Source organism: Heptranchias perlo, chromosome 26 (assembly GCF_035084215.1).
Source record: "Heptranchias perlo isolate sHepPer1 chromosome 26, sHepPer1.hap1, whole genome shotgun sequence".
Lineage (NCBI taxonomy): Eukaryota > Metazoa > Chordata > Chondrichthyes > Hexanchiformes > Hexanchidae > Heptranchias > Heptranchias perlo.
This window is the reverse complement of record NC_090350.1, coordinates 41672472-41733622: the sequence shown is the minus strand read 5'-3', so window position 1 is coordinate 41733622 and position 61151 is coordinate 41672472. Positions and strand designations below refer to the sequence as shown.

At 45.9% G+C, this 61151-nt stretch overlaps 2 protein-coding genes across 7 annotated transcripts in view; one reads left to right on the top strand and one right to left on the bottom strand.

The window, feature by feature from the left end:
• Window positions 1-4476: 4476 nt before the first annotated feature.
• LOC137342737 (glucocorticoid modulatory element-binding protein 1-like) lies at window positions 4477-32992 on the bottom strand. Its single transcript, XM_068006903.1, has 9 exons — window positions 32665-32992; window positions 26953-27041; window positions 18633-18754; window positions 17905-18008; window positions 16415-16572; window positions 14192-14317; window positions 10675-10812; window positions 9957-10079; window positions 4477-7785 (listed from the first exon to the last, which is right to left on the bottom strand). Exons 1-9 carry the CDS (start codon window positions 32802-32804, stop codon window positions 7064-7066), a joined length of 1722 nt encoding a protein of 573 aa, XP_067863004.1. The 5' UTR covers window positions 32805-32992; the 3' UTR covers window positions 4477-7063.
• A 7013-nt stretch (window positions 32993-40005) lies between these two features.
• LOC137342736 (dnaJ homolog subfamily C member 5-like) overlaps window positions 40006-61151 on the top strand; it is a 21243-nt gene continuing 97 nt past the window's right edge. The window contains exons 1-5 of one of the 6 annotated variants that reach the window (XM_068006901.1): window positions 40006-40160; window positions 48849-48961; window positions 50356-50569; window positions 54495-54627; window positions 56714-61151. The exon at window positions 56714-61151 is cut by the window's right edge and continues 97 nt beyond it. In XM_068006901.1, coding sequence (XP_067863002.1) covers window positions 48858-48961; window positions 50356-50569; window positions 54495-54627; window positions 56714-56811 — 549 coding nt within the window. In that variant the 5' untranslated portion in view covers window positions 40006-40160; window positions 48849-48857 and the 3' untranslated portion in view covers window positions 56812-61151. Of the gene's footprint in view, window positions 40161-45538; window positions 48250-48848; window positions 48962-50355; window positions 50570-54494; window positions 54628-56713 lie in introns of those variants that run through there. The other 5 variants (XM_068006902.1, XM_068006898.1, XM_068006897.1 and 2 more) reach the window with 5 other exon arrangements.

The following is a 61151-nucleotide window of genomic DNA, read 5'->3' as shown; positions in this document are numbered from 1 at the left end:
TTATGTGCTCAAGTCTCTAGAGTGAGATTTGAACCCACAACAACTTCTAACTCAGAGGCGAGAGTGCTACCCACTAAGCCATGGCTGACATCTAGATCCACACCCTCTGATGAGGCAACAGTGATTATAACAACCCTTTCCAAACCTCCATGCCCACAAAATTCAAACAAGATATATAAGTACAAATATGATTCAGTTGCAAAGATTTGGAAGTTGCACGTGCGATACCTCTAGGTTAGAATATAATCCACTGCCATAGTGCTGGGTAAGAGTTTACATACCAAGAATGAGGGATGAGGGACTTCAGTTATGTGGAGAGACGAGAGAAGCTGGGATTGTTCTCCTTAGAACAAAGATGGTTAGGGGGACATTTGATAGAGGTGTTCAAAATTATGAGTGGTTTTGATAGAATAGATGGGGAGAAATTGTTTCCACTGGCAGGAGGGTCGGTAACCAGAGGACACAGATTTAAGAAATTTGCAAAAAAGCCATGGAGGGCATAAGGAGAATTTTTTTTATGCAGCGAGTTGTTATGACCTGAAATACACTGCCTGAAAGGGGGGGTGGAAGCGGATTCAATAGTAACTTTCAAAAGGGAAGTGGATAAATATTTAAAAAGGAAAAATTTGTAGGGCTACGAGGAATGAGCAGGGGAGTGGGACTAATTAGATAGCTCTTTCAAAGAGCTGGCACAGGCACGATGGGCCAAATGGCCTCCTTCTGTGCTGTATGATTCTATGGTTCTGTAACAGCCTGACCACTATCCATGGAGATTGAATTATTCTGTAGCATCTCACCATGTCCAAGCCATTCATTCTATTAACAGAAGTTGGCTGATGATTATCAGTTTTTCCTCCTTTAAATTAAAATTTAAAATTTTTCCCAATTTTTTCCACTCCTTTCCTGAAGATGCTGGCCTCACCCAAGTGTCCATGCATGAGCCTACACAAGAGTGTCAGCGGGTCATTCAATCATTGAGACAACACAGCCGAGCACAAGATGATTCTCACCCATCATCCGCACATATGCAAGTGCTCGCACTAGACAGAGGGTAGTAAGCAAAATTGGGACTTCTGGCTGATTCTTCTACTTCCTTTGCCCTGGACCATTGGAGTCAATTTGTTGAATCCCAACTTCTGGTCTAGCTGAGGTCAGCTAAATCATCACAAACTCAGGACAAAACTTGGGACTTTCTGGTTTCATGTGGTGCAATAACTCATTAGGCCATCGGAGAGCCACCAATGGGGTTTAGGACTGTCACCTGGTCAGCTATTTATCACACATCAGTTAATCACATCTGCACAACTCACATTTATATAGTACGTTTAAAATAGAATACATCCCAAGATGGTTCACACAGGAGAAAACATAGCTCTTTAAAGGTCGGAGAGAAGATGGAGAAAGCCATAAAAATAAAGTGGGATTCTGGGTTTCATACACAGGCGGATTGACTAAATACAGATTTAGTGATGTTGAATTTGTACAAGACTTTGGTGAGGCCACAGGTGGAGTATAGTGTGCCCATTGTGGGCACCCATTCTGGAAGGCTATTACGACTCATGGAAAGAAGACAGCGAGGATCCACGAGAACGACATCAGAAAATTGAGGTCATGGCTGTGAAGAAAGGCACAAACAACTGGGGCTTTTTTCACTGGATTGGATGGTTAAGGGGATATAAATGAGATTTTCAAAATTATAAAGGCTTTGAGAGGGTAAATAGGAACATAGGAACAGGAGTAAGCCATTCAGTCCCTCAAACCTGTTCCACCATTCAATTAGACCATGGCTGAGCTGTATCTTAACTCAATCTGCCTGCCTTGTGAAATATGTTTCCCATGGGTAGTAAATTGGTAAAGAGAACGTAGACTCAGGGTTAGCACTAAAAGAACAAAGAAGGAAATTAGAAGAAATGTTTTCACAGCTTGATGGAACATGGATTACTTTACCACGAGTGGCTATTGAGGCACAGACTAACATCATTGTAAAGGGAATTGGATATGTGTTTTAAAAAGCAGAATATAAAATGATACAGGGAAAAGGGATTAAAATGGATAGCATTGGTTAAAGAACTCGCACCATCACAGGCATGACGTGCCAAATGGCCTCCTTGTGCATGCTACATACAAACATATGAACATATGAATTAAGAGCAGGAGTATGCCATTCGGTAGGTAATTTCTATGAATCCAAGAAAATGCACACCAAGCAGTATTGCAAGATTTAGGAGACCAAAAGCATGGTGGACAAATAGGTTTTAAGAAGACTTTGAAAGATGGTGAGGGGGTTGGTGAGGCCGAGGGGTTTAGAGACTGAGTTTCATAGAGTAGGGCCAAGAGGGATGAAGGCTCTGCCATCAAAGATGGAGCAGAGGAAAAGAGGGCCGCACAGAAGACCAAAGTCAGAGGGCTGAAGGGCATAGGATGTGAGGAATGTTCAAAGAGATTGCAACAACTTGCATTTATATAGCACCTATAACATAGTAAAATGTCCCAAGGCGCTTCACAGGAGCGATTATCAAACAAAATTTGACACCGAGCCGTATAAGGAGATATTAGGACAGGTGATCAAAAGCTTGGTCAAAGTGGTAGATTTTAAGGAGTGTCTTAAAAGGAAGGAGAGAGGTAGAGAGGCGGAAAGGTTTAGAGAGGGGATTCCAGAGCTTAGGGCCTAGGCAGCTGAAGGCACGGCCGCCAATGGCGGAGCGATTAAAATCGGGGATGCACAAGAGGCCAGAATTGGAGGAGCACAGAGATCTCGGAGGGTTGTAGGGCTGAAGGGGGTTACAGAGATAGGGAGGGGCGAGGCCATGGAGAGATTTGAAATCATGAGAATTTAATTGCAGAGGTGGAGTGGAGGGAAAAAATATCTCAATGAGGATGAGCACACAAGTAATCAATATACAAAGTTCATGTAATTATTCAGTGGAATTATAGGTTATACCAGCACTTAGTTAAAAAGAAAGTCTAATATCACCCTTCTACAGTTTTTGGGTTTAGGAGAAAAGAGTGAATCTTGTGCTGATCAAGATGAAGGATGTTAACACTAGAGAACAAAACACATTTTCCACTCCAGGGTCAGAAGGTAGCTCAGCCAGGTGGAGAGTGTTTTACCCTGGCCCAACAATGTGTCTTAGCTCCAACCTCAGAAGGCAAGTCCCAACGCAGCAATGAGCATTTTTTCTGTTTTCCAAATTAGCCAACCCCTTATCAAGACTTTGCAGATCTAGTGTCAATTGGTGGAAAATAAGAGGCTGTTTTTCTCTGGGCCTATCCACGTTTCTCCAACTCTGGCCTTGTACACATCCCCGATTTCCATCGCTCCACCATTGGCAGCCGTGCCTTCAGCTATCTAGGCCCTAAGCTCTGGAATTCCTTCCCTAAACCTCTCTGCCTCTCTCTCCTCCTTTAAGACACTTCTTAAAACCTACCTCTTTGACCAATCTTTTGGTCTCCTGTCCTAATGTTTCCTTCTTTGGTCTGGTGTCAATTTTTGTCTGATTACGCTCCTGTGAAGCGACTTGGGGTGTTTCATTACGTTAAAAGGTGCTCTATAAATGCAACTTGTTGTTATAACCATAAGGAACTAGGCCAAAACTGCCCAAACTCATCTCACGTTGGACCCTTAGTCAGCAAGCAGAGAAAACTTTTAACCCTTAGTTTCTGCCTGGAGGTCGTAGAGTGGAAGGAGAGTACCTACCCTATAGCACTACCTACTTTACCCACTAACTGCACAATTGCAAAGACCTCTCAGGTTACATAACAACTAATTCTGAAAAATTAAAAACCGCTGTTCAAATCCTGGAGTAGCAGTAAGGGTAGTACAATTGGCCTAAGTGCCCGTGGTAGAGAGAGCGATAAAAAGGGGGGGGGGGGGGGAAAGAGAAGAACTCCGGGTTCCTGTTCCCATTCAGTACTCGGTGGCCCCCAGCTGGAAAATGGGGCTGCTTGCGTGGCCTCCAAGGAGACAGGATGAGGCTCAGACTTGGCTTTGATGGCCCAACATTTGAATAAGCTCCTGTCACTCACTGCCCAAGGTCACAAGTGACATTATGGAAGGCTGCTGGCAACGGTCAAACTCCCAACCAGGAACAGCCAGAATCTTCGAGTGAGAATAGGAATAGGGAAAGAAAAAGAATGCAAGGAGAGCTTTCAGGTATTTGTCAATAAGAATGAAATATTCATAACAACTTGCATTTTTATAGTGCCTCTAACATAGTAAAACGTCCCAAGGCACTTCACAGGGATCTAATCAGAAAAAAATTGGTCACGAGAAGGAGACATTAGGACAGGTGTATGGTCAAAGAGGAAGGTTTTACAATGTTTCCCTACTTTACAACAGTGAATACACTTCACAAAGTACTTCATTGGCTGTAAAGCACTTTGGGATGTCCTGAGGCCGTGAAAGGCGCTATAGATATCCAAGTCCTTTCTTTCTCTTTCTTAAGCAGTGTCGTAAAGGAGAGAGAGATGCAGAGGTTTGAGCAGAATTACCATGTTATGGTTTAATACGTAGTTTTCCAATACACTATTATAAATTGGGTTTCTACTTAACTGTGTGCTGTTTTTCCAATGTATCTTGATTCTCTGCCCTCAGATATCCTCAGCAATTGGCTGGCTTCAATAATTAACACAAATTTCAGCTTTTATATAATTCTATATTCTATTCCCTCCACCCTCCTGAAAGGGGCTGGTTCTTGCTAGGATACTATTCCACAGGACTACGCCCAATGATCATACACCTGTTAGCTTGGCTCAGTAATAGCACTCTTGCCTCAAGAAAGTTACAGGTTCAATTCTCACTGCAGGACTTGAGCACATAACCTAGGCAAGTACTGGGAGATCTGCATTATCAGGTGCCATCTTTTGGGTGAGATATTAAATCAAGGCCCCGTATGCCTATTCAGGTGGATGCAACGGATCCCAGAGTAGGGATCCGGTGTCCTGGCCAACATTCCTCCCTCAACCAACACCACCAAAACTAATTAACTCGTTTTTCATAACTTTCAATTGGATAAATACTTGAAGGGGAAAAATTTGCAGGGCTATGGGAAAAGTATGGGACTAATTAGAAAGCTCTTTCAAAGAATCGGCACATACACAATGGGCCGAATGGCCTCCTTCTGTGCTGCATCATTCTATGATTCATCTCATTGCTGTTTATGGGCAATTGGTTCAAAAGTAAGCAATGGCTGTGCGGTGCTATTTAAGTTCAAGTTCTTTATTTTGTGTGCGAGCCTAGACAGTGACCCTGACAGGCTATCGTGACCCTGAAAAGCTAAACAGCTCATCACCAAACGTCCGTACACGTACAGCTTCCAGCAAAAGGTAACGGATGGCAGCCAGGTGACTGAGCTTTCCCTAGCCCTGAGGTGCTGGGGCCGATTGTAGTGACCCATACCAGCCTCGGCTACGGCCAGCACATCAGCATTTAGGTTTCGATATCCATCTGCCAGCATCAAAAATGATGAAGTAGGAGGATTACAAAACATATTACATAGAATGTACAGCACAGAAACAGGCCATTCGGCCCAACAGGTCAATGCCTGTGTTTACCTCCACATGAGCCTCCTCCCAAACCTTCTTCATCTAACCCTATCAGCATAACTCTCTATTCCTTTCTCCCTCATGTGCTTATCTAGCATCCCCTCAAATGCATCTATGGTATTCGCCTCAACTACTCCTTGTGGTAGCGAGTTCCACATTCTAACCACTCTCTGGGTAAAGAAGTTTCTCCTGAATTCCCTATTGGATTTATTAGTAACTATCTTATATTTATGGCCCCTAGTTTTGGTCTCCCCCACAAGTGGAAACATCTCTATGTCTACCCTATCAAACCCTTTCATAATCTTAAAGGTCTCTATCAGCCTTCTCTTTTCTAGAGAAATGAGTTCCAGCGTGTTCAGTCTTTCAATATTTTCAGACATCACACGGAAATAAAACGTTTGAATATTTTCAATCACCTTTCTGTCACATGCATTTAATTGTTATACAGGAATGCTATGCATTTTTTGTTGGTTTAGTAAAAAAAAAATGTACATAGTGTAGATTCATAATAAGAAGCAAATGAAAACAATACAGGCTCACATTAAGAAACTTCTGAAAACATCATTGGAAAGGGGACACACTGAAGCTGCCCTTACACAAATGAGGTTCGTTGAAATTTTGGCAAGGATATGCAAGAGGGTTACACTTAAAAGAGTAAAAATACAAGTACACAGCAGGTCCGGCAGCATCTGAAACAAGAAGACAGGTTAACGTTTTAGGAGTGGATCCTTTTTTTTAAGCTGAAGAGGGGCCTAAGATGCAATCCCGTGTTTTTCATTTTTCAGATGCTGATGGATCTGCTGCATGTTTCCAGCAATTTTCTATGTTTTTACTGCTGATTTGCAGTATCTGCAGTTGTTCCTTTCCAACCTGTTATGTTTGTAGTGATTGCCTCCCAAAAACTCACACCAAGTACCCAACGCAGCATTGCCTTTGTGCACTTTTTCTGGAGTCGATTTTATCACTCACTGTTATTGACCCTTAAACTTTTGGTTTGCTTCATACAGCAAGAGCACCCCATCTCATCCAGGTGAAGGAATCAAAATTGGATGCTACATTCAGGCTGGTTTAAGTGAAACTGAACCCAGCTTCTGTTGGAATTGTGAATTGTTGGCTGATTGGGGTTAGCAATTGGAAGTATCTTGGTTAGGGTATTTTTATTTATATTCAATTACATCAGTAAACCCAAGCTTGCATCCAGTTGTTCTGGGAAGGGATGGGGATAGGACAGACAATGCGAGATCACTAAAGTCAAGATGCTAACATGCTACCCAAACACTACTTGGTTGATAGCAGCTTGCGAAACGAGGCAAACTAGGGGGATCCTGATCCACGGCGGGGTCCAGGCGAATAGTCGGAACACAGCACAAAGAACGCATCATAATATTGCATTCCTTCCTTTAAAAAAAAATCCTCACGTTGAGATTCATACCGTTTACACATAACTACGTTTTGGTAACAGTACATTCAGATACAGCCAAGCAAGTACTTTGATAGCTCAAGTGTTTTTTTTTTCTTTTTAATTTTCCTCATTTCTCTCGTCCTGCTGTTCCTCCTGGGTCACAACTTCGATGGCTTGTATTTGGGTCTCGTTGTCCGTGTCCGGGACCTTGTCGTCGCATTCCGCATCCGCCGCAGCATCTGGATCAGAGTCCATCTCTGGCCCGGGGTGAATCTCGATCACAGTCTGCGATTCCGCCGTCGACTGGTCGAGGCTGTGGCTGTGAACGACAGATGCCAGACCCGAGTCCACGGTGACCAGCTCCACAGGGCCCACGTTGACCCCGGCCATGGTCGTGATGGCGCTGCTGTCTTGGATGGCGGCTGTGCTCAGGAGGGCGAGGCTGGAGGCAGGGTGGATGGTGACCGTGTCGGAGGCCGTCGTCTTCGGTGCTGTGACCACCGCGGCATACCTGGTGAAGAGCTGAGACCCACCCGTCAGCGTGTGGACCGTGACGGGGCTAGACTGCTGGCCAATGGCCATGGGCATGGTCGTGACATTGGCGACAGAAAAGTTTGCTCCCATTGGAGTGATGGCGATAGGCGATATGACAGTGAACTGAGGTTGCTGGACCGGTGTGGTGGGGGTCAGGATGGTGGCCGAGGCAGGTCTCTGGAGTCGGGGACGCTTGTTGGGTTTAGGAGTAGCGATCGGCATCAACACCACGTTTTGCAGAGTTTGGCTTTTCAGTTTCTGATCCTTGGCCCGTCTCCTCTGCTCCTCCAGCTGACGTTCCAGTTCTGTTGTTGGGAGAAGGAAGGGGGTTAGAAAGGGAAAACAAATCGGTGTGGTGTTCAATATCTAATGTTAACATTGGTAACTGGGTATGGCCTCAATACACACCCTGTGCTCAGGGCTCAATACATGTGGGAAAAGGAATGAAAAATTGAATCAAAATCATAGAATGTACAGCACAGAAACAGGCCATTCGGCCCAACTGGTCCATGCCAATGTTTATGTTCCACACGAGCCTCCTCCCACCCCACTTCATCTCACCCTATCAGCATACCCTTCAATTCCTTTCTCCCTCATGTGTTTATCCAGCTTCCCCATAAATGCATCTACGCTACTTGCTTCAACTACTCCTTGTGTTAGCAAGTTCCACATTCTAACCACTCACTGGGTAAAGAACTTTCTCCTAAATTCCTGTGGATTTATTAGTGACTATCTTATATTTATAGCCCCTAGATCTGGTCTTCCCCACAAGTGGAAACATTTTCTCCATGTCTACCCTATCAAACCCTTTCATAATCTTAAAGACCTCTATCAGGTCAACCCTCAGCCTTCTCTTTTCTAGAGAAAATAGCCCCAGCCTGTTCCTCTATCCCATTTAGACTCTTCTTATTCAAGCAGCATGTGGCCTCCTTATTCTTTCTACCAAAATGCATCACCTCACACTTACCTATATTGAAATTATTTTGTCAATTACACGCCCATTATCAGAAAACCATTACATAGCGTGTGTAATACCAGTCAATACTGAATGGATCATTAAAGGAGGACAATGCAGGGAAAGGAGAGCTACTTTGAATATAAAATACAACCCATGACTGTATATAAATCTTTCAGATTACACAGACATAACCAGTAAAAAGCAACTGTTTTTACCATACTCATCTCTTCCCCACCACTTCAGGGTCTCTTGCCTCACCTCCTCCCTGTCTCTGTAACCTCCTCCAGCCCTACAACCCTCTGAGATCTCTGCACTCCTCCAATTCTGGCCTCTTGCGCATCCCCGATTTTAATCGCTCCACCATTGGCGGCCTAGCCTTCTGCTGTCTAGGCCCCAAGCTCTGGAATTCCCTCCCTAAACCTCTCCGCCTCTCTCTCCACCTTTAAGACGCTCCTCAAAACCTACCTCTTTGAACGAGCTTTTGGTCGCCTGTCTTAATATCTCCATATGTGGTTTAGTGTCAAACTTTGTTTGATAATCGCTCCTGTGAAGTGCCTTGGGACGTTTTACTACATTAAAGGGGCTATATAAATGCAAGTTGTTGTTGTTGCACCATAAAGAAGTTCGGTCATCAGTTACAAAGGTGTCAGGGATCCCACAAAGAAACCCAAAAATCAATGTTCAAGGATCAGGTTGGATGCCAAATGGATGCCAGTGCCAGCTGGACAAGCAAAAATCGAAGTGTAGGCATTGCCTATCAAATTCCTTGATGTATTTTTTGAGTATTGTACTGAATTTAGAGGCTGGGGCGGGAATGTTTTATCATTGCAATGCAACTCCACATATAGGGCTACGGGAAAAGAGCAGTGGTGTGGTTCTAATTAGATAGCTCTAGCAAAAAGGTACGATGGGCCGAATGAACACCTTCTGTGCTGGATCATTCTATGAAACAGTCCCTGAGAGAGGGAATGTACGGCACAGGGGTTCATGTAACAAAAAACACTCAGCTGCCTTGTCCCTACGATAGATGCTACATTTTATGGGCCTTTGATGCCACTGGGATGAAGGAGCCAAGCTTGTTTCATGACAGAGGGCGACCGGTCTCTGTGTGCAGCGTGCAGGGTGAAAGCGCCTTTAGTCAGTAGCAGCAAACGGTGCAATGTCACCTGAAGGCAGCAGGCTTCCCTCAGTAAGAGGAACACACTTATTTTGAAACCTAATTTTCCTGTGCACCTGCAGTAATAAAAATGACTGATTCAGATTTAAATACGAGACACTAGAGCCTGAGGCATTCTTTAATTGGCAATATACTTCACTGCCTGGGTTCACTGGAGGATTGATTGGTGGGGAGGGTCTGAGTGGTGGCCTGGAGGGAGAGCCATCTGCTGGTCGCCCACACGTACCCCTTGCCGCCGATCTCAGAGCAGCGCTGGCAGATGCCTAAGAGCAGGTGGCGTACTCGCCCTTTTGGCCCTGGAGGAAGTGTGCCGACTCTGGGGGGTGCGGAAGGCAACTTACCCGCAAGGTCACTGTGGATCTGTTCCTGGCTTTGATCGGTCTGACTCTTCCTGTTGTCCAAAACCTTCTTCACAGTCTCCAGGAGCCCAAACGTGTGTGCCATGTTGTTGAGAACAGCAGCATCTGAAACCAAAGCACAAATACTCTGCAATACCTCTCTAAGCCAGAATAGGGATCACTAGCTATTAAAAACCTCCACGTAGGAGGCTGGTGGGTTGGAATGGTCCATGGGGGGAGGGCTGGAGAAGCTTAGAGATGAAGGGGAGCAAAGCCACAAAGGAATTAAAGGAGAGGACAAAAGCTTTAAATTTGAGGCATTGGGAGTTCAGGAGTCAATATAGGTCAATGAAGGTGGTGGGTGAGCTGGAGTTGTCGGATGGGATACGGGCAGCTGGGCTTTGGATTAACTGGAGTTTATTGAGAGTGGATGATTGGAGTCCAGGATAGAGTGCATTGGAATAATCGACTTGCAGGTGACATTGGGAATTAACTTCCATCTCCCATTAGAAATGGTGATTTAATTCATTTAAATTGCACGATGAAATGACGGGACAGTGTCTCCCGTCACAGTCCTTTCAGTCTCTAGTGTCTGCTGGATCCCCAGTGAAGGATTAAACGCAGGCTATGGGCTGGAAATCATCCTGACAGAAATGCCGTTCGACAACCAGCTCTGCATCTCACCCAAGTACACGGAACGGCAAAATGCTCCTCAACCTACCTGTGATCTGAAGCGGAGTCTGACCCATCCTCTGCTGAACACCTGCCAGCATCTCCATCAGCTCCTTCTGAATGTTGGTGACAACTTCCCCCAGCAAACCCACATCTGCAATTCCTTTCCAGAAGGCCAGGGTGTCTTCTACAGCAAGAAATAAAACCACTTCAGAAATCTAATATTCTAGCCGCGTGATTAAGTCTAGGATGAAGGTTCAGAGTATTTTAGAAACCCAAGTTGACAGTAGCTATGAAACATAAACATTCAACCTCTGCGTCCTCCAATACTGGCTTTTATAACCTAGGTAGTCACCACTTCTTGCTTCTCATCTACTCTTCTGTTTCAATGTTTGCCCCTCTAATGTCCAGGAGCACTCTGCCCAATTGTAGCACCCCTACTGCCATTCTTTCTGAGAGATCAGCTGGATCAGAACGCACCAGGGGTTGAACCTGAAACCTTCCTGGGCTGGATCACTGAATAAACTCGCTGAGCCATCAGTGGAATCACCTTTTTCTACTCTTTTCAACCTTGTGGATATATAATTGAAAAGGAAAAATTTGCAGGGCTATGGGGAAAGAGCAAGGGAGTGAAACTAATTGAATAGCTCTTTCAAAGAGCCGACACAGGCACGATGGGCCGAATGGCCTCCTTCTGTGCCATATCATTCTATGGTGGTGCCTACACTATGAGCCTCGGTCCTCCTGGTTTTCTCGACACATGTTCCTAAATTCAGTTTCGTAATTTCAGATTCAAACACCCGTGAACAATTACACTGTAAAGATCAAATTTAGTGCAATGTGCCCCTCTCTGCTGAGATTCACCAGCTGCTTCCTGTTTCCAGTTATATAGTCAGTCGGGAGTGCAGAAAACCATCAACATAAATCCCTTAAATAGAATTTTCATTCATATAGTACCTTTAGGGACCTCAGGACAACCTAAAGCATTTCAGAGCCAATTAATTACTTTTGAAGTGTAGTCCCTGTTCTTATGTAGGCAAATGCAGCAGCCAATTTGTGTACAGCCAGGTCCCTCAAACAACAAATGAGATGACTGCCCAGTTAATCTGTTTTGGTGGTGTTGGTTGAGGGGCGAAATGTTGGCCCAGGATACTGGGAGAACTTCTTGCTCCTGTTCGCACACTGCTGTGGGATCGCTTGCATCCACCTTAACAGGCAGGCGGGGCCTCAGTTTAATGCCTCTTTAAAAGACAGCAACTCTGATAATGCAGCACTCCCTCAGTACTGCACTGGAGTGTTAATCCTAGACTTTGTGTTCAGGTGCTATAGTGGGACTTGAATCCACAGCTTTCTGATATCAATTGATCTAAGCTGATACAAATCATGTACAAAGCCGCTGGTTACGGGCCAGAAAGTGGAACACGGCATCGCTGACCTGTGAGGGGGCGAGCTCAGCACTTAGCCCATGCACAGCAGGCCAGTCCAACCATTTCCATGATCCCTCCCACTCCCTAAGCAGCTGTTCCTCACGTGCAAGTCTAAACAGCGAGTGTTGCTGGGCTATTCCACCAAAGAAAATGTCACAGCAGAACCTGACCCTGTCCTCACCAGCATGCACACACGCATGCACTTTCCAGCAGGGGTCAGGGTGGGAATGGGTCCCTGGCTGCAACCACGGACACAGGAGGAAACCAATTCTCCAGATGGGTCTCGAGGCCTCTAGTGGCAGGTGCGACAGCAAAGTCGAGACTGCTGGTGAGACTGTTGGAGGCGAACATTTTGTTTATTCTGCTGGGGTTTGAGGGCTCCTGCTCTTTCTACATGGCAAATAATACATCCTTCTCCGACCAGCAACTGATGATAATAATTAGAAATTATTACCAACATTAAATATATAAAAACTTGGTGGTCTTTGAAGTGCCAAGCTATTTTTGATCATTGTGTTGATCGTTCAGAGGTCATTACAATGTAAGAAAACAATATATGTAGCACCCACAGACATCACACTCTTATAAAACAATCTTAAAATGCTGAGTGGTTCTGAGCAGCAGCCTGAAATTGATGAACGCATTCCAATCTGCACAGTTCCCTTAACAATTAGTCAGTGAACACAGCCCGGTAAAGTGTCATAGCTCCATCTTAGCTGAATGATAAATTGTGCATACATGGTATGACACCCCTATGCTTTTAAGACAACATGTCGTCCAACTTGCTGAGAGCAACATCATGGAAAATCTACTAGTACCTGTTAAGAATCAAACTCTCAGGGCTCGATTTTGCAATGGTGGCGGGTTGGCAGCGGGGGGGTGAAGGTGCGCGTGGCAAACCTGCATGAACAAAACTTACCGTTTCCGACGCGATCGCACGTTGATTGCTGATGATTAACGTACTCTCCCGGTTTCGCACCCGGCAGCCAGCCTGATTGACAGGCTGGTGGCTGCCAGGAGCTGCAACGCGAGGTGGGGGGGGGGAGAGAAGAGAAAGAAAGAGAGCAAGACGTCATCCGGAGCTGGAATGGAAGACCGGGGTGGGGAGGGGGGAAAGAGTGGGGAAGATCGGGGGGTGAAGAGGGGGGCACGGAGAGGGAGACATTGGAGCAGGTTGTAAAGGTAGGTCCATTTGGGTTTTAAGTTCCTTCTATGGTGTTTTATGTAATTTATTTAGTCTCTTTCTCCCTGATCTGGCCCTTCACATCTGGTTTCACCAGGCGTGAATCAGAAGTGGTGGGCAAGTCACCCAGGTAAGTTAAAAAACCATTACAATTACTTCACCTGTCACAGGTAAAGTGCCTTCCGTACCTCATTTGGCTCTTGGTACAACTGTTATCCCGTCGGCTTTAATTGCCGGCAGGACTTGCGTTTTCTGGTCGCCTGCGCGCGCACAGGTGGGTCCCTGGTAAACTCGGAGGTGGGTGGGTTGGAGCCGGCTTCCGAACCCGAACGGAATTTCAGGATTTTCGGAGCCCTCCCATGCCCCCGCAATTGCCCCCTAAAATTGAGCCCTCAGTCACTTTTCATCTTCAGGGAAATAGTTATTTTTTTTAAAAAAGATTCTCCTTTCTTTAATCATCGGTGCTCATCCATATGCCCATCCTTCATATGCAAGTTTACATAATGGTTTTGGCAGGCTATTGAACCACTGAAGGCATTACAGCTGGTGGTATGTTCACGAGAAGTCCACACATCACATAATATGCATCCTTACATGCACTTTTCAGTAGTAGGCCCTGTAGGGGGAACGGAGTTGATTTTACCCCTCCCTACCCGAGTTAAACTGCAGTCGAGATCAACACAGACTGGGGACTGAACCCAAGACCTAGCTGGTCTGTACAGCTCAGTACCACACTGGGCAATGCATTTAATTGCTAAGGCATCGCAGAGCGACAGTACTTTATAATCAGCAAAACATATTTAATGATTTATTGTTAAATTTTAAAAATAACAAGCCTTTTCACTCCTCCTGTGAAGGATACAGGCAGTGCTCCCTGGTGGAATGCTAGCGAACTAGCTGCCGAGAGGGGTTTCGGTCTGACTGCAGCTCAAAGCAGAGAGGCCCACTGAACTCACCAGAAATCTCTTCGCCATCCTTCCTGTTTAAATCCTCTGTCGTAACCGCAACTGTGGTCAGAGCTGGACTCCACTCAATGCACTCTTCAGTGTTGTCTTCAGAAACAGTGATGTGAGCTCCATTACCTGGGAAATGAATAGATAGTCTTCAGACTGTAATTATACTTTTTTTTTGTGTCAAAGTAGTCTAAATTGCCCTCCTCTCAGAGCCAATGTGTCTCACCTGCAAACCTCACTGCACCATCGTTCACCAACTACCAACCTGGAAGCAATCCCATGAAAATGAAGGGCAGGAAAAGACCAGCTGGTCCACCTAGCCTGCCCATACCCATCTTGCCTGGAGATCCTGACTAGGGCTTCCTACTCCCCCCCCACAACCCCCTCCTCAGCCGTGTGATCTCCTGGGAGAGGCAAAAAGAACAGAAAAAAAACCTAGGGCCAATAAGGTGGGGGGTGTGGTGAAAACTCTGGAAAATTCCTCTCTGATCCCCTCTGGCGATTGAAACCAGTCCAGGAGATCATACTGACCTTGTGTACATACATTAACTGTTAATCCACTTACCTTCTACATGATGCGATCTCTGCCCCAGTCAAGAACCAGTCCAGCTCCCTCTCGAAGGCGTGCAGAGTCAGCATCCACCGCACAAGCCGGCAACATATTCCAGAGGCTCACTACTCTCTAGGAAAAGAAAGAACCGCCTAACTTCTAGCCTATTCCTACTTTTGCGTAATTTATATGCACGTCCCCTGGTCCTCCCCAATCTGTGAAACTGAAATGATCCATCAATAGGCACGTAATCCACCCCTTTCATTATTTTCTAAACCTCTAGAAATAATCTAATTCATGATGCACTTCGGAGGCAGTTTTGTATCACTGAGCCCGGAGGTCTGATGTCTATTCAAGCATCACAAAGCGCGACGAGCAGCCTGCTCAGACACTATGCACTGATTCATCAAGGCCCCAGTTGTTGTGGTGACTTGACTAGGGATCCTTTCATAACACAGCGGGAGAGCCTGAGCGATGCACCTTACGTTTAGCTTCCATTTGGAACAGGGCAATTCAGAGGAGGCCATTAAAAACCATGCAATATTCCATCTCTTTCTAATAGGGCAACTCTTTGTTGAAACGCTCTGCTTCTTTGGCATTCAAGGGCCAAAGAATGAAGCCCCAAACCACTGCAAGATACTAAAACAGCAACCCTTAAATAACTGCTGGGCCTGACATGTCAGCTCCCAATACGCGCTCAGTGCATCAGACACTAAGCACCAGGAGTGACACAAAGATTTAAATGAGCTGACCTCGTATTATGGTGATGTGAGGTCGACTCATTGGGGGCACAGGCAACACCTGAGGAGCAGCAGTCATAGCAGCTCTGCGCTGGGACCCTTTAGTCCGCCCTATGATATCAGAGGCATGGAGTCCAGCTGCTACAAGGGCTCACCAAACACATCTTCAAATGGCCTTGCAGTGCCGAGTTTTACATGCACAGTCCTCCCACCGTCACCTGTTCAGTAAATATTCATTCTTGGGATGTGGGCATCGCTGGCAAGGCCGGCATTTATTGCCCATCGCTAGTTGCCCTTGACTGGTTAGGCCACTTCAGAGGGCAGTTGAGAGTCAACCACATTGGTGTGGGACTGGAGTCACATATAGGTCGGGCAGGGTAAGGACGGCAGGTTTCCTTCCCTAAAGAACATTTGTGAACCAGTTGGGTTTTTACAGTCACTTTTACAGATAGCAGCTTTTTATTTCCAGATTCAAAAAAAAACTGAATTCAAATTCTCAATTGCCAGGGTGGGATTTGAACTAATGTTCTGTGAGTTATTAGTGCAGTAACACTACTGTAAGGGAGAGAGAAAAATAAAACCAGCAAATGCCATAAATCTGAAATGCTGCAGATGCACAAAGCAGTCAGCATTCCAGGAGGATTCTCGGTGAAGAATCTCACCTGAAACATTAACCTAACTTTTTTCCCCTTTCTGATGCATTTTCTGTCCCAATCTAAATAGCCTGCACTGGTATCAAGCTCAGATAAAAACAGAAAACACGCAGCAGGCCATCGATGCAGAGGGCAGGCCCCTGCGCTACTGGTGAAGGCAACACTCCCGAAATATCAAACAATTCATATCTCCCCGCTGATGCACCCCCAGCATTCTCTGCTTCCACTTCACATCTCCAGCACTCGCAGCCCTCTCCCTCCATCTCTGCGGCATCGCACTCACCGTCTATGGAGGTAGACGTCTGTACCACGTTGCTCTGCTGGCTAGGAACCGGCGCCCTGGCACTGCTGATTAGAAGGTCGAACTTTGTGCTGCGGCAGGTGTTGGTGCAAACTTTATCATGCTGATAGAAGTCCAACTGCCCAGAATCCATCATCTTCCTACAAGTAAGTGCATCCAGAGACAACCTTTTATAGCAGTGATACACATAATACAGCCCAGGGCCACTTGCAGCCCGTCTCCCCTTAAACTATGGTCCTTGCATACTGGATGGAGCATGCGCCTCTGGGCTTCTATTTACAGCCGACACTGCTGTGGGATTTTGGCTGAGCTGGAATTCATTACTGTTCCCTCGACATACGTGACTGACATGAGAACTCCCCACGGCATGGTGCATATGCGTACCATTGGCCCTCAGATGGTTACAGGCACACAAAAACTACTAAATTTGGAACTTTTTAAAAAATAGATAAACCTAGGTGAAAAGGCCCACTGTGCAGGAAAACACCAACATTGAAGAGTTAGGATTAGATAAGTTAGCAAATAGTGATTAGGTGACACCCAAGCTTGGATTTTTAAAAAGCTTGTTGCTTATTGAAGAAAGAGAAGACCAAGGGAGGTGAGGAGTGAGTCGATAGTTCTGAGTTCTTGAGAAAGGATGAGTCAGTGATGCATGGTGCAATCAGCCTTGACTTCATACAGCAAGGATGCAGGGCAGAGGTTGAGTGCGTAGGATGATATATTTGAAGCTCAGAAGGAACACAAGAGGAAAGTAGAGCAGCAATGACCATATTAGGACTCCAGTGAGCACAGGAGGCACTCCACAAATAACAACTTGCAAATATCTAACTCCTTTAATATACAAAACATCCCACAGTGTTTACAGAGTAGTAGTAAGAGGAACGGGACACTGAGCCAAGGGCTGATAGTTTAGAAATGGTGAGTGAAGACTTGCGCAACAAAAATGTATTTTGAGAAGGTTTTTGAAGGAGAAAGAAGTAAAAGGGAGAGGGATTTAGGGAGTTGCAGAGAGCAGGGCCCAGATGATTAAAAACTCTGTCACCAATGGGGGGGGGGGGGGGTGAACAAAGGGGAACCTCAGCTCACCAACCAGACAGCAAGAATCAAATCTGGGACCTCCTTGATCTACGAGGCTCAGTAACTCATTATACTCATTAGAGATGGGGCGATAATTAGACAGGAAGGATGGGTTGAGGGTGGGATTTTTTTTTTGTCGGGAGGTGATGACAGTGGTTTTGAAGGGGAGAGGAAATGGAACTGATAATGTTAGCTAGCATGGGCGCCAGGAGTGGTAGTTGAGTGATCAGAAATTGATGGGGAGGGGCTTAAGGGAACTGGAGGTGGGTCTCAGGACAGCAAAACATATTTGAAAATCAACAAAACCGAGGACTCCGACAGCATCATCCTGGGTTCAAGATTACATAAGTGAAGGGGTCAACAAAAAACGGCAAACCTGGAGAAACTGTACCAACCTCAACATTATACCCCCTATTCGAATTGCCCGTTTCCAGTCTTTCAGTGTAGATTTTCCCGCAAGATGTACAAACTGTTTTGGGCTTATGAGCTGATCATTAAACTGAAAAAGGAAAATCAGAAGAAAGAATTCAATCAAAACTGGAAATATAGGCACCTTTGGTCACACACAAGGAAGAGAGTTGTCTGCACAGTACCAGGACACTGCTGCTGGTCACACACACAGACCACAGACACACACGATCAATTCCCACACCCCCTCCCCGCTGAAATGGGGCTTAAGCACCTTCAGAGGCAGGAGTGTTGAAAGTGAAGGCGCTGACTCGTGCTGGGGTACGGGTTGTGGCTGTCGGCAGCTCTCCAAACTCTGCACAGGTGGCTGTTCGCCATCCATGACCCTAGACGGTATCAGCAGGCTGTTCAGCCTTTGGAGGCAGCACAGAGGAACCATATCTTATCCTAACTGAAGACACACACACGCGCACGCAGACCAGGAGCAGCAGCCCAGGCTGGTTTTGTGCCCCTCCCTAACCCGGGGTTGGGTCTTAGACCAATGGTAGCGTCCCTGTTGCTATCCTATCTGAGATCTGCCAACTCCGCACTGGCTGGAAATCAAATGTGGGACTTTCCTGGTCTTATACGATTCAACAAGCTACTAAGCAGCACATGTGTCAGATTTCAGAAATATCAGAATAGTTAGAACGAGAACATTTATATCTGATCATACCTTTACACATTTCACGTTAATTCCTGGGCATACAAACTTCTTCCACAACAGAATGGCTTTGCTTTCCCCACAAGTAATAGGATAAGCAATTTCAACTTCCTCATTGATCTCATTGCAGATATCTGAAATTTAAATAAATACACATTTATATTCTGTACATTTTTTTTTGGAGAGAAACTGAACAAAACCTTGCTGAGATTGTGCCAGAATAAATAGGTCACGTCTAATGGGAACCGTTGCAAAAAGGATCTGTCCTTTCCAATCCGTATGGAGTAAAACAGTCATACCCCAGTGGTCAGTTTACAACAACACATTGCATTTATATACTGCCTTTAACGTAGTAAAACATCCCAAGGCTCTTCATAGGAACGTAATCAAACAAAATCTGACACCGACCCACATAAAGAGATATTAGGACAGGTGACCAAAAGCTTGGTTAAAGAGGTAGGTTTTAAGGAGCATCTTAAAGGACGAGAGAGAGATAGAGAGGCGGAGAGGTTTAGGGAGGGAATTCCAGAGTTTAGGGCCCAGGCAGCTGAAGGCACAGCTGCCAATGGTGTGCAAGGGGCCAGAACTGGAGGAGCGCAGAGATCTCGGAGGGTTGTAGGACTGGAGGAGGTTTGAGAGAGAGGATGGGACGACATTTAGAGCAGTATTAGTAAAGGCCCGAGAAATGGAATTTGGCACAAGGGATGAGAAGCAGGAATAAAACAAATGACAGCAAGAGCAAGCATGAGACACTCCCAGATACAGCATGGTTTAGACATAGAGCAAAGCTCCCTCTACACTGCCCCATCAAGTCCACCCAGATGAGCACGGGTTAAGTGTAGCAGAGTAAAGCTCCTTCTACACTTCCTCCATCAAACACACAAAGGCCTAGCCACAGCACAGGTTAGATACACGATGCACCACTCTCTGTGCATACCCCATACAATACCATTTTGACAGCATGGTTTCCCACACTAGACATCCTGTGATGAGTGAGACTACAGTTTAGTGATGTGAACGTTCATTCACCAGCATCTGGGTTGAAACTGTCTCAACCTCATTTTACACAGGATTTTCACAGCTGACAGTGAATAATATTATCCCAGCAGTCTGGTCTGGATTTGAATCGAGGTACTGGACTTTGTCATTCAGCCCTTTCCATGTACAATTTATAGATTTATTGAAAGTTCAACTTTGCCAGAAGCAGTTATCACCAGCTAGCACATAACTGGCATTGCAGAAAGAAGGGTTTGAATGGACCCAGTTTAAAATAACTGTTTGCACCAACACGATTAGTAGGAGCATGGCTGGAAAAGGTAATGCAAGATCAGGCTGTTCTGATCTAGAGGTTAGCCAGTCAACTCTAGATAACTGCATGCCTGAGCCAAGCACAGGATTCCAAATGTACCAAGTCACTTCCCAGAAATCAAATCAGTCACTTCAGAATATCTATTAACCATTGCTTTTACACAATGAATATTCTTATTCAGAAGAGCCCAACTTCGCCTGAAGACAGAGGGACATGTTAGAAATGCTTAGCGTTAGCTGCCCTGAATGGCCCGATCAGTGCAGTGCAATGCATCAGCCAGTATCGCACCAAGCCACACAGATCAGGAAGGGCATAGGTTCAATCCCCAGACTGTGTCAACTTAGCTGATCTCAGCCAGGGTAGAGGGAGCGATTCGACAGGCTTCAGCATGCCAGGCCAGAGGAAAAACCCGGCCAGCATGCTCCCCCTTGATCACCATCCGGTGACCGCCAGCTGGAATGTGCAATTGTGGCTGCCAAGTTCGGCCTCACCTGCGATGCCCTCCACAATAGAATATCTACCTCCAACAACAACAATTTGCATTCATATAGCGCCTATATCGTAGTAAAACGTCCCTAGGCACTTCACAGGAGTGTCGTCAGACAAAATTTGACACTGAGCCACATAAGGAGATATTAGGACAGGTGACCAAAAGCTTGGTCAACACTCACTATTATCGTACATAAAGAATGGCCATTTCGGTAAAGCAACGTAGGATAGCCAGGAACTGTGGAACTTGTACCCCAGCTAAGATCAGCGCCTTCAAGAAAGCAGCAGAGAAAATTAATGGAAAAAAACAATCTCTTAGATACGGTCATATTTATGAATGCATTTTGTGCTGCGTTAAGAACAATGAAGTGTCATAGAATCATATAGCACAGGAGGAGGCCATTAGGCCCATAGTGCCTGTGACGGCTCTTTGAAAGAGCTATCCAATTAGTCCCACTCCCCTGCTGTTTCCCCATGGCCCTGTAATTTTTTTCCTTTCAAGTATTTATCCAATTCCTTTTGAAAGTTACTATTGAATCTGCTTCCACCGCCCTTTCAGGCAGTGCATTCCAGATCATAACAACTCACTGCATAAAAAAATTTCTCCTCATCTCCCCTCTGGTTCTTTCGCCAATTACCTTAAATCTGTGTCCTCTGGTTACCGACCCTCCTGCCAGTGTTAATAGTTTCTCCTTATTTACTCTATCAAAACCCCTCATAATTTTCAACACTTCTATTAAATCTACCCGTAACCTTCTCTGCTTCTCCAGTCTCTCCACATAATAGAAATTCCTCATCCCTGGTACCAGTCTAGTAAATCTCCTCTGCACCCTCTCCAAGGCCTTGACATCCTTCCTGAAATTAGGTGCCCAGAGTTGGACACAATATTCCCAGCTGAGGCCTAACCAGTGATTTATAAAGGTTCAACATAACTTCCTTGCTTTTGTACTCTATGCCTCTATTTATAAAGCCCAGGATCCCACACGCTTTTTTAATAGCCTTTTTAACTTGACCTGCCACCTTCAAAGATGTTGTTCAATTTCCTCATGCCATTTTTGTCATGTGTGCTCCCCATCATCCAGGTGAGGAGGGGGCCAGGCACCATATGCTCAGACCACCATCTAAGCTGCTCCTTTGCTCTCCGTTGTCTAATAATTTTGCATTTCCTCTCCTCGTGGGGTCATGCAGGTCACTGTTCGGTGCCAGGACTGCCCTCTCGTGAGAGTGGGAACTCGAGGGCAGGTGGAAGGGACTGAAGACATAAACCTGTGGCCAGCACACTCTAACACAGCACGTCAGTAAAATGATCCACTCAGGAGCTGCCAGTGAGCCAGTCCCAAGGGCTGCAGCTGTCACTGATGGTGAACAGATATGAAATTCATCTACAAGCTTCATATAGTGACTTTAGTCACCGCAGGAAGTGCAGATAGCAATCACACCTACAAGATTAAAGGAACAAAACATCAGAAGATCAGGGCCTTTCCTATCCAGAGGGGGTTAGGTTATTAACAAACACCTTTGTGTTATATTCTTATCATACATCAGTTACATCAAATGGCAGATACACCAAAAAGAAATTCCCCTTTTCTGGTCCATTTCCCTCTCATTAATCAGACTCATATTCTAAAATTTTTCACCACTGTTCCTTTCCAGGTCTGCACTACAGTGTAATGTGATACACATACTTGTGGTACCTTCTTGGGTTACTGTGCCACAGGCAACAGACATCCTCTGATACATGCCCGAGTCTAGAGAGGGAGTGCTGGCAGGGTAGTCGACCATTGGGGCATTACTTTCAGCTTGGAGTTATTGGACAATGATCAGCATTGGGAACCCTGCCTGATTTTGCCTCACTGACTTACAGGTGTTGAGGCCAATTGTAGCACCTGTACTGAACGCTACGGCAGGAATCAGCAGAGACTGGGGATCAAACTTGAGGCTTTCTGTGTGACTCAGTTCTACACTGGGCAGTGATTTTACTAACTGAGCCATCGGGAGGCGAGATATGCATTTTAAAAGTTACAAATGTGCTTTCAGTGAGCAAGCAGTTCAAGGGAGTGTTTCATCAATCACTTTAAATGAAACCAAATCAAAAACCAAGATTCTTTTTAACTCTTTTCTCTCTCCCCTCTCCTCCATTCCCTTCTTAGCCCCCTTTCTCTCTCCCTATCACCCTCTTGGTTATCTCTCTCCTCTCCAAATGCTGTTAACCTTCTTGCAGTAAGTGGCTGGGAGGCATTCCTGTACCTAACAGTGTGAGGGAGCTGTACGCCAGTCGAGATCATAGTAAGTACAGCACTAGAGAAGGCCATTTGGCCCACCGTGCCTGCGCTGGCTCGTTGAAAGAGCTATCCAATTAGTCCCTGCTCTTTCCCCAAAGTCCTGTAAATTTTTTCCCGTCAAGTATTTATCCAATTCCCTTTTGAAAGTTATTACTGAATCTGCTTCCACCACCCTTTTCGGCAGCGCATTCCAGACTTTTTTTAAAAATTCGTTCACGGGATGTGGGCGTCGCTGGCGAGGCCAGCATTTATTGCCCATCCCTAATTGCCCTCGAGAAGGTGGCGGTGAGCCGCCTTCTTGAACCGCTGCAGTCCGTGTGGTGAAGGTTCTCCCACAGTGCTGTTAGGAAGGGAGTTCCAGGATTTTGACCCAGCGACGATGAAGGAACGGCGATATAGTTCCAAGTCGGGATGGTGTGTGACTTGGAGGGGAACGTGCAGGTGGTGTTGTTCCCATGTGCCTGCTGCTCTTGTCCTTCTAGGTGGTAGAGGTCGTGGGTTTGGGAGGTGCTGTCGAAGAAGCCTTGGCGAGTTGCTGCAGTGCATCCTGTGGATGGTACACACTGCAGCCACAGTGCGCCGGTGGTGAAGGGAGTGAATGTTTAGGGTGATGGATGGGGTGCCAATCAAGCGGGCTGCTTTATCTTGGATGGTGTTGAGCTTCTTGAGTGTTGTTGGAGCTGCACTCATCCAGGCAAGTGGAGAGTATTCCATCACACTCCTGACTTGTGCCTTGTAGATGGTGGAAAGGCTTTGGGGAGTCAGGAGGTGAGTCACTCGCCGCAGAACACCCAGCCTCTGACCTGCTCTCGTAGCCACAGTATTTATATGGCTGGTCCAGTTCAGTTTCTGGTCAATGGTGACCCTCAGGATGTTGATGGTGGGGAATTCGGCGATGGTAATGCCGTTGAATGTCAAGGGGAGGTGGTTAGACTTTCTCTTGTTGGAGATGGTCATTGCCTGGCACTTATCTGGCGTGAATACTGGTTATTATCCTGGAGTTCTTCAGCAATCGCACGGTTTCAGCTGAGAGTAGGCCTGTCTGTCTCACGCTCTCAGTCTATATACCAAGTATGAAAATAAATAGAAATGCACTTTTTTGGTTATGAATTTTTTAAACTACATGTTCATCAAGAAACCTTGTACAATTTTAATCTTCCTACATTTGTTTGCAAAACAGCAAATGAAAAACTGTGGCCACGGGTGCACAGAGTCGGATATTCTAGTTAGTGGTCAATTATCAACTATATTCTTATCCCTTGTCTCACACGTTCAGCCTGCCCGTCCGTCCATCTCACGCTCACTCAGCCTGTCCGTCCGTCCCACACTCTTGCAGCCTGCCCGCCTGTCCCACACCCTTGCAGCCCGTCCCACACCCTTGCAGCCCGTCCCACACCCTTGCAGCCCGTCCCACACCCTTGCAGCCCGTCCCACACCCTTGCAGCCCGTCCCACACCCTTGCAGCCTGTCCCACACCCTTGCAGCCTGTCCCACACCCTTGCAGCCTGTCCCACACTATCAACTTCAATAACTATTTCATTTTTGTTTTGGTTGAATGGAGTATTGAGTGCTAATGACATGGGGTTAACAGCTGGAAAGACTTTGAGCCTGACAGTGAGAGTGGAATCATCCTCAGCAGAGATACAGCAATAAACACAGTACTGATTCTGCATCATCTGTTAATGGAGCTCGCTTCTGCCAGTGGGCTTAGCAGCTATTCTACAGGTCTGTCAAAGCAGTGTGTGTGTGAAAGTTATTCGACCATGGTATCACAAACAAGCCCAATCCTGTTCTCCTCCAGTGTCCACAATGAGCACTTTCCTGCGGGAGATCACTGAACAGTGACCAGGAGTGTACCCCCTGGCCAATATTTCCCCTCCCCAGCCCAGGGGCACTGAAGCCAACTGCCATAACCCAACTGTCACCCTGGCAGAGAACAGCTAATTTAGCACAGGCCAGGGCTTGCACCTGGGACTTGCTGGTCTGCATTAGCTTTTTGCTACAATGGGGGAAACCCTCTGGACAATCAAGAGGCCTGAGGGATCAGAGATTTAGGATCAGCTGGGCCATTCTTTTCAGGTTTCCCAGCTAGCCTGGAGATCTCCAGCGACCACCTGCTGATGAGACAATTTCACTTAACAGGCACGAGAGGCTGCAAGTGTTACCCTCCAATTAAAAAAGGATAGCTTCATTTTGGAAATACCCTTCCCTGCAGCAACAATTGTCATCAAATCAATGCGTGACCTTTCATCAACTTTGATACCTGTCATTAATCCGTACAAATGTTCCAGGAGGAGCCTGGATTAGCTGCGCTATCTCCCATTGGTGCAGGTAAATCTCTGGGGCTGAGAGACAAACTGGGCCTCACTGCTAGGCAACTCTGTTGGATTTGCACTTATATTTCTTACTCGCTGCTTAGCCCGTTTGACTTTTTGTGAGTCTGGAGATCAAGAAAGTGCTGTTTTTAGTACTGTTGTCTCATTGGCGAATAAATCCCATATCAGAACACCAAGATCAGTTAGTTTCAGCAACTTCAGATATATACAGATTAACGGGATAATACATTTAAACTTTGAATGCAGCAACAAGGTTCCACTGGATACACCTGAGCAGCCCACAGAGACAATAAAGCATTCCTGACCTGAACTCTGTGCATTAACTCCTGCGCGCAAGGGACAGAGTACCAGGCGACAACACTGGGAGAAAAACCACAGGCGACAGCAACAGTGTGTGAAGCACCACTGCTGATATTTCCGACTGTGCCTGTTTTTTCTCCCCCCTCCCACTCCTGCAGGTGTTGACTCATACCAGGGTACAGTTCCACAGACACCACCCGCCCTCCATTATCTCACCCAAACGGCCATTTTTCATGAGTTTTGGCAGGCTATAATTTCCATGGCCGGCATCAGGGCCAAGCCTGTTTCTGGCCACACAATACACACTTTCCAGCAAGGGTCATTGTATAGCAATCACAAAAGGAGAATCATGGCTGATTTTTTTTCCCCTTCCTTAGCCCAGGGGCTTTGAGGAAAACCACACAGCCCTAACTGCAGATTAGCTAACTCCACACAAAAGGGAGTAAGCTATCTGCTGAATTGTCAGCCAGGACAGTCTGGTTTAAGATTCAATGTGACGTGTTGGTTTGGTCCTGATCTTGTAACGGACTGGTTTGGGCAGCCCAGCCGCTTCTCTCCAATACTCCAAATGGTGAGATCTGAGAAAAGTAGCTCGACTTTATCCAGTCCACTGGCTTGCAACAACAACAACTTGTATTTGTATAGTGCCTTTAATGTAGGGAAACATCCCATGGAAGACAAAGTCCCAGGGTGAGGATTTTCTCTGGAATTTACCAAAAAAGGGCTGGGATATTACTTCACTGGAGATAGGCTCTGTAGAATTCACTTAAGAGTAATGAAATCATAGGAAACAAGTAATTTGACAAATAAATGTCAAATAATTAGGCGCCTCTAATAAATGGTCTAAATATTTTTTTAAAATAATTTTCCAATTCAGAAGCAAGTCTCTGAATGTCCCCAATTTATTCAGCGATGCCAGGATAATGATGTGGTAATGGGAAACAAAAATGAAAAGCATTTTCTTTACAATTCACTAAACTCACGTTCACAATCAGCTGAAGTTCCAAAAAAAGCCACAGTAATGGTACATTGTTCGCACGATTTTAGTGAGTTACGCAGGAAACGGTCATACTCATTGCCCCATAGGAGACATCGCAATGGCACTTAGATTAATAAAGAGGTTTGTTTGCATTAAAGTGTCACTTAGGACTAGAGTAATTGAAAAGATAGTACCAGCACACTGGGCTGAATGGCCTCCTTCTGTGCTGTAAATTCTATGCTTCCAATACTTTCCTTCCTCTTTAATGCGCAGCCTACATGTGTAACTTCCTGTATCTGTACATGTACAGAATGTGTTTAAGTTTATAATACGTTGCTTTAAAAAACTGATCAAACCACAAACTGTAACATCAGTCAGCAGACACAACCCCTGTAACATCTTACCCTTAAAGTCAAAGGAAACATTTGCCTGAGGAAGGAGAAAATCTCCGAAAGCTTGTGAATTTAAAATAAAATTGCTGGACTATAACTTGGTGTTGTAAAATTGTTTACAATTAAAGTCAAAGAGAAGTTTTAATATCTCATAATATTTGTTATTGTTCGATTACATGTGCAAACCTTAATGGAAACAAAAATCGGTCGATATCCAATGTCTGGCTTACGGTCTGATCTCTTACCTTCCCCATCTGCTATCTTGTGTAAAGTGTGAGTCTCCACAGACACGACTGAAGCATTGCAATTTGATTCTGCTCCTTCTTCACACATGCTATTGGAAAAATTTCAAACAGAGGTCAGTGCAAAGTACAGGAATCAACAACCGCACAAAAATAAATGGAAAGTAGTCCAGTCAAAACAATGTACAGTGCTGTCACTGGGAATTCAATGAAGTTCAGTGACTGAGCACGGAAATTTTGTGTCTGTATATTAAGTCGCATATTGAGCGCAAATCTTGTAACTGTCACACTTACAGCAATACTTCACCCAACACACACCCTCACTGATATAGACATATCCTCCGACTCCCAGTGAGCAATGGGTATATTACACACACCTCGAGTGGAAAAGATCCAACAATTTTGGATTCCATACACACTAAACTGGGTTTGAGTCTGAAGAAGCATTCTGAACTATGAAAAACTAGTGGATACAGTTTTGGCAGAAATCATGGGAGCAATGTGAGGTGATGAATTAATGAGGATCACATCATAAGAAAGGTATTGGCACATTGTAGAAAGAAATACTTGCATTAATAGTGCCTCAGCACATTGTTAAAATTTCTCACAGTGCTATACACAATGAATTACTTTTGGCTGCAGTCACTGTTATGTAGAAAGAACCTTGGCCGGAGCATCAAGAAAAAGGCCTGCTCTTTGAAATAGTGCCACGAGATCTCTAATGTCTGAAAAGTTGGGACCGCAGTTTAATGTCTCATCCAAAGGATGACGTAGTACTGCACTCTAGTGTCAACCTAGATTATGAGCTCACGTCCTGGTGAAAGAGTCCAACTTACAGCATTCTCACACAGAGGTAACTGTGCTACGACTGAGACAAGCTAACACACTAACACATACCCCTACGGTGTACACATTTAACGGTGATTTTTTTTCCAATAGCATGTTGGTATTAGATGTCAAATGACAACATAATGCTCTGACCATTAACTGCCTGCAGTGCTTTAAAGTAACTGGTTGCTTTTGAAGTTTTGTTTAAAGCAATCCCCTCAAGTGCTCTCCCCTCTGCTCCGGAAGGTGCCGAGTCTTGCTGTGGTACAGTTCCACAGGCAACAACAGCTCCAGTACCTCATCCAAGTGGACACTTTTCATATTTGGACCTTGACAAGACAGCTTTGGCAAACTATCTGACCTTGGGAGACAACACCAAAGCTCAGCCCGATCCTGTCCTTTTCCCAAATCCACGCACATGTACATTCTAGTAGTGGGTGAATGAATGGTGATTGGAAGTAAGGCCCAGAGCTTCTGAAGCTAACTGCAGTATTCCCACCTCCACCTGATCAACTAAATCAGCACAGACTAGCAATCGAGCCAGGGACCTCTGTACTGTCTGTACTGCCACAGACTTGGACTAAGTGATTATGCAGGATATGGGATTAATACTAGACCACACTGTAACGTCACAGCTTCATAGTTTAATCTGGAGAATTGCAACATCATCTACCTTCCTTTTGGCTGCTGTTTCAGATAATGGCCTGTTAAGATGGGGGGTGTCTTTGACTAATGCGTAGAAGGCAACAAAAATCCACCTCCCCGTGTTTCGATTTAAGTGGAGACATAACGGCATCTCGTGGGACCAATGCAAAATGTGGATCGCCAATGGTGTCAGGACGAGCTCAATTGCTAAATTTAAATCTGAGATAGATAGCTTTTTGGCAACCAAAGGTATTAAGGGATATGGGCCAAAGGCAGGTATATGGAATTAGTTCACAGATCAGCCATGATCTTATCAAATGGTGGAGCAGGCACGAGGGGCTGAATGACCTACTCCTGTTCCTATGTTCCTATGACCATGCAGACCCCCTGCTATATATCAGAGAGCGCTGTCAATGGAAGGAGTAACATGCACTTGCCTTCAACATAAAGGTGCCTTTGGTGTTCTTGGAACACTCAGATGTCTTTACACGCAGGACAGAATGCTTGGGATTCACCTGCACTCCCATCATCACACGCCCGCTGATCTTCTGTACCTGTGAATGCCGCCCGTTCACAGCCGACCATCCAGGCAATCAACTCACGCTGCTCCCTGACAGGCACTCTCCACAGCATGCAAAAATACAGCAGCCTTGGATTTCCACAGGGGCTGTCCTGATCTCCCGGCCGTGGCTTTGGTGGTAGATCAGCGGAAACCCCAAAGAAACGGTATAAATTGCGGAAAACAGGACAATCTCCACTGGAATTCAGGGCCGGGCGTGTGACGAGTCTGGGTCTTCACTGTGCACGTAGTGAGGACGGCCTCAACCGGGATCTTGGGTTCATGTCACACTACACGTAACCCCACCAGCGAACAAATGTTATCTGTTTTTAATATAACGGGTCATTGACTGTCTTCCTTCTCTCTCTCTCTCTTTTTTTTGGGGGGTTTGTATATTCGGTGGCCTTTTAGGTGACACCTTTCTGTCTGCTCACTGTGATTGCCTTGGCAACGGGCAGTAATCACCAGGCATTGTTCTGTGATTTTCAAATGCGAAGGATTCGAAAATGTCATTTCGACACGATTCACCTGAGGAAGGAGGAAGCCTCCGAAAGCTTGTGGAATTTAAAATAAATTTGTTGGACTATAACTTGGTGTTGTAAAATTGTCAACCCCAGTCCATCACCTGCATCTCCACATCATGTAACTACATAACATGGTCTAACAGGATAAATTCCATTATCATATAAATGGGTTCTCATTTGTTGGAAGATCATAGCCCCGGAATTCCTGGATTTGGGATAGCACAAGCTGGGGAAGGGGGGGCGGGGGGTCCAGAATTTGCAATTGGGACCCAATTTCACTGAATCGCTGCCTCATTTTTTTGAAAGTCCAAAATGTTCCAACTGAGGTATGGGCGGGGCTTATTATGCCCCTCCCCCCATGCCATCGCATGATGCAGGGGGACCAATATTGCCAGGGTATCATCCTGGGAGAAGTGGGGCCCAAAATGGCAGAGTCCTAACTGAAGCAGTAAAATCCTCCCTTTTTTAAAAAGGAATCTTACCCCTTTGGCCAGAATGACTCCAATGGAGCAGGACGACGCTGCCCTGAAATTTATTTTTGGGTACAATAGCCGAGTGGTTGTGATACTGGACTAGCAACCCAGAGGTTGTGAGTTCAAATTCCACCATGGCAAGTTGGAAACTCAAATTCAGTAACATCTGGTCATTTGTGGGCTGGCATCAGATAAAATGACCAGGAAAACTGCCCGATTGTTGTAAAAACCAAACTGGTTCACTGATGCCCTTCAGGAAAGGGAATCTGTCACCCCTCCTCGGTCTAGCCTACATGTGACTCCAGTCCCACACTACATGGTAGACTCTCAATGCCCTCAAGGCAACAAGAGATGGGCAATAAATGCGGCCTTACCAGCGTCGCCCACAACCCGAAAACAAATATAATTAACAATTCCTGGCCTCTCACCCCCCCTCCACCCAGGCAGGGGGCACCAGGGAGCACTGTAAATACCCAGCGGTCCACCATCTTTATGCAAATTATTTAGATGGGGTTGAACCTGGAGTTCCTACCCAGCCATACGCTGGCGACAGTGAGCTCAGGCCCTAATTATACGCTGGTTAAAAACTGACTCCGGGCCACATAGGGGCATCTGTAATCCACCACCAACCACTTGTCAATTCTACACCATTTGAGATTTGCCATTTTTAAAAATGTATTTTTGCACTCGAACAAATATTCACCAAAAACAAAACTGTCTGAAAAGGGTTCCAGGCAACAAATGTGTTTAAATTGAACTGATTTTAAAAATGTATTCCTACATTACAACAGTGGCCACACTTCAAAAGTACTTCATTGGCTGTGAAGCGCTTTGGGACATCCTGAGGTTGTGAAAGGCTCTATATAAATGCAAGTTCCTTCCTGTATATATGAGGCAGAGACCATAACATCAAACAACAGGGAATTGGATAAGTATTTGAAAAAGAATTATAAAAGGATATGGGGAAAGGTCAGAGAAATGGGATTCTAGTAGATAGCTCCAATTGAAGAGTTAACTCTAGGATGGGCACAATGAGCTGAATTTCCTCCTTTGTGCGCTGCAATTTGTACAATTCTTTAAGTAGATTTGATTTTTCTGATTTAGATGCATTTATACCTTTACATTTATAATTTCTATGCATTGCATATTATTTACAATTTATACATATTCAGTTTAATTTTATAATTTTTGTCATTGTTTAAAAGAATTTAATATGTTTACTGTTTAATTTAATAATGTATTCATAATTTAATGATTAGAATTTAACATTTATAATTTAGCAATATATTTTAATGTATTTGCAGTTTAGTTTTATAATGTATGCAATTTAGTTTTAGATTAATATATTTATAGTGTAATATTTAAAATTTAATGTATTTAGTTTAGTTTTATATTTTAATGTACTTTTACATAGAATTACAGAGTCTACAGCACAGAAACAGGCCATTCAGCCCAACTGATTTCTGACAGCGTTTATGCTCCAAGCGAGGCTCCTCCCACCCCTCTTCATTTAACCCTATCAGCAAATCCTTCTATTCCTTTCTCTCTCATGTGTTTATCCAGCTTCCCCTTAAATGCATCCATGTTATTCGCCTCAACCACTCCTTGTGGTAGCGAGTTCCACAGTCCAAACACTCTCTGGGTAAAGAAGTTTCTCCTGAATTCCCTATTGGATTCATTAGTGACTATTTTAGATTTATAACCCTAGTTTTGGTCTCCCCTACAGTGGAATCATCTTCTCAGTGTCTGCCAAATTGAACCCTTTCATAATTTTAAAGACCTCTATCAGGTCACTCCTCAGCCTTTTCTTTTCTAGAGACTATTTATAGTTTAATGTTTATGAATTTAATTTTATATTTTAATGTATTCATAGTTTAATGTTTATGAATTTAATTTTATAGCTTAATGTATTTACAGTATGTTTATAATTTAACATATTTAGTTTAGTTTTAAAGTATTTCATGTAATTTTTATGAATTTGATGTATTTAATTTAGTCTTATTTCTTAATGTATTTGTTTAATGCTTATAGTTTAATGTATTTATTTTAGTTTTATAATGTATAATTTATTTTAATGTATTTAGTTTAAAGTTTATATTTTAATGTATTTAGTTTAATATTTAGTTCTATAATGTATTTCATTTATTTTAATGTATTTATAGTTCAATATTTAATGTATTTCATTTATTTTATTGTATTTAGTTTAATGTTTATATTTTAATGTATTTAGTTTAATATGTAGTTCTATAATGTATTTCATTTATTTTAATGTATTTATAGTTTAATGTTTATATTTTAATGTATTTCATTTATATGTATTCATAGTTTAATATTTAATGTTTTTCATTTATTGTATTTAGTTTAATGTTTATATTTTAATGTATTTCGTTTATTAATTTAATGTATTTATGGTTTAATATTTATATTTAATGTATTTATGGTTTAATATTTATATTTAATGTATTTATGGTTTAATATTTATATTTAATGTATTTATGGTTTAATATTTATATTTAATGTATTTATGGTTTAATGTTTATATTTAATGTATTTGGTTTATTTTAATGTGATTGTGCAGCTCCTGGTGTTGATGCTCCCCCGGGTGATAATCCAGCCCGTGCTGGGGGTGGTGGTGGTGGGGGGGGGGGGGGGGGGGGATGAAGCCGGCAGCCCTCCCGCTCCTTACCCGTGCTGGACCGGCTGCAGCTGCAGGATCACTTGGGTCTTGCTCTCCTCCGAGCTCTCCCCCTCCAGGCTCCCGGCCTCGGCCGTCACCACCACCACATCCCCGACAGGCACCGCGTTCACCTCGGCCGCGTTCGCCATTTTTCCTGCCTATCTCCCTCCGAACGATCTCCCGCCTCCGAGCGAAGGCGGAGCGAACCTGCGGGGCCCACCGGCCCACTGGCGCGCTCCGACGGCCACCAACACCGAGAAATCGCCGAGGCCGCGGTCGCTGCTTGGCGCTTCTCCGTCACCGACGTCTCCTGCCAGCGCCGCCGCCGCGCAACGTCATCACGTCGAGCGGGAGGAGCGGGCGCGTCACCGTCACGTGACGCGTACCGTCTTCTGGCCCAACCAGAATTGTGACCATTCAGTGCCCCGCCATGTTTCATACTGGCAAGAAGTTACCATTGCAATAATTAATTCTAATTTAAGAGAATATTCTACTCCTTTAGCAATTTAACATAATTTTTTTATGTTTTTAAATTTACTTGGAAAAGATTTTAAGAATGAGGCTTTATAATTTCAAAGGAAGGACAAATTATGTTTTCAGCCATCTTTAATTTTGGCATTTCTTGTTGACATACAGTTCTCCTTTCACCTTCATTCATCCTAAAATTGCAGGGTAGAAAAACCATGTAGAAAGTGTTTAAGAAACTCACAGCTAGGTGCAGGCCCACACAAATTGGTGCATCAATGAAGTCTGCTTTAGGACTCATTTATTATTTGTGCAATGATTCTATTTTCCAAAAAACCTTACAAGCCTTGCTCTTTATTAGGACCATCTGCATTTAATTAATTCCCCGTGTGTGGCTGCATTGGGAGCAAGGGCTTCTAAAAATTCTTCATATGTATATTTTATATAATGCTGGCTGCATTAAGTGAAATTATATGTGGTGTGTTAAATATGCATATGTTTTGTTAGGGTTGGTGTTGAATTGGAAAGTGTGGTTTTTTTGTCTGGAATTTCTAAAATAGAATCCAGACACCAGAAGTCTGTTTTTTAAAACAGAAGTCAATTTATTTCCACTTTGATCCCTGATGATGTTATGAAAGTTTTCAATTAATCATCATTAAAGGAGCATGGTCAAAAATCCAATTGCGATCCACTCACAACTCCCACGCTTTGCATAAGTTAGTTTAATGCTTGCGATTCCAGCACAGAATGTAAATTCATATAATTCATTCCCACGTGAATCTGGAGCTGTGAAAACTTCTGCAAATCATGGGAATTTTAGCAAGACTGGCAAAACACACGTCAGAGCTCAAGCCATGATGCCAATCCCGGCCCGTCATCATTTTGCCCAATCGATTTTTGGGCATCACTTAGCAAAAGATAGCAAACCGAAAAGGTGCAGATGTGTAAACTACTTGTTCCTCGTCACACAACGCTGGTGTACAATAGGGGTCACTATTCACACAAGTGATTGGTAGAAGGATTAGAGGGGAGCTGAGGAGAATTTTTTTCACCCAGAGGGTGGTGGGGGTCTGGAACTCACTGCCTGAGAGGGTGGTAGAGGCAGAAACCCCCAACTCATTTAAAAAGTACCTGGATGTGCACTTGAAGTGCTGTGACCTACAGGGCTATGGACCAAGTGCTGGAAAGTGGGATTAGGTTGGGTGGCTCATTTTCGGCCGGCGCAGACACGATGGGCTGAAGGGCCTCCTTCTGTGCTCTAAATTTTCTATGATTCTATGATTCCACGAGTAAATTGATTCCAGTACAAGGACTCTCCTTCGCACAAAACAACAACAACCTGCATATAAATATAGCGCCCTTAATGTAGTAAAACGTCCCAAGGCGCTTCACAGGAGCGATTATCAGACAAAATCTGACACCGAGCCACATAAGGAGATAATAGGACAGGTGACCAAAAGCCTGGTCGAAGAGCTAGATTTTCAGGAGCGTAAATTCATCAGGTTCTTTCTGTGTCATTCAGCTACTTTTGTGCATTTTAGGCAATGCCATTTTTCTGTACTGTGTCTATAAAATGCACCAATTTGTCTAAGCCTGCATCCAGTCCTATTTTTTTTGAGACACTTTATATATTGTACTGCATTACAATTTTAGAATGAACCGTGGAACCCTTTGCATTGTACTTCAAAAGTATCAGCCATGGCTCAGTGATAGCACTCTGGCCTCCCCATCAAAGGTTGTGAGTTCAAGTCCCACTTCAGAGACTTGAGCTCACAATCGAGTGCTGCACTGTCAGAGGTGCTGTCTTTTGGATGAGACATTAAACTGAGGCCCCGTGTGCCCTCTTGGGTGGATGCAAAAGATCCCATGGCACTATTTGAAGTTAGAGCAGGAACAGTTCTTCCCAGTGCCTTGGCCAATATTTATCCCTCAACCAACACCTAAAACAAATGGTCATTTATCTCATTGCTGTTTGTGAGACCTTGCTGTCCACAATTTGGCTGTTGTGATTCCTACATTACAACAGTGACTACAGTTCAAAATGTACTTCATTGGCTGTAAAGCGCTTTGGGACGTCCTGAGGTCGTGAAAGGCACTATAGAAATTCAAGTCTTTCTTTTTTTCAAAGATTTCCTATAATCTGGTTGAGGATCTGCAACAATATCGCTGCATTGAAAATGTCACAAGATTCTAATCTTTAAGTTTTTTTATTGCTTTATTATTTGACAAATACTAAGATGTAAGAAATGCATTATCTGTCTCTCTCTCTCTCTCTCTCTCTCTAACATGGCTCCAGTGTATATTGCAATGTCCTGGCCAACATTTCTTCTTCAATCAATACAGTAGAGTACCACCAAAAAACGGATGAACTGGTCATTCATCTCAGTGCTGGACTCTGCCCTGCACAACTACAATTCATCCAAAACACCACGGCTCACACCCCTAGAGAAATTGTTGCTGTTGCTTTTGTGTGTGTGTATGTGAATGTGTGTTTGTGTTTCTGTGTGTGTGCATGTGAATGTGTGTTTGTGTTTCTGTGTGTGTGTATGTGAATGTGTGTTTATTTGTGTGTTTGTGTGTGTGTCTATGAGAGACACTGGTGACGCAGAATTCACCTGCCGCCATAACCAACACATTGAATGAAGCGCTTTGAGACTTTTCAACCTGTGGTAAGACATTATAAAAATTTTCTTTATTGCTTTGCAACATCTTCATAAACATTTGGACAAGCAGTTTTGCAGCTTTCTCCTGGAGCTCATGCTTTCGTACAGTTTCACAGATACCGATGGCCCTCTGGAGCTTGCTTGAGTTGCCATTTTTGAAGTGTGAGTGTAGGAAGGCTGTTCCATTGTGGGAGGCATCACAGCTGAGCTTCATCCTATTCTCATGCAACAGCCACATGCATGCACTTCCAGCAGGGGGCAGTGGGTGGTCATCAGGCTGATTGATGGGGTTTCCAACCCTTCAGGGCTGTCCTGGAGTCTCCAAGAATTAAACATTAATCTCCCAGACACTGTTATGAGCAAACCTGGGAGAAAAATCATAACGGCATTAAAGAAATTGAGGGTTTTTATCATTTTCTTTGAACACTTTCGTTTGTTAGTTATAAAAATATCATGATGTGGAGATGCCAGTGATGGACTGGGGTTGACAATTGTAAACAATTTTACAACACCAAGTTATAGTCCAACAATTTTATTTTTAACCCCACAAGCTTTCGGAGGCTTCCCCCTTCCTCAGGTGGTGTGGAAATGTCATTTCTACACCACCTGAGGAAGGGGGAAGCCTCCGAAAGCTTGTGGGATTAAAAATAAAATTGTTGGACTATAACTTGGTGTTGTAAAATTGTTTACAATAAAAATATCAGAAATGGGAAAAAAAGGCTGTTTGAGTGACAGCCAAGAATCATCCAATCAGACCAAGAGTCTGTTTGCTTTCCAATTGGCCGTGGGAAGGCGGGGCACCAGGAGGATGGACGTGTCAGCCAACCAATGGCTGGAGTGTGGGGTCAGAGGCGGGAGGTCCAGTGATTAAACCTCTTGGAATGCATCCGACCACAATTGGCAATCCTAAAGGATGAGGAGCGCAGAGATCTCGGAGGGTTGTAAGGCTGGAGGAGATTACAGAGATAGGGAGGGGGCGAGGCCACGGAGGGATTTGAAAACAAGGATTTAAAAACAAGGAAATGATTCACTGTCACCCGTTTTACACAATCGCACAAAGTCAAAATTAACCCCTCCCCACCCGAAGGAAACAATTTATTCTGGGGCATCGAGTGAGGACTGGATCAGGCTCTGCTGTAATGTCCTTCATGGTTGAATTACTTAACTGACACACTTTAGACTCACTCATGAAGAATGGCCGTATGACCGAGCTCCTGGCACCTGCAGAACTATTATTTCAGCCTCTCGATGCCTTCAAGGGCGGAAGAGGGAAGTCTTACAGTTTGGGATTTCTAACACAGTTTTCTTATTTCAATAGGTTTATCAGACTCCCCACAAGCCAGCCAATCTGCTCATCACCCAATAGTGTATGCTTGTGCAATTCAACATTAACAATTAATTTTGTAGTAACACAGCACACTGGAATTTACTACTAATTCGAACTTAGAACAAAGAAAGAACTTGCATTTATATAGGGCCTTTCACGACCTCAGGGTGTCCCAAAGTGCTTTACAGCCAATGAAGTACTCTTGAAATGTAGTCACTGTTGTAATGTAAGAAAAACGGCACCCAATTTGTGCACAGCAAGATCCCACAAACCGCATCATCTGTTTTAGTGATTTTGGTTGAGGGATAAATATTGGCCTAGGACCCCGGGGAGAACTCCCCCTGCTCTTCTTCGAAATAGCGTCATGGGATTTTATTACATCCTCCTGAGAGAGCAGACAGGGTGTTAGTTTCATGTCTTATCTGACAGTGCAGCACCTCTGACAGAGCAGCGCTCCCTCAGTACTGCGCTGGGAGTGTCAGGCTGGATTTTGTGCTCAAGTCTCTGGAGGGGGGACTATGAACCTAGATCTTTCTGACTTGGAGGGCGAGAATGCTACCCAATGAGCCACAGTAGAAATATCACACACCAGACTTGTATGTAGGTTAAAATTGTTATGATTTTTATTGCTAAATTAGACTGAAGTATCAGAACTAGGCCATATAATACATCATACACGGCAGGATTTTAAAGTGAACACAATTAGACTGTCGACTTAAACAGCCAGTTTCTCTTCCAGCTGTTTTCTTGTAAAAAAATTATGTTCGCAAAGGTTACTTTCACCCTGCGGTTCTCAACAATCAATCTTTTAAGGTTTTAAAAATAAAAAAATTCCCAAATGGCTTTCTGTTTCTTGGAAGTTTCCAGCAGCTTTCAGAATAACAATTGTGGATGGGACTGTCCAGCAAAGACTTGCAGACTCTAAAGGCAAGGTTTCCTTTGAAGCTGAGACTGTCAATCAACCACCAATAAAGCCACAATACTATTTTGATATTTGACAAGTCCACACATTCCCTCAACATTTCTGCAAAATTGAAGGTACAGTTTTGCAAGAAACACTCCATAAAATGCTCATCAGCGGCTAATTACTCCCCACTTGCGATCTTCGCTGGTGCTGGTGACTGCAGGCCAAGGTAATGCGACAGCTGCTAATATGCTACCTATTAGTTGCAGGTCCACGGACGCATAGAAAATCATATAAAGCAGCTGTGTCCAAAATACAGCTCCTGGGTCACATGCACGGGCAGCAGTGTCCTGGAGATTAATCTTTGATTCCTGCAGACTCCAGGGCAATCCTGGAGGGTTGGCGACCCCGACCTGCGATGCCCGCGTGCGAGTCTAATGATTTCAGCTGTTCTGACCAGAACCTGGCCCCTGCTCCTACAATCGGGCAGTGGGAAATACCAGCAAAGGTTATCCCACAGGGGACAGAGCTGCAGCACAGGCTGGAACCTTGTACCATGGCATGCAAAGGACATTACATAAAATGTACAGCACAGAAACAGGCCATTCAGCCCAACAGGTCTAGGCCGGTGTTGATGCTCCACACGAGCCTCCTCCCACTCCTCTTCATCTAATCCTATCAACATTCCTTTCTCCCTCATGTGTTTATCGAGCTTCCCCTTAAATGCATCTATGTTATTCGCCTCAACTACTCCTTGTGGTAGCAAGTTCCACGTTCTAACCACACTCTGATGAAGAAGTTTCTCCTGAATTCATCATTGGATTTATTAGTGACTATCTTATATTTATGGCCCCTAGTCCTGGTCTCCCTTTGCATTGGGCCATTCTGATACACGACAGGAAATGTCAGGAGCTGGCTTATTTCCCTTTGTCCAAGGAAGCTACTGTCTTTCTGCCACTTCTAAATGGAGCCCTTTATTCACACTTTATAACCTACTTTTTAAAATTCTCCTCACCCCCTCCTCAAGATGTTAACCAAGTGCTGCAGGATATCTCCCCAGGTGTTAGTCTGCCCTCTGGCACTTAACAATCTTTGCAGCAGGTTTTTAATGTTAGTTTTTGTACAAAGAAAGCCCTATAATCCATTTAATCCCATTGCTTCCACAGCGACAGCCGTAGCGTCCTCCCATTAGAGCTTTTAACGCCCATCTGAACTCGTTACTGAAACCATAGCGACAGAATATACTGACATCATAATTACATACTTAGTGAGCCCATAGCGATAGAATGTTCTGATTTAATTTGCTTTGAACTATCCTTTATCTAAACTGTAAAGATTTGTGAGTGTTGAAATGCAACTCTGGATTTCATATGAAATTCCGTTGTCTGCTATTTTAACCTGTTTATTTTAGACAGTTTAATTCTATGATTAAGATAGCAAGTGGAGTACGTTGATTGTACATAGACCGGAGTGATTTACATGTGTGCATATTTTCAGTTTTCCTCCCTCCCTACATCGGCTGATGTAAGGTTTCAGCCGCCCTCTGATCGTTTGCCCAATAGCCCTTACTGCCTTTGAGAGCCCAGATGGTGAGTCTCCAGTGGCTATTCTACCAGGATGAGCATCACAGCCCAAGCCTGTTCTCAATTGACATCCACACACTTTCTCACTGCTAGTGATCAGGAGCGGGGGCGGGGGGACTCTGACTGATTATCTCCTTAGTTTAGCCCAAGGCCGTTGGAGACCAATTGCACAATCTCCAACACTCCACCCAGCCGAGACGAATTAACTGGACACAGGTCAGGAATTGAGACTGAGACTATCCCAGGTACAGCTCAGTTCCACACTGGGTGGTGCATGTACAAAAACAGCCATCGTGGGTAGTTGAAATGGATTTTCTCAATGAATAAACACAATAGGATAGCTCCTTCTATATTATACACCAGTCAGGAGGGCGTGTCCCAGGCACCCTAATCTGAAAGGCACTTTCTCTTTCTATTAGGCAATGATCACAAGACTTGTTACATGAACGGAACAGGCATCAACAGCAGAATTCAGGAAGTCCCTGTACAAGATTTCCTGCCAAGTCGCAATCTGGCCAGTGAAGTTATTATCTGCACTTGTTGGATCTAAGCAAAGACTGAAGGTAAGTAAACCACATTGAAAGTACTGCATGGCCCACTGTGAGCTTTGAGTTACACTGTTGTGCTGCACAAGTGCATGGGGTGGGGCCGTTTTGTGTGCTGGTACTGGCCGGTGATTGAAATATGAACAGGCAAGCTGCAAACTTGTCAAGTCCAAAAGCCAACGGGAGGCAAGCTTGGGGAGAGGGGTAGAGAGGGAGAGAGAGAGAAAGGGGGGCGGAGAGGGAGAAGGGGGGAAGGGGAGAGGGGAATGAGAGAGAGAGGAGAGAGAGAGGGGGAGAGGTGGAGAGAGAACGGGGAAGAGGGGGGAGAGAGTGGGGAGAGGGGGAGAGAGCGGGGGAGAGGGGGGAGAGAGCGGGGGAGAGAGTGGGGACAGGGGGAGAAGGGGAGAGGGGGAGAAGGGGAGTGGGGGAGAGAGAGAGGAGAGAGAGGGGGAGTGGGGAGAAGGGGAGTGGGAGAGAGCAGGGGAGAGGGGAAGTGGGGAAGAGAGGGAGAGAGAAAGGGGGGGAGAGGGAGAAGGGGGGAAGAGGGGGGAGGGGGAGAGAGAGAGAGAGAGGAGTGAGAGAAGGGGAGAGGTGGAGAGAGAGCGGGGGAGGGGGAGAGAGTGGGGTGAGGGGGAGAAGGGGTGTGGGGGGAGGGGGTGTGAGGGAGATGGGGAGAGCAGGGGAGAGGGGAAGTGGGGAAGTAGAAGCTCATGGTATTAAAGGTATTAAAGGGACGGTGGTAACTTGGGTACGTAATTGACCAAGGGGTAGGAGGCAGAGAGTAGTGGTGAAGGGATGTTTTTCTGACTGGAGGGAAGTATACAGTGGGGTCACCCAGAGGTCAGTATTAGGACCATTGCTTGTTATATATAAATGACCTGGACTTGGGTATAGGGAGTACAATTTCGAAGTTTGCGGATGATACAAAACTTGGCAACGTAGTAAATAGCGAGGAGGATAGTAACAGACTTCAGGAGGACAGAGACAGACTGGTGAAATGGGCAGACTCATGGCAGATGCAATTTAATGCGGAAAAGTGTGAAGTGATGCATGGTGGGAGGAACAACACGGAGAGGCCGTATAATCTGGTGCTATTTTGAGGGGGTGCAAGAGCAGAGGGACCTGGGGGTACATATTCACAAATCTTTGAAGGTGGCAGGGCAAGTTGTTATGGTGTTAAGAAAGCCTATGGGATACTTGACTTTGCAAATAGGGGCATTGAATACAAAAACAAAGACGTTATGCTAAACCTTTACAAATCACTGGTCAGGCCTCAGCTGGAGCACTGTGTACAATTCTGGGCACCACACTTTAGGAAGGATGTCAAGGTCTTGGAGAGGGTGCAGAGGAGGTTTACAGGATGAAATCAGGGATGAGGGACTTCAGTTATGTGGAGAGATTGGAGAAGCTGGGATTGTTCTCCTTAGAGATACCTGATCGAGGTATTCAAAATTATGAGGGGTTTCGATGGGCAAGTAGGGAGAAATTGTTTTCTCTGGCAAGTGGGGTCGGTAACCAGAGGTCACAGATTTAAAATAATTTGCAAAGGAACTAGAGGGGAATGAGGAGAAATGTTTTCACACAGAGGGTTAAGATCTGGAACGCACTCCCTGAAAGGGTGGTGGACGCAGATTCCATAGGAACTTTCAAAAGGCAATTGGACATGTACTTGACGAGGACTAATTTTCAGGGTTATGGGGAAAAATCTGGGGTGTGGGACTAAATTGGAGAGCTCTTTCAAAGAGCCAGCACAGGTATGACAGGCCGAATGGCCTCCTTCTGTGCTATAAGATTCTATGATTCTATGAATGGGAGAGCAGGGGAGTGGGGAAGTGGGTGAGAGGGGGAGCATGGGAGCAGGGGGAGAGGGGGAGCAGGGGAGCAGGGGGAGAGGGGGAGCAGGGGAGTGGGAGAGCGGGGGAGAGGGGGATAGAGGGAGCAGGCGAGCAGGTGAGCAGAGGAGTGAGGGAGTGGGAGAGCGGGGAAGTGGGAGAGCGGGGGAGTGAGGTAGTGGGAGAGCGGGGAAGTGGGAGAGCGGGGGAGTGAGGTAGTGGGAGAGCGGGGAAGTGGAACAAAAACCTTAATAACTAGCATTTCCACAACACGAGAGGGAAAGATAGACTTCTTTATATTCGCTAATGATTTTTAATGACTGTACATTTTGGAAATTTCTGGCCATCCAGACTCAAAAACCAGATGGGCCAGTCATAGAACTGACCCTGACATCTGGCAACAGCCTTTGAGTGAGATTGGTAAGGATTGGACGCTACAGTGCATTGTGTGTGTGTGTTTGTGTGTGTGTGTGTGTGTGTGTGTTTGTATGTATATGTGTGTTTGTATATATATGTGTGTATATGTTTGTGTGTGTATATGTGTGAGTGTATATGTGTGTGTATGTATATGTGTGTGTATGTGTGTGTATATGTGTGTTTGTATATATATATGTTTGTGTGTGTGAGTGAGTGTGTGTGTATGTATATGTGTGTATATGTATGTGTGTATACATGTGAGTGTATATGTGTGTGTATGTATATGTGTGTATATGTGTGAGTGTATATGTGTGTGTATGTATATGTGTGTATATGTGTGTGTGTATATGTGTGTGAGTGTGTGTATATGTGTGTTTGTATATATATATATGTGTGTATATGTTTGTGTGTGTATATGTGTGTGAGTGTGTGTGTATGTATATGTATGTATATGTGTGTATGTATATGTGCGTATATGTATGTGTGTGTGAGTGTGTGTGTATGTGAGTGTATGTGAGTGTGTGTGTATGTGAGTGTGTGTGAGTATATGTGTGTGAGTGAGTGTGTGTGTGTGTATATGTGTGTGTGTGTGTGTGTGAGTGTGAGTGTGTGTGAGTGTATATGTGTGTGAGTGTATATGTGTGTGTGTATATGTGTGTGTGTGTGTGTGTGAGTGTATATGTGTGAGTGTGTGTGTGTGTGTATATGTGTGTGTGTATATGTGTGTGTGTGTGAGTGTGTGTGTGTGCGAGTGTGTGTATGTGTGTGTGTGAGTGTATATGTGTGAGTGTGTGTGTGTATATGTGTGAGTGTGTGTATATGTGTGTGAGTGTGTGTGTGTGTATATGTGTGTGTGAGTGTGTGTATGTGTGTGTGTGTGAGTGTGTGTATGTGTGTGTGTGTGAGTGTGTGTATGTGTGTGTGTGTGAGTGTGTGTATGTGTGTGTGTGTGAGTGTGTGTATGTGTGTGTGTGTGAGTGTATATGTGTGACTGAGACTGGGAACAAACTGAACACATCCCCTCCACTCCCACTTTGCCTGTTGCTCCTTCTATTTCAGCACCAGTTCCCCCCCCAATATATTGCTCTAGTTTAGGGGCTGGTGCTTTATTTTTGCTCCTCCCTCCCCTCTCTTTCGGGGTCCTAGTTCCACAGGTGCCCCTCGCTCTTGCCCGAGTGGACCCAGACGGTGAGCATTGGCGGCTGGTTAATCGTGGTGGGGGGGAGGGGCCGGACCGTGTTGCAGATACACACACTTTCCAGCAGAGGTCACAGGAGAGCCACCAGGAACAGGAACCCGGCTGGTGTTTTTCCACTGCCTGGCCCTGGCCCTGGCCCTGGGGTAAACAGGACCAGGTTCGACTGTACTGCCCACCACAGTCCACCTCTATCAGGAAGCACCTCACTCGCAGCTTCTGAACCAGGGTAATCCAGAGACCCTCCGCTTCTATCACCGGGACTCACGAGCGCTGTGCTGGGTCAGAGAATTAAGACGACAGCGATATAAAAGAAAGAACTCACATTTACAATGAATTACATAGAAAGTACAGCACAGAAACAGGCCATTCGGCCCAACAGGTTTATGCTGGCGTTTATGCTCCACATGAGTCTCCTCCCACCCTACTTCGTCTAACCTTATCAGAATTTCCTTCTATTCCTTTCTCCCTCATGTGTTTATTGAGCTTCCCCTTAAATGTATCTATGTTATTCGCTTCAACTACTCCTTGTGGTAGCAAGTTCCACATTCTCACCACTCTCTGGGTAAAGAAGTTTCTCCTGAATTCCCTATTGGATTTATTTTTTTTCAAAAAATATACTTTATTCATAAAATTTGCAGCAATACATACAATACAGTTGTCATATCACATTCCAAACGTACACAATACAGATTATACAATTTGCAGGTTCCATCAAGTACAGTTCAATGAACACATTGGACATAATTACAGTTCATGACACTCTAGGGTGCCTCATTGCAATACACTATTGGATTTATTAGTGACTATCTTATATTTATGGCCCCTGGTTCTGGTCTTCCCCACAAGTGGAAACATTTTCTCTACGTCTACCCTGTCAAACCCCTTTATAATCATAAAGACCTCTATCAGGTCACCCTTCAGTCTTTTCTAGAGAAAAGAGCCCCAGCCTGTTCAATCTTTCCTGATAGGTATAACCACTCAGTTCTGGTATCATCCTAGTAAATCTTTTTTGCACCTTCTCCAGTGCCTCTATATTTCTATAGCACCTTTCATGACCTCAGGACGTCCCAAAGCACTTTACAGCCAACTAAGCACTGTTGAGTGTTACCAGTATTACTACTAGTTAACAGTGCAATTTCATTGAGTTACTATTAGTTACTGTTGAAATCAAAGTTCCTCCCACCTCTGATTTCCCCTCTACGATTTACTTCCCAACCTTCGGTTTCACCTCTTCCCCCACCCTCCATTTCCCCTCTTCCCCATCCTTGGTTTCTCCTCTCCCCCCACCCTCAGTTTCCCCTCTTTCTCCTCCCTCTGTTTCCCCTCTTCCCCATCCTTGTTTTCCCCTTGGTTTCCCCTCTCCTCCCGCCCTCGGTTTCCCCTCTTCTCCCTCCTTCAGTTTCCTCTCCTCTCCCCCTCGGATTCCCCTCCATTTCCCCTCTCCCGCTGATCTCGGTTTCCCCTCTTCCCCTGTCCTCGATTCCCCCTGCCCTCGATTCCCCCTTTTCCCCCTGCCCTCGGTCCCTCCTCTTCCCCCACCCTCAGTTCCCCCTCTTCCCCCACCCTCGGTTCCCCCTCTTTCCCCGCCCTCTGTTTCCCCTCTTCTCCTGCCCCCATTTCCCCTCTTCTCCTGCCTCCCGTTTCCCCTCTTCCCCCGCCCTCTGTTTCCCCTCTTCCCCTGCCCCCCCATTTTCCCTCTTCCCCTGCCCCCTGGTTCTTGAAACTTCTCGCACAACAGCCCCCGGCACGAAACCTCGAGCAAAAATACCCAAATACAGGGGACCCGACTGTTATACGGTAAATGCAATAACGTTTGCAGATGTCATATGATCAGATGTCATGTGATCAGATGTCATGTGATCAAACCTCCAGCAATGCCTCCAATCAGTGTTGTCAACCCTACATTACAATAGTGACTACATTTCAAAAATTATTTCGTTGGCTGTAAAGCGCTTTGGGACGTCCTGAGGTTGTGAAAGGCGCTATAGAAATGCAAGTTCTTTCTTTTTTGTTAAGGCTGACTGAACGTAAAACTTTCTGATGAGTTTAATTTAGATCTGCTGAGAAATTCGGCATTCTTTGTATGAGCTGTCCCGTGTTAGTATACTTCTGACACCCTATCATATGACTAGACCAAGACTGTCATAGTGTTTAAACAGGTGTGTTTATAAGAGGAAACTAACAGCATTTGACTTTGCTTCAGTTAAAGACTCGGGATCTGGCAGCTGCTCGAGTAAACAGTAAACAGTCCAGTCATAAGAGCCAGCCTTTGGCTCAGCCGTGTAGCCATTCCCGCCTCTGAGTCAGAAGGTGCAGGGTTCTATCCCCGCTCCAGACGGTCCCGGCGAGTGGAGACCGGGCTCCAGACGGTCCCAGCGAGTGGAGACCGGGGCTCCAGACGGTCCCAGCGAGTGGAGACCGGGGCTCCAGACGGTCCCAGCGAGTGGAGACCGGGGCTCCAGACGGTCCCAGCGAGTGGAGACCGGGGCTCCAGACGGTCCCAGCGAGTGGAGACCGGGGCTCCAGACATTCCCGGCGAGTGGAGACCGGGCTCCAGACGGTCCCGGCGAGTGGAGACCGGGGCTCCAGACGGTCCCGGCGAGTGGAGACCGGCGCTCCAGACGGTCCCGGGGAGTGGAGACCGGAGCTCCAGACGGTCCCGGGGAGTGGAGACTGGGGCTCCAGACGGTCCCGGCGAGTGGAGACCGGCGCTCCAGACGGTCCTGGGGAGTGGAGACTGGGGCTCCAGACGGTCCCGGGAAGTGGAGACTGGGGCTCCAGACGGTCCTGGGGAGTGGAGACTGGGGCTCCAGACGGTCCCGGCGAGTGGAAACTCGAGCTCCAACCCTGAATTCTGGGTTAAAATCCAGCGGGATTCTTGAGTCCGATGGGTGTGGGAGGCCCCTCCCTCATCGTATCGGTTGTGAGAGCCCATAAAACCCTCCCGCCATTGAGGACTGACCCCCTCATGAGCCGGTATAAAGATGGTTACGGCCACAGAAGGAGCGTTTACATCGCGGCCTGTCAGACTGTTAATCAGCCTGAGAATCCTCCCACTACTTCACACTGATCTCCGAGGGGAGAGTATGAAGATACGAAAATAACGATAACGCCACCCTTGCCCATGCGGCCGTCCTTCGTGTGTGGGCCCGGACGGTGAGTATTGGCGGCTAGTTAACCATGGGGAGCGTACATTTTTTTAAAAAAACCTTTTCTTTCTGTCTCTTTTTTTCTCTCTCTTAATCAAATCTTTCTTTCCCTCTCTTTCTGTACCTGATTTGACAGTGAATTCACCGTTCGAACTTACACTTCCTGGTTCAGCCTCTGCGCTGTTCATTTAACAATCCTTCAATCGGATTGGTTAAGGAGATACGCAGTTGCTTGCCCTGTTCATACGGATGGCAGATGCCCGGGAGAGGGCACCGCGCCATTTCCATCTCCCACTTCCAGCAACTTGGGGCGCAAAATCTCATGGAAATTAAAGGGGCAAAGGCAAGTCTAACTAGCGGCCGGTGTCGCTCGTTGGCCGACTACAGCAAATTGTGGGCCTTTAGTCCAGTAACAGTTACTCGACCCTTCAGCTCATTCTCTTCGAACGGAAATGCATTCTCAGCACACGCTGGGGTATTTTCCACTTTCACCGGTATACGGCCAATTAAGAAAGAAAGAACTTGCATTTATATAGCGCCTTTCACGGCCTCAGAATGTCCCAAAACGCTTTACAGCCAACGAAGTACTTTTGAAGTGTTGTAGTGTAGGAAACGCAGCAGCCAAATTGCGCACAGCAAGATCCCACAAACAGCCGCGTGACAATGACCAGACAATCTGTTTTAGTGATGTTGGTTGAGGGATGAACACTGTCCCAGGACACCTGGGAGGACTCCCCAGCTCTTCTTCGAAATAGTGTCACGGGATCTTTTACGTCCGCCTGAGAGGGCAGACGGGGCCTTGGTTTAGCGTCTCATCGGAAAGACGGCGCCTCCGACAGAGCAGCGCTCCCTCAGTACTGGCACTGGGGTTGTCGGCCTGGATTATGGGTTCAAGTGCCCGAATGGAATCTTCAGAGGGGGTGGTCTCCACAGCAACAAACAGCTGTGCCCCTGCAAGCTTGTTGGACGGACAGCTGCTGGAAGGCCTCGCTGGTGCCTCAGTGAGTTTGCCCAGTGAGGTAACTGAGCCATGCACACCAGCAAGGTCTGGGGGCCCAGTCCCAGCTCTTGTGCTGAGTTAGATGACGTCAGCCGGGGTGGTGTTAGAGGGGCCGCTGCGATCAGTCCCAGTGCCCCTGGATGACGGAGGGTGAAATTTGACCTGCTGGAAGCACACTTGTGTGGACAGCAGGGGGCATCGGGCTTGGTGGTAATGCCCCATATGGTTGAATAGCCAGCCAGCACTCACTGTCTAGCACCGTGCATGAAGAATGGGAATTTTGGGCGGTGCAGGAGGGTGAGCAGCTCCTATGGAACTTTCCTCCAGCAAGCGGGCTGTGGTGTCAGGAGGAGGGGCAGAAATGAACAGAGCAATTTGGCCAGGAAGCAACAACCTCAATGAGAATTTTTTTTAAAATGGAAGTTACGTCAGCAGAAAGTCTGAGGAAATTCCGGCCCTGTATGGGCTCTCAGATCTGCCTTAGAGCACTGCAGCAGAAGGTGAGACTGAGGTGGGTGGTTGTGCTGTAAAGACTATATTAGGCACATCAAAGGATTTATTTACATTTGCTCTCGGGACACGGGCAATATCAGAAGGCAACATTTACTGCCCATTCCTGGTTGCCCTGAGGTCATAAAAAGTAAACCACATAGTGTTCAAAATTATGAAGGGTTTTGATGGAGTAAATAAGGAGAAACTGTTTCTAGTGGTAGGAGGGTCGGTAACCAGAGGACACAGATTTAAGATAATCGGCGAAAGAACCTGGGGTGTTTTTACGCAGCGATTTGTTATGACCTGGAATGCGCTGCCTGAAAGGGTGGTGGAAGTTGATTCAATAGTAACTTCCAAAGGGAACGGGATTAAATACTTGAAAGGAAAAAATTAGCAGGGCTATGGGGAAAGAGCAGGGGAATGGGACTAATTGGATAGCTCTTTCAAAGAGCCGGCACAGGCACGATGGGCCGAATGGCTTCCTTCTGTGCTGTATGATTCTATGTCTTCCCTTCACTCGGTAGTGGGCTGTAATTTGGCCCTTTGCTGAGATCTTTCAGACTGAAAGGATTCTGATAACCACTAGGTGATCTGTCACCATGTCTTTACTTTCCAAAGGAAACGACAATGGCCAGACACGAGCGATCGCATTCAACGAGTGGCGAAAGCCTTTATCGGATTTTACATTTGCCAAAGGATTCTACGCCAGAAGCGGTCAAAGCATCGTACAGGTAGGAACATTGGAACAGGAGGAGGCCATTCAGCCCCACGAGCCTGTTCCGCCATTCAATTAAACCATGGCAGATCTGTATCTTAACTCCATTTACCCGGCTTGTTTCCCTAACCCTTAATACCCTTACCCAACAAAAATCTATCCATCTCAGTTTTGAAATTTCCAATTGACCCCCAGCCTCAACACTTTTTGGGGGAGAGAGTTCCAGATTTCCACTCCCCTTTGTGTGAAGAAACGTTTCCTGACATCACCCCTGAACGGCCTGGCTTTAATTTTAAGGTTCTGCCCCCTTGTTCTGGACTCCCCCCACCAGAGGAAATAGTTTCTCTCTATCTACCCTATCAAATCCTTTAATCATCTTAAACACCTCGATCAGATCACCCCTTAATCTTCTAATTTAACTGAGATTAATGATATTTAATTAGGACAGCACCAGCTCTCCCAATGGATCAGTTGGTAAATCCGTTAATTCAACACAGACTGTGTATTAAATCGGGACCTTCTACGGTCTGTGTGACCCAGCGCCACACCTGGCAGTGCATCTGCCAACTGAGTCACCGGCACAGCGTGCCAACAACAACAACAACAAACAAACAACGTGCATTTATATAGCGCCTTTAACATAGTAAAGCACCCCAGGGCGCTTCACAGGAGCGATTATCAAACAAAAATCTGACACCGAGCCACATAAGGAGATATTAGGACCGGTGACCAAAACCTTGGCCAAAGAGGTAGGTTTTAAGGAGCATTTTAAAGGAGAAGAGAGAAGTAGAGAGGCGGAGAGGTTTAGGGAGGGAATTCCAGAGCTTAGGGCCCAGGCAGCTGAAGGCACGGCCGCCAATGGTGGAGCGATGGAAATCGGGGCTGCGCGAGAGGCCGGAATTGGAGGAGCGCAGAGATCTCGGAGGGTTGTAGGTCTGGAGGAGGTCACAGAGATAGGGAGGGGGCGAGGCCATGGAGGGATTTGAAAACAATGGTGAGAATTTTAAAATCGAGGCTTTCAAAAAGGAATTGGATAAATACTTGAAGGGAAAAAAAATTGCAGGGCTACGGGGAAAGCGCAGGGGGAATGGGAGTAACTGGATTGCTCTTACAAAGAGCCGGCACGGGCTCGATGGGCCGAGTGGCCTCCTCCTGCACTGTAACCATTCTATGATTCTATGATTCTGTGAGGTGATCCTGGACTGGGAGCCAATGTAGGTCAGCGAACACAGTGGGCGATGGGTGAATGGGGCTCGGTGTGAGTTAGGATACAGGCAGCAGGGTTTTGGATGAGCTCAAGTTTATGGAGGGTGCAAGGTGGGAGAGCATTGGATTATTTTAAGAAGGAGCATTGGTGTTCATGTTGAGGTGTTCTTACTGCCAGTGATTCTGTGTCTGATTGTACTGCAGGAAGCTGGCGCTGAGATACCACCCGGATAAAAATCCAAATGACCCCGCGGCGGCCGAGACTTTCAAAGAGATAAACAGAGCCAACGCCATACTCTCCGACGAGAGGAAGAAACGCATCTACGACTCGTATGGCTCGGCTGGGCTGCACTTGGCCTCCATGCTGGGGGAGGACGGTGAGAACCTCATGGCCTCACATAGCAACTGCTGCGTGAAGGTGAGCTACGATGCTGGCGTGCCGTGGCCTCGGGTCACCACCCCTCCGGGACACGTCCCCAGAGGTTTCATCACCTGACCTCTCGAGCCCACCCACCCCCACATTGGTCGCCCGATACGTCCATCCTCGCAGTGCCCCGCCTCCCCATGCCAATTGCTTATCCGATTGGAAGATTCTTGACCGTCAGTCAAACAGCCTTTTTTTTCCCCATCTCCATTATTTTTTATAACTAACAAACCAAAGTGTTCAAAGAAAACTAAAATAACACACAATTGTTTTTATCGAATACCCCTGTGATTTTTCTCCCCGGGTGTTGCTGGCAGCAGTGTCCTGGAGATTAATCTTTAATTCCTGGAGACTCCAGGGCAATCCCGGAAGGTTGGCGACCCCTAGCCGTGCCCAGGTTTGCTTCGGCCACAGTGCCAACGTGCTGTGGGAGGGTGGGACCAGGAGCTGACTGACCTACTCGTTCCCAATTTCATCTCATTTCTCCCCTCCTCTCTCCTGAAGGGATTATGGTTCCATGGGCATTGGGTGCCCCTCCAGCACCTTGGCCATGTGGCCTTTCTTCAGTGCAAGGTTATAGACAGTGAGGATTGGTAGGCTATTCAGCTGTGGCAGCATCACAGCCTAACCCAATCCCGTTCTTGCCCTGACATTGGTCGGTGATCCTTTAAACTTTCCTTTGCTGTTCATTCTCAACTTCAAATGCTGTGCCCTACAAACTCCTCCTCCCCGCTTAGGTGTCAGCCTTAGCCCGCCTCCAGAGACTTAGGAACATAGGAACAGGAGGAGGCCATTCAGCCCCTCGAGTCTGTTTCGCCATTCAATGAGATCATGGCTGATCTGTATCCTAAATTCATCCACCCACCTTGGCTCCATATCCCTCAATATCCTGGGCTAACAAAAATCTATCGATCTCAGATTTAAAATGATTAATTGAGCTAGCATCTACTGCTTTTTGTGGGAGAGAGTTCCTCACTTCTACCACCCTTTGTGTGAAGAAGTGTTTCCTAACTTCTCTCCTGAATGGCCTGGCTCTGATTTTAAGGTTATGTCCCCGTGTCCTAGACTCCCCCACCAGCGGAAAAAGTTCTTCTCTATCTACCCTATCAACTCCTTTCAAAATTCTAAAAGACCTCAATCAAATCACCCCTTAACCTTCTATATTCCAGGGAATACAAGCCTGGTTTATGTAATCTCTCCTCATAATCTAACCCTTGGAGCCCTGGTAACATTCTGGTGAATCTGCACTGCACTCCTTCCAAGGCCAATATCTCCTTTCTAAAGTGCGGAGCAGAGACTAGAGAGCCCAGGCTGATACTGCAGTCCAGTGCAGAGGGAGACGTTTCAGGATCCCACCAGAGCTATAGCAGTGTGTGCTGGAAAGACCCCTGATGTGTTTCTTTGTAGCTGTTAAAAGTTAATTGAAAACTTTTAAATAACTGACACCTTCATACCAGGAGAAACAGATGGAAAAAATAGACTTTTGATGTGCTGTTTATTCATATTTTTACATAAGAACATAAGAAATAGGAGCAGGAGTAGGCCATCCAGCCCCTCGAGCCTGCTCCGTCATTCAATAAGATCATGAACATAGTCAAACTGTTCGAGGATGGGTGTTCTCACTTATAAGCTACTCCTCAAAATAATAGGGTTCACAGCGTTACAGGCAGCCATTCACAGATTTATTAAGCCTATAATAATAATTATTATTGACAATAATTAAACACACACTTAATACCAGCACTTGCGGCAAAAACTTACGAGTTCGTCGAAGACTTGACACACACATGTTAATAGTTTCGAGCTTGAGGTTGATCAGACCTTAAAGGAATTCTGAGCTATCTCCCCCAGCACCCACTCTTTCATACCCGCTATGTTTCAGCATTACCTAATCTTCCTTTAGTATTATAGTATCATAGTATAATACAGCACAGAAGGAGGCCATTCGGCCCATTGTGCCTGTGCCGGCTCTTTGAAAGACCTATCCAATTAGTCCCACTACTCCTGCCCTTTCCCCATAGCCCTGCTAATTTTTCCTTTTCAAGTATTTATCCAATTCCCTTTTGAAAGTTATTATTGAATCTGCTTCCACCGCCCTTTCAGGCAGCGCATTCCAGATCAGAACAACTCGTTGCTTAAAAATATGTTTCCTCATGTCGCCTCTGGTTCTTTTGCCAATCACCTTAAATCTCTGTCCTTTGGTTACTGACCCTCTTGGCACTGGAAACAGTTTCTCCTTATTTACTCTATCAAACCCCTCATAATTTTGAACAATGTAAATTTCCCCATAACCATCTCTGCTCTAAGGAGAACAATCCCAGCTTCTCCAGTCTCTCCACATAACTGAAGTCCCTCATCCCTGTCACTATTCTAGTAAATCTCCTCTGCACCCTCTCCAAGGCCTTGACATCTTTCCTAAAGTGCGGTGCCCAGAATCGAGCACAATACTCCAGCTGAGGCCTAACCAGTGTTTTATAAAAGTTTAGCATAACTTCCTTGCTTTTGTACTCTAAGCCTCTATTAATAAAGCCCAGGATCCCATATGCTTTTTAAACAGCCTTCTCAACTTGTCCTGCCACCTTCAAGTATCTGTGTACCCCCAGGTCTCTCTGTTCCTGCACCCCCTTTAAATTTGTACCATTTAGTTTATATTGCCTCTACTCATTCTTCCTACCAAAATGCATCGCTTCACACTTCTCTGTGTTAAATTTCATCAGCCATGTGTCAGCCCATTTCACCAGTCTGTCTCTGTCCTCCTGAAGTCTGTTACTATCCTCCACATTGTTTACTACATTTCTGAGTTTTGTGACATCTGCAACCTTTGAAATTATACCCTCTATACCCAAGTCCAGATCATTAATATATATCAAAAAGAGAAATGATCCTAATACTGACCCCTGGGGAACACCACTGTATACTTCCCTCCAGTCTGAAAAACAACCGTTCACCACTACTCTCTGCTTTCTGTCCCTTATCAAATAACTTCAGTTTTACACGTCCTGATTGATCTGTCAATCAATTCTTTAGGCTGAAGACCGTTACAAAAATTCATGGACAGAAAAAGTCCTTTTACCCACCTGCGAGGGCGTTCCTTTTCCATCACCCTCGGCCGTATCCCTTCGATGGATGTAGCCTTCCATGATTGCCTTTGCTGCAGCCGTTTATGTCTGATCAATGCAACCCCTCCCTACCACCTTCATCTAAGCATCATAAAAATGTCATAGCTCTCCTGTGTCCCTGTGAAGTCGAAAGACGACTAGCCTACAAGATGCCGTGTTGTCTCTACATCCTCTCAGGCCTCTAAACTCACAAGTTAGTTACAAGACTGATTATATCAAGGGATAATCAAACTGCTAGTGAGATCAGCTACAATTGAAAAGTGACTGGATGCAGTTAATATAAAGAAATTAATATGAAGGGAAATCAATGGCAGTACCATCCGATTAACCATTTCCTAACAAAACAGCCCACTCAAACATTGAACATGTCTGGTCCAAAACCAGGACAGCAGTTGATCCCTTACTATTGGCCTCAGGACCCTGGGTTTAGGAGGGAGGAGGCCGTAATGCCTGGTTTCAGCTCCTGTATATCTGCAATTTTCTTCCCTCCACCATTGGCGGCCGTGCCTTCAGCTGCCTGGGCCCTAAGCTCTGGAATTCCCTCCCTAAACCTCACTGCCTCTCTCTCCTCCTTTAAGACGCTCCTTAAAACCTACCTCTTTGACCAAGCTTTTGGTCACCTGTCCTAATATCTCCTTACGTAGCTCGGCGTCAAATTTTGTTTGATAACAATGCGCCTTGGGACGTTTGACTACATAAAAAGCGCTAAATGAATGCAAGTTGTCGTTTTATAACTCAGTTTCTAATCACCCCCCGCCCCTCCCCCCGGGTCTGTAACGGTTCATTGTCTTGTCTTGCAGTTTTTGGCCTATTTCTGTACGATCATCACTTGTTGTTGCTGCTGTTTGTGCTGCTGCTTCTGCTGCGGGAAGTGTTTGCCAAAAGACGATCAAAACGACGACGGGAACCCAGACGACAGCCCCATGTGCACGGGTAAGGAACACATGGTCACACCGTGGGCAGGCTAACCATCCCATGGATCTCTTCGCAAAGACTACCTCTTGTGTTTAATCACCCTCCCCTCCTAAAGGCGCTGACACTCGCTGGGGTATGGAACATGGGAACAGGAGTCGGCCATTCAGCCCCTCGGGCCTGTTCCCCTATTCCAGTAGATCTTGGCACATCTGTATCTGAACTCCATTTGCCCGCCTTGGTTCCATATTCATTTGCCAACAGGAGACACCAGGCAGCAATCGGGAGCAGGAATCCTGGCAGATTTTCCCATCTCCTAGCCCAGGGGCACTGATGTCAAATGTTGAAGTGGGCCAGAGGACAAGAATTTAAACTGGTGAAATGTAAATATGAAACAGATGTTGGGATGAGCGTCCTTGCTTGGACGAAGGGGAAGGGGAGGGCGGGGTTAATGAATTTTGAAGTGGTTTTTCAAGTTGTGGAGGCAAAGATAATGGGGGGAATTTTAACCCCCCAGGACAGGCGGAATTGGTGGATGGGGGGGGGGGGGGGGAGGGGGCTAATTTCTTAAAAATGTGAAACCCTACCCCAACCCGCTGCGAACGCATCTACTTCCGGTTTAACCGGGGCGAGTTGGGGGGCAGGTGTGAAACCTGCACTGGAGAGGTGAGACAGTAATCAAAATATGTTAATAAGGCTGCATGCCTCAGATTATGGGAGCCGTATGGATTTATCGGCTGCCGGCCGGGTTACCCAGGGCTCAGGAAACCCGGCGGCTGAACGGGAAGTGAGAAGGGCCGGATCCAGCAGGTAAGTGCTTTTCCAGCACAACTCATGGGCCCGGATGAGCAGGAGTGCTTCCCCCCTGGCCTCTCAAGCAAACCTGCCGCGATCTGCCTCCCTCCCCACGATCTCCCAAACCCCCACCCCACCACGATCTCTCCCATCTGCGATTGGCCAACCCCCCCCCCCCCCCCTCCCCCCGAACTCTCCCTCCCTCCTTCCTCTGGCCGGCTTCCGGGCGGGAAACGGAGAAAAGAAATTAAAATGAGGGAATCAAGGGATATGGGGATCGGGCGGGAAAGTGGAGTTGAGGTCAAAGATCAGCCATTATCTTATTGAATGGCGGAGCAGGCTCGAGGGGCCGTATGGCCTACTCCTGCTCCTGTTTCTTATGTTCTTATGTCTGCTGTTAAATTCGGCAGGATCTCCGCCTTTCCCGTATTTCTGGTTTTCCTGGCTGTTGGCAGTCCCTCCCCACCTCCCTGTAAATATCGGGACCAATGCATCTGAAGTGTTAGAGTACTCGAGGGATGGGCTTCGATGGGGTAGTTAGGGTACTAGAGGGACGGGCTTTGTTGGGTACTAGAGGCAGGGCATTCAATGGGAGATAGGGTACTACAGGGATGGGCTTTGATTCGAGAGTAAGGATACCAGAGAGATGGGCTTCAAAGGGAGAGCTCGAGTTCTGGAGGGAGGGGATTTGATGGGAGAGTTCGGGCACAGAGCGATGGGCATCAATGGGCCAAATTTTTTTTTTCAAAAAATATACTTTATTCATAAAATTTGCAGCAATACATACAATACAGTTGTCATATCACATTCCAAACGTACACAATACAGATCATGCAATTTGCAGGTTACATCAAGTACAGTTCAATGAACACATTGGACATAATTACAGTTCATGACACTCTAGGGTGCCTCATTGCATTACACTCAATACAGATTATTGATAACAGGTACGTTACAGATTCTTTACAGGTTCATTACAGATTCATTACAGTTACATTACATCAATTAGAATTTTACATTCTGCCCGAGGGGGTTTTTCCCTGATTGCAGCCCCTCGGTATACAATGGCGGGAAGGCTCTAAACGGTTGCCTTTCCCCACCTTTACTCCTCGATTTTTCTTTTGTTGTGCCCCAACCGATTCCCCAGTTGAGATGAGACCTTCTAGTCTGTGTGACTCAGTGCTGCACCGATGGTATCTTTATCCACCATTGGAACAGCTGTAGAACATGAATTGCCAAGAGTTCCTGCAGAGCATAATCTTTACTGTTTTAAATTCCTTATATTGAATGTTACATTTATTTTCCGCTTCAGATGATTCGAATCCTATTCTGGCTCAGCCATATACCATGAGCAGAGAAAGCAGCCCACTAAACCAGGAGAACGAACACAGCTACAACACAGATAAATAAGGAGAAGAGAGACATTTACTTTCAGTGGAGATTACAGCCAGTTCAACCCTTTGAAGACTCGGTAGAACTTTTAAAATAAGTTGCTATTCTCTATCATTTAGCATTTGATGAAGAAATCTTAAGGGCCTAAAGCACAGAAGGCCATTTCATCCATGAAGCTCATTCCTTCCACAGGCCGAGTCCAACCCATGGACTATAATCGTCCACAGATGCAACTACTGCAGGGATAAAGGGACGTGTCCACCCCAAGTTTTTTTTGGCATGGATCGTTCCATGGGGTGTCCCCCTCCCCAAATACCAGAATTGCCCCTGATGTGCCCCCCCCACCTTTGTAGTTACACCTCTGTGCTCAACCCATTTCACCTCCCAGTGAAACATCATCTTTTGTCCCCTGCAGGTAAACCAAAGCCTTACGTCGTACATTATTCATCCTCGGCCGCAACAGGAACCATCATCTTCCACAAAGCACTTGACTATGTCTATTCGACCTTGTTCTTATAACCTGTGGTTCCATTCCTAACTGAGTGCTCATCCAGTTATCCCTTGTCTCTAAAGGCAAATTGAAATTGGACGTAGAGTTGATCTGTTACAAGCCAGTGCAATGGGTGCAACTCCTTGCTGGGCATTAAATTGGGCCATTTGCAGGTCTGTGAAGATTTTTGCTCTCAGTTGGCAAAACCACATTTATTGCCCATCCTTAGAAGGTGGGCATTCAGGGTCAACCACCTATTGTGGGACTGGAGTCATGCAGAGGCCTGACCAGGTAGGAGTGGCATGTGCCCTCCCCTAAAGGATATTAGTGAATCAGCTGGGTTTTTACAGCACATTTGCCACATTTATTGAATTCAATTTCACAATTTGCCATGATGGGATTCAAACGCATGACGTCTGGGTTGCTAGTCCAGTACCATAAGCACTGCAGTTGACTGAGGCACTGTACTAATAACACAACTTGGCCGAAGGGGGCAGAGATGCCATCCATCTAATGCTTGACCTGTACGTCTAGGTCCATCTTGATGTTGCAAACAATGTCATTGCTGAGTACCATCACATGATTCTCTATCACCAAGTGCTCCAGAAAAGAACATGAAGAAGTGGACCCTTAGCTGCCATTTCATGTCCTTGCCAATTTGCTCTGGATTCCCCCACCAGAGGAAATAGTTTCTCTGTAACTACCCTATCGAATCCTTTTATCATTTTAAAGACCTCGAATAGTTCACCCCTCAATCTTCTAAACTCAAGGGAATACAAGCCTAGTTTATACAACCTGGCCTCATAATTTAATCCTTTGACCCTTTGAACCCTGCTATCACCCTAACGATGAAGGAGTTATGATGACCTTGTGTCATTGTGCCCCAGATATTCTGGGGGTGGGGCTTATGTTTCCATTTGAGTGTAGACCCCCCCCCCCAGCACTTTCAGCGTAAGCTCAACGCCATTGATGTGAGAAAAGCAACGGGAAGAGTTTGAAACGCGCGCTAAGAGCTCAGGGAAACACTGATGCATCTCAGCACAATCTTGAATTGCTGTCCTTGTATTAAACAAAGTTTAGATCCTTTTAAAGAAATGGCTTTGTTTTGAAAGAAAAACACTGGAGGGGTGATTTTATGAAGATGTGTTGCTGGTCGGGGGCCTCGATCACTGGCCCCACACTTTGGGGAATCGCAGGCATTGGGCAAGGCCTAAGGATTTCTTCCTCTGATGGCTCGGTTGGTGAATGCCCTGCCTGGTGTGACACTGAGCCAGGAAGCTCCCAGGTTCATTCGCCAGCCTCTGCGGAGTTCGCTGATCTCGGTTGGGGGTGGGGGAGATATAGCACATGGCGGGGTCCCTGGGCTAGGGAGGGTACTCAGGGCTCCAGCTTCCGCTCGCTGTTGAGAGCTCCCTACTGGAAAGTGTGAACGGAGGTGAAGAACCAGAGGCAATGCAACTCTGTTACCCTGCGGGAGACAGGTTTTCCTTCAAGCTGATAGACGCAGAGGCATAAACAGGACTCGCTGTTCAAAAAAAAGCACTTTGGGACAACTTTCCACATTAAAGTAAACTTGAGCTCATCTAAAACTCTGCTGCCCGTATCCTAACTCACACCAAGTCCCGTTCACCCATCACCACTGTGCTCACTGACCTACATTGGCTCCTGGTCCGGCAACGCCTCAATCTTAAAATTCTCATCCTTGTTTTCAAATCCCTCCGTGGCCTCACCCCCTCCCTATCTCTGTAACCTCCTCCAGCCCTACGACCCTCCGAGATCTCTGCGCTCCTCCAATTCTGGCTTCTTGCGCATCCCTGATTTTAATCGCTCCACCATTGGCGGCCGTGCCTTCAGCTGCCTGGGCCCTAAGCTCTAGAATTCCCTCCCTAAACCTCTCCGCCTCTCCACCTCTCTCCTCCTTAAAACCTACCTCTTTGACCAAGCTTTTGGTCACCTGTCCTAATATCACCTTATGTGGCTCGGTGTCAAATATTGTTTGATAATCGCTCCTGTGAAGCGCCTTGGGATGTTTTTACTACATTAAAGGCGCTATATAAATGCAAGTCAGCTCTACCTAACCGCTGCTTTTATAGCTGCACGATACCATGGAACTGTTGCCAAGGGGTATCAAACCAGGCTGGTCCCACTTACCCGTGTAATTCCTCTCACCATTGTGTTATAAAAGCCATAAAAGCAGTTTAACAAAGGACATCCATTTCTAGTTTTACGTCTTTAAAAGATGGAAACCGGATGTTTGGAGTCTCTGATCCACCTGTTACCTGAACAGGCGCGGGGTCACAGGACAAGTACAGATAGGGGAGCCCATTTCAGCTCACCCATTCAAGTAGGTCCACAGTTCCCCCGCACCTCGCCTTCCCCCCCACCCCCCCCCCCCCCCCCCACCGCTGTGCCATGTGCTGACATCCAGCATCATAAAATTATTCCGAGAATTTTACCTTCACTATCCCACCCGGAGTCCATTCCATGTGCTGATGATTCTTGGTGTGAAGACCTTCTGACTTCCATTCTAAATGTCCCTTTCCCCAGTTCAAAGCTGTGCGACCCTATCCTACTGGCATGGTTTAATCTGCAGTCCATTCTACTTTCTGCTGTATTTTACACTGAATTTCATACGAAAAGGAGGAGGAATGAAAGGCTCGTCCTCCCCTAGAGAAAAAAAACCCAGAGCCAATTTCAGGAAAAAAAACCTTTGGAAAGTTCCTCCTGATTCCTTAAAGGCAATCAAGCAAAGTCCAGAGAATATGGTTTCCATGATACACCACTAGACATAAGCCCCTCCCCCTTTACACCCAAAATATTACATAGAGTCTATAGCACAGAAACAGGCCATTCGGCCCTACTGGCCTACACTGGCGTTTATACTCCACACGAGCCTCCTCCCACTCTAATTACCTCTTTCTGCCCTGCCCCCAAATCCGCCTATAGCCTTCTCCCTCCTGTATAAATCAAGCCTCCCCTTAAATGTGCCACTACTGTCTGCTTCAACCATTCCACGTGGCAGCGAGTTCCACATTCTCACCACTCTCTGCGTAAAGAAGGGTAAAAATATACAGTTGGTGGTCAGGTACCCACTGGAGCTTTAAGGGATTATAAACTAGAGTACAGTACACAAACCACCATTAAGTGGTCTTATGTCCCACTTTGCTCAGCAGTGGCGGAGCCAGTGGGAGGTCATGACCTCCCAACCCCTTCCCCCCCAATCATTTTGAGATTGGCCAACGCAGCTTTGAAGTACGGCCATCATTCCGTTCCCAGGAATCTCTGTCACCCATCACTGGCCTGCAGGTTCAGGCTGCGAGTCCGTGCGGTTCCCCTGGCTCTGCCTTCGGACCGGGTTGGCTGGTATTCCCCCACTCCCCACCTCGGTGCCCCTTCCTGCCAAGTCAGCTGAATCTCGAGTTCGTTTCCCCCCCCCCCTTCCCCCCCCACAAAAGTCAGTCAAACCCTAACTCAACCACTGTCCTCAAAGTCAGGAAAACCAAGACTGTACAGGGCTGGACAAGACCACCTCCCATCCATTGGACCGCCCCCACAGGTCACACACTTCCCAACGCACTTTATCTCTCCTACCCTTCAATGTCCCCCTGTGCCCAATAATGTGTCCACCACCCGTTCGAAATTTGTAACATTCCCTGCTTTGCACGTTCCCCCCGGGATTGGTCTGCTCTGTATATAGCTGTCAGGGTGCAACATCTGGAATAAGTGGGGCTACCTTTGCATCGTGAAACTGTGAGCGTTTTAAAATAGAAAACAGCGCAGATATTTAGGATATGTGTTAATGATTAAATATGTGGGAAAAGCAATCTTTAAATAATAAAATCTCTTTGTACAATTTGTAACCTCAGGG

Excerpts from the sequence above, each read along its gene's own strand:
- LOC137342737 (XM_068006903.1), bottom strand. The coding sequence starts at position 32,804 with ATGGCGAACGCGGCCGAGGTGAACGCGGTGCCTGTCGGGGATGTGGTG. Across the intron at positions 18,009-18,632 it reads TTAACGTGAAATGTGTAAAG|TTTAATGATCAGCTCATAAG; the intron begins GTATGATCAGAT and ends TTCCTTTTTCAG. Across the intron at positions 7,786-9,956 it reads GATCCACAGTGACCTTGCGG|AACTGGAACGTCAGCTGGAG; the intron begins GTAAGTTGCCTT and ends TCCCAACAACAG.